Genomic DNA, 70,767 nt, shown 5'->3' on the forward strand with positions numbered 1-70,767 from the left:
ATGTTACTCATGAGGGGTTGTCTTAGAAGATCTCCTTAGCATGCTAGGTTGAGTAGAACTGAACCAGTCAGAATGTGTCTTACCATGTGATAATGCAATCAGAATTGCAGAACTGATCAGAATGACCTCCCCTACTTGATGCCTGGGTAAGTTGCTTAACAAGCATTCATTGCATGGACTGAACTGATCAGGAGGTTCCTTCCATGGGATTCCCAGATCAGCTGGTCAAGATGTTCTCCACCACATGCTAAGCAAGTCCTTGTATGTGTTCTCCTGAGGTGAACTGGCTGCAGTACTCTCTCCATTTGTCAGTTGACCTTCATGTTGCCCTCAGGTGCGAATCGACATGAGTTAAAAATGGTTGGAATGTCCTATCCTCATGTGATTTACAGGTGACACGCTTAGGAATGATGTCACCTGCACGTGTACCGGTTTGAAGTTTTGAGATCTCCTTGCATGTATCAGGCATGAACGCCCTCTCTCTGTGACACCCAGGTGAGCTGGTTGCCATGCTCTTGTTCTTCCTGGTGTGCTGCTTCTTTCAGCTACGACCGCGAGTTTTGCTGTGTAATGAAGTTTTCAGGGGCGGGCCTCAGTTTTCCCCGCGCCCCTCATGAATATTCATACAAGGCTCATTAGCAGGCCAACTCGGTAGAACAGAACAGGGCAGGGCAGGGGACGTCTCCTGTTCCGCGGAGTTTAGGGAAGCGGATCCAGCGAGCACTTCCTGCCGTAGAGTTAGCCGCCGCTGGCCGCAGGAGGCAGAGCCGCTCCTGGGCGGCCATCGAGCCAGGCGCAGCCGGGATCAAGTGAGCGGAGCAACATGAAGAAGCAATTCAATCGCATGCGGCAGCTGGCCAACCAGACTGTGGGCAGGCAAGTTGCTGCGGGGGCGCGCGGGGCTGGCGGGGCGCGCGTACATCGAGTCGCTCGTCACCTCTCCGAGGCCGAGTAGCGCGAGCACTTTCGCTTACTTTTTTCTTTCTTTTGATTACTTTGCCGTAAAGCCGAGTAGTTTGGCCTTTGCTCGCTAAGTGCGGTCGTGTCTCGGAGTTACAACTGTCGCGATAGAGAAAGTGCGATTGGAGGGACTTCATGGCGCTGAGCTCCTCGTAGGTCCAGGTGAGGGGCCAGAAGGGTCCCGCCGTCTGGAAAGCTCCTGCTTTGGCCGAGGCTCACTCTCTGTCGGATCGGGACAACTGGCCGTCCACACCTTGACCACTAGGGCTGGTGCTCACCCACTGCGGGCGATTCTGTCTGCGTCTTAGTGACGACTGAAGCTGTGCAGAGCTATATAGTGCCTTTTGTAGGAAAGAGTCGCGGGACGGCATTTGGATATTACCGTTTGCTAATGTTGTGTCCCAAAGCGGCACTTGAGTCTTGATTTACTTTCTTTCTGTTTGTTTGTTTGTTCTGACCTCGTTTGCCCCCACTCTCTGGTAAACGGGAAACCAGTAAAAGTAAGAACATCTGTTTGGGGGGAGGGGGCATGGCTAGACATCGTGAATGCTAACAAGAACGGAGCGCACATGTGTCAGATTGGGACATCTTTAAAGTTGTCAGAGAATGAGACAGATGACCACCTAGACAGTGTGGAGAGGGGCAACTCAGTAACACTGAAACTGCAAGGGGTGAGGGATGGAAAGTAAGAAACAGGCTGTCTGTGCATAACAAGTGAGGAGGGCAGTAAAGCGGCAACAGGTACTTTGGAGGAGCACGATGCGGGCACACACATACTGAGGGGAAACTGGACACAGACTAAGACACCAGTTAGGACAATTGGGGGACAAAAAGTAGGCTGTCAGTGTGACATGAGAGGAGGACAATAGGGTACAAAAAGTAGTGATGAAGGGCAGGTTGTCTGTGTGACACGAGAGGAGGACATCTGGGGACAAAAGGTAGGGATGAAGAGCAGGCCGTCTGTGTAGACCCAAGTTCAGAGGACAGTTAGGGGAAGAGAGTGGAGAAGAGCATCTCACTAACCTTAAGACTGTGTGTGGTGAGGAAGACAAAGTGATGAAGAACAGGCCATCTGTGCACATCCAGGTGAGGAGGACAGTAAAAATAGTTTGGAGAAGCTGGATGCAGGCACAGACACACCAGTGAGGAGGAGATGGATGTAGGCACAGACACATAGTGAGGGGTAACTTGACGCTGGCACGGACACCAGTGAAGAGATGAACACGGGCACATAGTAAGGAGTAACTGGACCCGGATGCAGACATTACTGAGGACGAGATGGATGTGGGTGCAGACACCAGTGAAGAGCTTGAAGTGGGTGCAGACACCAGTGAAGAGAACAGTTCGAGGGTCATAAAGGTAGTGAGAAGGAGCACAGACCCCTGTGAAAAACAGCAGGCTGTCTTTGTGACAATGTGAAGGAAATCAGAGGACAATAAGTAGTGATAATTAGAAGGCTGTCTGTGCAGACCCAAGTGAGGAGGACAGTTGGGGGAACAGATACCCACCGGGACAGCCAGGAGAAGAGCATCTCTCTAAACTTGAGACAGTCGTGGTGAGGGAGAGGAGGATGAGAGGATGGAAAGTAGTGAGGAAGAGCTGGACATGGACACAGATGCGTAGTGAGGAGTATCTGGACGCACGAGTAGACACCAGTGAGGAGGACAGTAAAGGGACAAAAAGTAGTAAGGAGTTATTGGACACAAGCACTGATCCCAATGAAGAGGAGCAGGCCATGTGTGCGGACATAAGAAGAGGGCAAATGGGGGTGGGAGGGCAAGAAGTTGTTGAGCTGCAGACCACCATAGTCCTGCTCCATTGAACAGCTGCCTTTGCATTACAGTTCTACTGAGAAATGTAGTTTTCAGTGAAGTAGCTCTGAAAAGACGTTCAGCTGCATATCTCTTCATTTGTTCTTCTGTCTTTCTATGTCAGACTGATGTGACATAAACCCGCACCTTCAGACTACTGTAACCTGTAAGTTTGCGCTGTCTCCATCTAAATCATGACATAAACATTTAATCCAATTGGATGATCAGCAGAGCTCCACAATTGTTTCTTCTCGACTGAGTGCAGATACTAATGAGGAGGAGGAGCTGGACATTGGCAGGCACACGTGAGGACGACGGTCAAGGGGCAAAAAGTGGTGAGGGGCAGCAATACATGGGCATAGCAACTAAAGAGCAAACGCAGGATGTGGGCACAGCCACACTCACGAGTGAGAAAAACGCCGCCAAGGATGAGACGCTAGTGAGGGAGACGGGGGGCCTCGGGGGAAAATGTACGCTGACACTGACTTCAGGGAAAGAGGCACATTCTTGTACAGACATAATTAAATAGAAGAATATTCTGGAAAGTGAGCACTGTGGGGAGAAGAAAAGCAAGCTTGAGTGACACAAGAACAATAAGGAAGTGGTGGGCACAGGTGTCGTGACCTGGGTGTTGGTTCTAGTTCAGCATCACAAGACCTCCCTCAATACGACCATAAAAATAAAATAATTAGTGTATGTAGACGCCACTGGAATAAAACATACAGAAGAAAGTTGGCCGATTTATTAGGCATCTTCTGAGCATGTGGCGCTATTTAAAATAGACTTAATGTTACAAAGCAGCACACATCCTGATGACATGAGGCTCATAATGTTTGTTGATAAATGACGATTGGTAAAGTAACAGATTTCCTGTTTATCCATTTTTTACAAGTATAAATTTAAAGAGATAAGGCCGTCCACTCATCCTTCGAACCCCTCGAGTGTCCTCAGTGACGCCATTTCAGGTCACTTATTTTCCAGATGGAGGTCCTGTTCTCGTCAGGGGGCTTCTGTTGGGTTGAGATTTGAATGTGTTGTTCACGATGGTGCGGCCTGAAGATCAGCAATGAAGAGGCAGATGATGACTTTTTGTCATAAATCCAAGTAGCCGCTAGCAGCTTATAACTTGATGACATCCTTTACTAGGAAACTGCATCTCTGTTACAAAATGGCTACATAATGTTACTGTCATAATGGATGGGTGAAGAAATGTGATATATTAATAAGATGGCTGCTGTAATTAATAAGAGTAATAATTGTGTTCATAAAGATTGCACTGAAATGCAAAAGTGTTCAGTCCCCTTGAAAGTCATCATCATTTTCGGCATGACAGAAGATTTGCACACGTATTTATCCATGCAGTATTTTTATGTGAACTCTTATGCTGTAACAATACATTTCCGAAGTCAAAATAAACCATCTTCTGTAGATATTTAACTGAAGAAGCAAAACTCCACTGTTTGTATTTGCATGTGTATTTAAACCTCTGTGCTTTGGAACGACAAGTGAATCACAAACAACACAAAGGTGACAGTCATAATTAAACATCATCAGGAACGACTTGTGAGTCCTTTACATCTCTCTGGATATAAAAAGTCCCCTTTGTAACGGCCATAGTCTTTGTTGGACAATCACTGCAAAAATGAAGACAAAGGAGCATTCTACTGATGTGAGAAAGAGACTCCTTGAAATGCACAAGGCAGGAAATGGCTACAAAAAAATATCGAAGAGTCCATCACAGCACCCAGACTCTTACTAGAACAGGCCGACCCTCAAAACTAAACATCAGAGCAAGAGGTCGACTGGCGAGTACAGCTACTCTGAAGTCTGCAATGCTCATTGGCTGAAACTGGAGTGAAAGTGCAGGGTTCACAATTTCAAAAGTTCTTCATAAAAAAGGCCTCGCGGGAGGGTAGCAAGAAAGAAGCCATTCCTGAAGAAGCTCCACATATAGCATTTGCTACAAAGCATGAGAAAGGTCCATTTAAGATGTGGGAGGAAGTTTTATGTTTAGATGAGACCAGAATAGAACTTTGTGGCCAGGCGTCAAAGAGGTATGTGTGGAGTGAGACTAACAATGCCCTTGCCTCAAGAAACAGCACACCTATGGTGAAATATGGTGGTGGCAGCATCCTGCTCTTCGTGTGCTGGGACTGGGAATCTTGTCAGAGTTGAAGGGCCAATGGAAGGACGCAAATAGTGCATAATTCTACAGGAGAAGTTGTTCCAGTCTTCTATGAACCCACAGCTCTGGAGAAGATTTGGCTCTTCAACGTGACAATGACTCCAAGCATAAGGCCAATGTGGCACTGGAATGGCTCAAAAACAGAAAGGTGAAGGTTTTGGAATGGCCAAGTCAAGCCCTGATCTTAACCCTATTGAGACTCCGTGGCTCTGTTTGAGAACTGCTGTCCAGAAGCTCCATCCCACCGCCTTAGAGGATCTCTACAAATTCTACCAGGAAGAATGGGGACAAATCACTCCTGAACAATGTGCAAAAATGGGAAATACGTACTGTACATCCTCAAAAGAATGAAGACTGTTATCGCAGCTAAAGGGTCCTTTAACTAAGTATTTATGTGTAGGGCTTGAATACACATGGAAACACAAACTTGGGGATTTTTGTTCTTCAGTTAAATATCTACAGAAAATGGTTTACTAGGACATTAAAAATGTATTGTTACAGTACAACAGTTCACTTTAAAAATACTGAATGGATAAATATGTCTACAAATCTTCTGTGAGGCAGAAAACTCTGATGACTTTCAAGGGGTTGAATACTTTTGAGTGCCATTGTAAATATGACATCACGTCAGTTTTAGGTGTCCGGCACCTCTTAACTCATCGGTACCAGAAACCCCCACATATGATATGCCATTTGACTCATCTTGTTGTCTAGGACATCGAGCTTTTAGGGGTCTTTCCTGTTTTTCATCCATTAGACTTTAAATGCCATCTTTGGACCCTATTTTTCACAGGAGGTTACAGCATTATGATAAACCAATAGGCGTCTTCAGCAGAAATGGTCAGAAGGACTTGAAGTTGTGCTCGTCGCATCAGCCGACCCCTGGGGTTCACCCCTAATGGGATACGAGGGTCCAAATTACTCTTTTTCACAAACCTTTGGGGGGGAAAAAAATGGGAATCGGCAATACAGACATGTGGAGCATCGTGTGGTGCTATTTTCGAGGTTGCTGATCAAATATAACGTAACGTTTTTGATAATTGACTCTTTGCCGGTGGTCTTAGCCTTCTAAGAGCCTCTACCAGAAGGTTAAAAATAAGCAATTTCAAACAGTGGCGTGGGGGGATCGTGTTCGACTATTTCAAGGTCTGTCATTCCAAATATATTTTTGATCCTTTATTAGGGATCCAGCCCCCTGTGGACTTCCATCAGAGGGGAGACAATAACACATTTCTGTTAGAGTTGAGGTTATTTAGACCTATTAAACTGAAGCACACATTTTAATATTCCAATTGTTGGACATATCTTTTCTTATTTATTATGTACTTCTACCTCATAAAGTAAGTCGTTTAATTTCTTATGAGCATTCGGCTTACCCTAATTCAGACCTTTTAATAATAAAATGACTACAATAGTAAGATAGGCGTTGGAAGAAAATGGCTGTTTTTGATAATAAGATTAATAATTAATACCTCATAATAATATTACTGTGATTTTAAAATGGCTGTAATAATTAAGATTAATAAAAGTGGCTGTAATTGTTAAGATTAATAACTAATAATACATGGTAGTAGTAAGTACTGTAGTACAGTGATTTTAAAATGGCTATATTAATAAGACAGCTGTAATCATCATATTAATAAGAACTACCTGTTCTACGCATCTAAGACGTGTTAAGATCTAAGTAATCGGCATAGACTTCGGTGTTAACGTTCACAGTGCACCATCTATTGGAATGTAATTTGTAATGCGTGTAGTAGTAAAAATTCGCTGCCTTTTCATTCCAACAGATGGCGCATCACAAACAGTTACATGTCTCATGCCAAATCAGCCTTCATAAAAGGTTCAAGTGTCTATTTGTGTGCCCATATCAGTGCTATGTCTCTGTTATATGCTATTTGGTAAGGATTTGTAAAAGCAGGGCGTGTTTGTGGTGCGCCATCTGTTGGAATGACACATGCAATGCATTTTCTTGCAGATTTTTGTGATGCACCATCTGTTGTAATGACATGCAATCCATTTTATCATTACATGCTTTGCAAAATACATCCCAATAGATGGTGCACAGCCAACACTAACGTTGAGGTCTTAGTTGATTGCTTAAATTTCTGCCCATTTTAGACGGGTAGCACAGCTAGTGGCAGAGAGCAGTGAAATGGCAGCCGGATGGATACACAGACACACACGTATCCTTTTATTAAGGTGGATAAGATTGCTGTAATGATAAAATTAATAACTGACATGATAATGACTGCAGTAATAAGATTAATAGCATCAATAATATGAATAATAGTAAGATGACTAATAATTGATTATACGATTAATGGTAAGATGACAGTATTAATAATTGTAATAAGATGGCTGGCTTTTGGTATTTCACTTTCTTCTTCAAGTGCTGCTCTCCATCTTCACTCCTCCAGCAGATCCTGCTGCTGTCATGTCAGCCGTGCCTTTCACTCTGTCGCCACGCTGTACCAGAGCACACTTGACATCCCGAGCACCTGCCTAACAGACCTCCTGGTGCGGCTCCGGCTGCTTGTCCTTCTCGAGATTCGGGGGCTTTGTTTAATGTTAATGTTGTCTGCACATCGGCTGAATTTGCTTTGAAAGTGAAGTGAGACCAGTGAACCTCTGAGTCTCCATCTTCAGGCTTTCCTTGGCCCTCCTCTGTCTTGAGCAGCTGCAGGAGATGCTCACCATTTTGTATCGCACTATGGAGGTATGCGAGAAGGACCAAGGCCTATGGTTAAGCGACAAGCGTCCTCTGGCAGGAGAGCTGATTTTGTGAGAGACACCATTGAGGAAGGGCATTGGCAAACCCTATGATGGACAACGGTGGGCACTGTAAAAGTGGGATAGTGAAAAGCTGGCACAGTGGTGAGGCAGAGCCAGTCCTATGAGTGTTGTAGCTAATGCCATAGAGAGAGAGACAGAGTGCTAGATGGGCACTAAGATGGGCCAAGCAGCAAGGCAGAACAACACTCTTAACAAGTACTGGCAATGGTAGGGATTGGCATAGATTCACAAGACAGCACAAACTGCATAGTGCACATCAATAAAGTTACGGATAACAAAGATGGTTGACTGGCATATTGGTGAGCAAGAATGAGCCCTGTGAACGGCACCATGACTGGGCATACCAGCCACCCCTGATGTTTAAAAGCAATGTAGCAAATAATAAAGTGGGAAGGGATGGGCACAGGGTAGAGAAACGGTGAACCCCATGATTGGCACTGTACTGAGCAAAAGGAAACCCAACCATACACTACAGTGAGGAACAGTTGGCACCTGGAACAGTTGCCAGTAAAAAGGAGTGAAAGTTGGCACAATACTGAGTAAGCGCAAGCCCCATGATAAGCAACACTGAGGAAATGTGGGTACCATAAGTTGCAAAGATGGATAGTGGCAGACTGGCACAGTGTGGCCAACTGAATCCCATGACACACAACAGTTAGTACAAATGGCACTGTAACAGATACGTAAGAGTAGTAGTGGGAGACTGGCACACAGGGGCTAAAAGGGGCACAGTTGTAAAAGGGAATGGGCACAGCAGTGAGAAATATCGAGCCCTGTGGCACACCATAATGCGAAAAAATTGAGAAGTGTAACAGCTAAGAGTTGAAGCCAACTCTGTATCAAGGCAAAGGGAACAGCAATGTGTTGGGTACCAAGGAGAGAGAGTGGGAGACTGGCAGTCGAGGATAATGGAGAGGGTATTGGTGAGAGAGAGAGAGAGAGAGAGTGAGCTATGTGACTGGCCAAAGTGTGAAACGGTGAGCTAATGATCACATTATCACTTCAGTCCGGCTCTGGTACAGGGTGATGAAAAGTGAAGTTGGGGTGGAGCGATAGAAGGACCCATAAGGGGCACACAGGCAAGTTGTAGCAAACCCTATAGCAACATAACGGGTGCAGAAGTGGGTAGACTGGTACAGTGACAGGACAGACTAAGGCACTTGGCATACCACCACAACATAACAGTGGGACAGTGATAGACTGGCATGATGGCGAGGAAGAGCAAGATGCCAATATGAGCATAAGGGGAAAGCCCATTGATTCATAACATAGAGAAAATGGGCAGCGTAACTGGTACCAAAGTGGCCCAGTGGTAAGGCTGAGCATGACCATTGAGGGGCACAAGGAGAGCCCTTAGAATGGGCACTGTGTTGAGTCGGAGCAAGCCCTGTCATATTCCATAGTGAGAAAGGTGGGCACCCAACCAGACAGTGACAAATAAGCACAGTTGTGAGGCAGAGAGACTTCTCTGATGAGCACAATGGTGAGCCCCAACTCCCCCATGATACTCCACGCTTTGGAGTGGGCACTGTAGCAGATAAATAACAGATTGGCGTAGTGGTTAAAAGGGACAAGCCCTGAAGCGGACACAGTGACAAGGCACAGGACATAATGCTTTAATGGAAAATGGGCACTATAACAGATGGCAGAGAGGTAAAGGCAGAAGGCGATGGCTTCGGTGTAAAGCACAGAGACATGGAACAGCGAAGAAATGTGGCACTCTTAATAGATACAGTAGGAGACTGGCACATTACTACATCAGAGCAGGTCTTGGGCAGAATAATGTTGCTAATCCTCTGGCAATAAGGAAATTGGGCACCATAACACATTAGAGGCAAATAGAAAATTTGTGATGCACCCCTGAGGGAGTTGAAGCCCTTAAATAGAATCTGGTCAGAGATAATGGAGAACGGCGAGGGTGTTGGGGAGTCATGTGAGTGGCAAGCTAATGACCACATTATCACTCCAGTCGGGCTTGATTGGCATGGACTCCCCTCTGGAGCAGGGTGATGCCAAGTGGAGTTGGGGTGGACTTCCCTCTGGTGCAGGGTGATGCCAGGTTGTTGCATACTTCTCTTGAAAGGATTTTAATGCTGAGTTCCAGGTTGGCATAGGGTCCCCTGCCATGTTAAGGGGTCTTGGTTTTTCTGCTGTGTCTGCCCACCTTGATGAGTGTAACACGTGATGTGCCCTAACACTGGTCAAGCAAAACACTTGAGTGCTAATGATGTCCAGCACTGTTGTGGTGTTGTAACTGTGCTGGGCACCTTTAGACGATCAGAAGTTGTCCATCGTTTAGTTTGGTTGGTCAGGGCAAACCTCCCAGGTTTGGTTTAAGGTGGGCTTGATTCCAGTAATGTTGGTGATGCTGAGCTGGCCGGGCCCTGCAGCTCATGTCGTATGGTGGTGCAGGTGCCCTCAGTGGCGGGCATATGACAGCTTTATGTGCCTACTGGGCATTTATGTGGAAATCACGACGAGGTGTTTACAGAAACATGCCAGTGTGAGGCTGAAGGGAGGCATGATGTGGGGCGCTGTCCAGTCTGGTGTTGCTCGTAACTTCGATGGAATGAGAGGAATGCATTTTTCTGGGTTATCCTAATGCCTGATGGGATTGCTGGCCATGCTCCTAGAGCTGGAGAGATGATCTCTGACCTCAAGCTGGTAGTCACTGGACACTCCGATAGACAACAGGCTGCTCTGGTAGTGAGGGCCCACAGCGGTGTGTAGAGAAGTGTGGTGTGCCAAGGGTCGTGACTGGGGTCAGATGTGCTGGATGCTACAGGAGTGTGAAAGTGAACAAGATCTTGAAGGGACAATGCCTTTTTGTGGATATTTTATGGGTTGAAGGTGGAGTGGGCTGTCAGGCCTGCAACCCCCCTTACCTGACCCATGTTTGGCAGCTATGTGTCCACACTGCCCACGGCTCGTCTGTCTGCTCAGTGTCTATCTTGGTGTTTTGTTCACTGGTCATAGCCTGGGTTGTTCTCCTTGTTTCTGCTGCTGTCCAGTCAGATGGGGAGTCTGCTTGTGGTTGCCACCACTTCCCCCTGAGGGGCCTTTTGCCATTTTTAGAGCTTCTGAAACCTGCCATCTTAGCTGAGAAAGAGGAAGCCCAGCTGGCCCACCACCGTCCTGATTCATTTCGTCTGACAGGAAGCTGAAGCTCACGCCGGTGTGGCGGGGGCTCAGTTCCTGTCTTAAAATGACCGGCTCCTTGCAGCCCAAGGTCCTTCCTGCTTCTGCAGTGTCTTTGGAGCCATGCACAAGCTTGGCGGGAGGTTGCAAAGAGGTCTGCCGGCAGCCACGTGCATGCCGGAGCCAAGGTACCCGTCTGACCGGCTAAGCAGTGGAGCTCGTTAGCGTCACGTGTCCCTACTGACTCTGCAGCCCTCTTCGGCGTGTCATTCAGGTTGGCCTCCCCTTCCTCGGGCCTTGTCCTTCTCTCACTAATGCCCTTTAACCTCCATTTTCACCCTGCAGACGTCCCTTTAGGTGCCACTATCTCGTATGACGGATTTCTCTTTCTCATACAAGACCTTCCCTTATTTCCACCTCTGCTTCGGGCCTCCTCTTTCTCATTTTGGCTTCATAGTTGTCATTCTTCAGCCTGCTGTTCTTGTCTTGTGCCTTCTCTTCCTCGCTCTGACGTTCCACTCAGCCTCACTTTCCTCAATCTGATGCCATGAAGCTGCCAGTTTTGAACCCTCTTGACTTCTCATTTCTCCCTCTGCTATGTCTTGATGTTCCTCTTCCTCACTCCAGCACCTTCCTCTTTTCTTCCCGTCTGTCTCATTTTTATCCTGCAGTACCCCCTCACTCTACTCATGTTTCAGTCCTTTTTTTAAATCTTTGGCCTCCTCTGTCGGCCTCCTCTTCCTCACTCTCCACCTTTTTATCTGCCTTGCAGCCTCTTCATCTGTCTCTGTAACTCCACTTGGCTTACTCCCATTGCCCTCTTCTTCCCAGTTTCCTCATCCTATGTCTGCCTATTCTCCCTCTGTAGTTTCTTTGTGCCATCCTCCTCTTCCTCATTTTGCAGTGTATTTAGTCTTCCTCTTCTTGTCCCTATGCCTCCCTTCAGCCTCCTCTACTCCCTTCCCTCCTTGTCCTCCTTGTTTTTGAACACTTGGGGTTGGCATTCGGGTGCTGGTTGGTGTTCAGGCCCACTCTGCCCGCTGTCTTTGACCTCTACCAAAATCTTATCAGAAGTGGAGGAGAACAAAAGGCTGGAGGCGGAGCTTCCTGTGCTGGGCTCCAGTTACAGAGCTGACTTTTGTGTGGTGGGTGTTTATACCAGACAGAGTGGGCGGGGTCCCCCTCCCCTCCCCACCAGCATACCTTCAGCGTGAGGCACAGCAGAGCCCAGCGAGCCCACCCCACCCAGGCCAGTTACCATAACAAACAGGCCTTGCGAGGCGACGAGGTGACAGCTCGGTGCAGCGTGAGGGTGACCAACATTTGCCAGGATTAGGACAGTGCCCACTTTGCCCTCCCACTATGCTGTAATGGGTTTTAGTCAGATTGACCCCCTCTTTGAAGTTCTGACTTTCTAGAGCCTGCTGTGCCCAGGAGGTTTCAAGATGTGGGTCTGATATCTGCTGCCCCTATCTTTAGGGTTGGGCATCACTCTAGATCCTGTGTGTCTGATTGGATGTATTGGCAGGCACCACGGTGAGATGGCAGGTGGGGTTGTAGTGCCAGCTGCACCTACCAAGGGAGGGCTGACTTGAGCAGATGGCTTTGTGGTTTTGTACCAATGCCTGCCAAATGTGGTGCACACGGTGTGTGGCATCAGGCAGGTTCATTTTTTTTTAGCACTTGCCAGTCACTAATTCCTGCTCTCTCATTTCTTTCAGGGCAGAGAAGACCGAGGTACTCAGCGAGGATCTTCTGGTGGTGAGAGCTCTCTTGCCTTCTCTGTTTTTTCTCCCAAAAGAATGTTGCCAAAACACATGACGCTCGGTGCCCTAGGGCCATGGTGTAGGGTTACCCTCCTCGGAGAGTATAGCACCCTGAGAGCTAAGTGAGGCCCTCCTGAGAACCACCTGAGTGGCACAGTGCCCTTTGAAGCACGGGTGCTTGTTGAAACCTCCCCAATCCAGAGTTGTGAAACCAAGCAGTAAAAATTCTTCAGGTGCTGCCAGGACCTGCCCATGTGTGTGTGTGTGTGTGTGTGCGCGTGTGTGCGCGCGCGTGTGTGTGTGTGCGCGATCGCATGTGTGTGTGTGCGCGATCTCATGTGTGTGTGCGCGTGCACAACTGTCTTGGGGCGGGGCCAAGTGTGTGCTGCGGTGCTCTCTGTCATGTGCTTTACTGACAGATGCAGAGCGCTGGACTGGAGAGCTGGTCACTCGGTCCATCGCATGGCCAAAGTTCAGTTGCATATACAGGTGGGCTGCAGCCCTCCTCTGTCTGCCTATAAGATACATGGGAATTGGAGGTGGTCAGACTGTCCACCAAACAGCCAGAAGGAGCTCCAGATGTGGACAGCTGCTGAACCCAGCGAACTCGGTGGGAGTGATAGGTTCTGATGCTCTGTGTCTGCCAGGCAGTGGACCACCGGTGCAGCTCGCACTGTCCATCCTGGTGTAATCCTGGGCGCTTTGGACTTAAACTGGTCAGACTATCCACTGACATACAGCCAGTAAGCCCATACTGGCCTTGGGAAGCTGGTGGCCTCTGTTCATCAGGTAGAAGTCCTCAGAGGTGGATGGAGCGCTGGACGTGTGGGCTTATCGGCCTGCTCATATGCAGTGGTCTGCAGAGCTGGGAGACATCCACTCTGCAGTGACCCACCCTATCCAACATTTGTTGGTCCTGCTTGCTGTAGAGAGCAGTGGATTTACTGAGGTTGAGCCAGGAGCCCTGGATTGGGATGGCTGTTTGTTGCCAAAATGGCTACTCGGTCAAAGAGTTTCAGATTTCAGGCCCCTACTGGTAGGCAGCAGGTCCTGAGCGATGGACTGCTAACCATCACGTCCACCATGTAGCAGTAACATGGGCAGTCAAAAGCGACCCCCCATCCAGCACGCTGCTGACCTAGACCCATCTATTTGACTAGATGATGGACTGGATGACCGAGTGCAGATGAAGCACCAGATAGAGCTGTCATTAAATGGGGTGAGTGACCGCGTTACAGACTGGCCTGAAAGCAGGACAGAGCACTCGACTTGCCTACCAACCTGGCCTTCAGGTGCTGATTCTGGGAGATGGATAGGGCCCCAAATGTCATGTGATGTTGTGGTCACTCTGTCCACCAGGGATAGGTCCTCTGAGCTGGGGAGAGCAGTGAATCCATGCAGCCCTGGGCTCCGATGGCTGCTCGATGGAGTGACCACTTGCCAAAAAGCTCCTCACTCTGTCATGTAGTTGAAAAAGTGGCTGCTTTTCCTGAGCTGTGGAGAGTTTGTGTTTGGCGTTGTGCCACTCTGCCCATCAGTGTTTGGTAGAGAGCAGAATGGAGCGCGCTGTCCATCAAGTAGTGGACAGAAGGCTGGGCTCAGATGTGGAAAGTAAAAGGCTTCAGTCTTGTGCCAACGGTGCCCCCTAGTGGCCATTTAGTTGCCTGAGATTTCTACCCCATGTGCTTCTCTTGAGGTGCCCATTCAAGCAGGCACACGCCAGCTCCCTGTGCTTCTCCCACTCACCCCCAGCAGTAAACACGCACTTGAGGAAAGGGAAACTGCCGGGAGCGGCTGCAGTTGATCCTTGTACTCGTGCCAGCATGGAGTAAGAGTTCCCAGGCTCTGTGGAGCGGGTAGCACCGAGTGGAAAATGTGACCTCAGCACGACTTTTATCTGTAGTACCATGTAGGTGGGTAGGGATAGTCATTTTCATGGCTGCTTAAGGTAGTGTGGACTCGGGGGTTTGCGGTGGTCTTCCATTTTTGCACACTAGTGTCTCGCTGCTTTTCATTTCCAGATAGAGAAAAGGCTGGAAACCATCAGGGTCGTGTGCCACAACACCCAGAAGCGTCTGGCGGCCTGTCTGCAGGGTCAGATTGGTACAGATGCCGACAGGAGACATGTGAGTAACCCGAGCAGAGGTCCGGACTTTTGTAAGTGAGCTCTGTTCACTTTGATGCCTGCTCTACCGTCTGACATGCAATTTTACTCCTCGATCTCTGCAGAAGAAGCTGCCGCTGACCTCGCTGTCACAGTGCATGCAGGAGGGAGGAATCCAGCTTGGCGAGGAGTCTCTACTTGGGTATGTGCCAAAGCATCTGGTTGGTGCCGCACTGCCTCTTCTGTCTCCTGTTTGACATGGAGGCTTCAGCTACACCGAGCTTGAGCTCACCAGTCTGCTTCTTTATAGGAAGGTGATGGAAACCTGCAGCGAAGTGGAGAGCCGACTTGCCATGGACCTGTCTGCCCATGAGGTCCAGCTGGAGAGGGAAGTCCTGGAGCCCCTGAACCAGCTGGCAGAGGTGAGCAGGTCCAGTCTGACATGGACCTGCAGATGAGAGAGAACCCTCCATTTGCTTTAAGACTTGTGTTGTCTTCTCTGTCATCACAGAGGTTTGAGAGAGGGGGGCTGCCTTGAACCAGCTTGGTATGTGCGCGTGATTGTACCCCTCTGGACTGCAAACTCCACCTTCCTAAGTTTGGAGTCTCCATGAGTCTAAAATATACTGCTCCCCTCACCCTGCCTCCCCAAGTCTGCCACTTATTGCCTTACCTTTTCTGGATCTGAGACTTGCTGCTTATGGCGTCCTTCTCGTGCCTTCATGAATCTGCCCCCTAGTGGTGGTCAAAGCCTAAATGCCTTCTCCGTACTGACCTGTTCACCCTGCCTTGCCAGGTCTGCCCTCTAGTGGTTTACTTTTCTGAATTTGTATTTTGTTTTAGTATTTGTATTGGTCTCCCGCTGTGTTATGAAACTGCCCCCTAATGGTAGTCAGAGCCCCTCTTCATGCCCCATGCTGACCTGCCCACTCTGTCGTATAAGTCTGCCCCCTACAAGTTTTTGTATTTAGAATTGTATGAAACTGCCTCGTAGTGGTGGTCATAACCAGACTTCATGCCCCCTACTGATCTATGTACTCTACCTTTGTGAGTCTGCCCCCTAGTGGTTTACATTTTTTTAGACTTCCTGTTTATTGTCTCTCCATCTATTGAACCTGCCCCCTAGTGGTGGCTACAATACAGGTATGTTAAATCTACCCCTCCTATCTTCTTGACCCTATCTCCAAGTAGTCTGCTCGTGGTCTCTGACTAGTGATGGTCACAGCTGGTCTTCTTCAGTCTGCCCTGTAGTTGTGGTCTCAGATTGACTTGTTGCCTGCTTACCTATGCTTCTTGAATTGTGCCCGCTAGTGGTAGCCACAGCTTCACTTCATGCCCCATGCTGACTGCTCACTCTGTCTTCATAGTCTGCCCCTATAGGTTTACTGTTGGGTATTCAAAATTTTATGAAACTGCCCCCTAGTGGTGGTCATAACCAACCTACATGCCCCATACTGATCTTCCTACTGTGCCTTTGTGAGTCTGCCCCCCTAGTGGTTTACTTTTTCTTTTTTTGAGTCTTCCTGCTTATTGTCTCTCCATCTATTTTCACGAATCTGTCCCCTAGTGGTGGCTACAATACAAGTATGTTAAATCTATCCTTTAGTAGTCTTCCCCTCAAGCCTTCATGATCCTCCCTCCTAGTGGTCTGCTCATAATGTCTTCATAAAATACACCCACTAGTGATGGTCACAGCCTGTCTTTGAGTCTCCCCCGTAGTGGTGGTCTCGGATTGACTTATAGCCAAGTTGCCTGCTTACCTTCAGTTCATGTCCCACGCTGACCTGCTGACTCTGCCTTCCTGAGTCTGCCCCCTAGTGGTCCGTCCATTCCGTCTTCATAAGACTGCCCCCTAGTGGTCTATCCATCCTGTCTTCTTGAGACTGAAGACTGCCCTCTAGTGGTCATCCGTCCATCCCGCCTTCATGAGGCTGCCCCCTAGTGGTCCGTCCATCCCATTTTCTTGAGACTGAAGACTGCCCCTAGTGGTCATCCGTCCGTCCCATCTTCATGAGACTGCCCCCCTAGTGGTCCGTCCGTCCCGCCTTCATGAGACTGCCCCATAATGGTCTGTCCATCCCGCCTTCGTGAGACTGTCCCCTAGTGGACCTGCTCACTCTGCATTTCTGAGGTTTACTTTTCTTTACCTGAGATGTTGCTGCTTGTGGTCTCCACGTCTATTTTCCTAAATTTGCCCCTAATGATGGCTCTGCACTTGAACAGCCCCCCCCTTCCTGTGCATGTCCTTCACAGTCTTTCCATCATGGCTTCATGAATGCGCCCCCTAGTGGTGGTCAAAGCCTCATTTTTTTTTTTTTTGACCCCTGCTGGTCTACTTACTCTCCATTCCTGAGTCTGCCCCCCCACCCAACCTTTACTTTTATTTTGTATTTTGCTTCTAGTCTCCCCATCTGTCTTCATGAATGTGCCCCCTAGTGGTCTGCTCACTTTGCCCCTTTCCAGTCACATGTGTTCCAGCAGTGAACAACTTGAGTTCTTTTGTGTTTTTCATTTTAAGGTGGAAATTCCAAACATTCAAAAGCAGAGGAAGCAGCTGGCCAAACTGGTTCTGGACTGGGACTCTGCCCGTACAAGGTAGGCTGAGGTTGGCTTCTTTGGGGTGGGATGCTGTTGCCCAGAGAGTGCCCTCATTCTTTCATGTGTTACAGGTGGAACCAGGCTGCGAGATCAATCATTTCTGGTGCCAACTATCTAGCCCAGACGGCCAAAGTAGACTCGCTTAAGGAGGAGGTGGATGAAGCCTCCAACAAAGTGGAACTGTGCAAGGTGGGTCTCCTGGTGCCCCTGTGCCCCCTAAGAGCTGGTCCTCTGTAAACTAACATATCTGTCTTCTGCAGGACCAGCTGGCTGCTGACATGTACAACGTTTGCTCCAAGGAGGGTGACTACGCCCGCCATTTTGTCATGGTGAGTACGATGCCCTTCTTGCTGCATGGGTGCAGCTGAGCAGGGTGCCCATTCTTGCTCATCCACCAACCTCTCTTGTGTTTCTCTGTTTATTCCACGTCAGTTTCTAGAAGCTCAAGCAGACTACCACAGAAAGTCACTGGCTGAGTTGGAAAACCTCCTGCCAGTGGTGAGAGCCCAACAAGGTAGGTGCCACCTGCCCATGCTGTCTGTGCCATCCTCCTTGTCTGATTCTGCTGCTCTTCTCCTCCTCGCTGTAGTACCTATAATAGTGCCCCTCTTCCACATCCCCTGATGTTGCACGCCTTTGGGCTAGTCAGGGTCTCTGACAAGCAGAGTTGGTTGGCACCAGTCTTGACCACCGACCTTCTTGTGAGCACTGATGGGGTGGGCCGTCTTTGGTCTGAATGTGCAGTTTTGGGGGGATAATGTTTGCTGCTAACTCATCTTGTTCTGGATTTGCCAGAGTCATGGACAGAGCGGCCAGCATTTGGGACGGCCCTGGAAGACCACCTGAAACGCAGCAACCGGGAGATCGCGCTGCCCATCGAAGCCTGCGTTATGATGCTGCTGGAGACGGGCATGAAGGAGGAGGTAGCGATGACCAAAGCGACTGCTGTCTCATGTTACGCATTCTGTATTTGACTTGTCCTTGATTGAAGTGGCAGTCACTGTCCCAGGCTACCCATCAAAATGCCATAGCTGTTTGCCCAGAATGGCAGGCAGGAGCAGAAGATGGTGCTAGGATGCCAACACTTGGGCCAGGGTGTAGCTGAATATCGCCTCTCTCGCTCTCTGTGCCCATTGTGCCAACTAGTATGCCCCAACTGCTTTTTGAACCTGTCTTTGCTTCCTGCCAGGGTTTGTTCCGCATAGCCGCTGGTGCCTCCAAGCTGAAGAAGCTGAAGGCTGCACTTGACTGTTCCACTTCCCAGCTGGAGGAGTTCTACTCAGACCCTCATGCAGTAGCAGGTATGTGTCTCACCCGGGGTAAGAGGGCACACTGGTATCTTCCTCACCCACTGTGCCAAGCTTGTGTTCAAAATCTGAAGTGTTGTCCAACTGTGATGTGTGTCACGCTGTCCCTTCAGGCGCCCTCAAGTCCTACATCAGAGAGCTGCCAGAGCCCCTGATGACATTCCAGCTATATGACGAGTGGATCCAAGCATCCAGGTAGGTGGCACAGCTCAGGCCACGGCTGCCAAATCATTGTGCCATTGGGAAGATGGGCACCCACTGAGCTCCGGTGTCTTTTTTTCCCCTGTAGTATCACTGACCACGACAAGAAGATGCAGGCCTTGTGGGTCACCTGTGACAAGCTACCAAAGGCCAATAAGGCAAATTTCAGGTGAGACCCCCACACCATTCCCCCCCCTCCCCCTCAAACCCCTCCATCTGGAAGGGTCGCTGTACCATCTTGTAGCCTGAGAGTCGATCAGAAGGTGTCTCACTGGCAGTGACCTCGCTGGACAGGGTTATTTCTTTGACCTGTGCAGTGGCCCATCCAGAAGGGCACTTGTGCAGGTCAAGAAGTTTAGTGCCGTGAGAAAGTATTTGCCCCTTCTTTTATATTTTTGTGTATCTATCACAATGAATGGCTTTAGATTTTTTAGACAACATGTAAAATTTGATAAAGGGATCCACCATAAACTTATAACACATTTCAAAATTAATACTTCATATATTTAAGTAAAGAAGTTATGCAGCAACTGTGTCGCTTGTGTGAAGAGATAAGTGCCCCTCTAGTTGCCCACTTAAACCAATCAACCACCGTTAATCAGCAGAGTCATCTAATGAAGCATGGCCAGCCATGTTAAATCTGAACCTCGCAGTTTGCTGGCCCTTGTCATGAGAGTGAGGCACTCGCCCCAGGGTCTCTGGGGTTCCAGAAGTGGCGAAGAAACAAGTTGTTGAAACTTAACCAAGGAGGAAATGTTACAATTTTAAGGCTCTGGGACTCCACCACATCACATTAAGAGCCATTATCTCTTCAATGGGGAGCTGGTGAATCTTCTTAGGAAAGACCAGCCTGTCTAAATTACCCCCAAGGACACAGCAAACAGCTCATTGAAGAAGTGACAAGAGGATCCTAGAAGAACATCCCAAGACCTGCAGGCTTCTCTTACCTCGGCTACAGTCCACGATAAGGGACTGAATAAGAATGGAATTCATGGGAGAGAAGCAAGGAGGAAACATCTGCTGTCCCAAGAGGTCCATCCGTGCTCAATGCACAATTCAAATAAAACGTCTGGGTGATACTTTGGATTTAATGTTCTGTGGTTGGAGGAGTCCATATTAGAACTCTCTGGATGACGCCAGTCCCGCTATATCTGGCATTCAACATTAAGAACATCACACCTACAGTCTAATATGGAAGTGGCAAGGTGATGGTATGGGGGGTGCTGTGTGACCTTGGGACCTGGGAGACTTGGCCATTGTTGAAGGAATCGTGAATTGGGCACTTGAGCAGAATTTTTTATGAGAATGTTCAGTCATCTGTCAGTGAGTTGTAGCTGAAACATCATGTAGCAAGACTATGACCAAAACTAAAAAGCCAAGTCCATCACTGGATAGCTCAGGAGAAACAGAATTAAAGTTTAGTTCTGACCAAGTCAAAGTGGTGACTGGAGCTCTTCACGTGTGCATACCTACCAATGTGTCTGAATAAGAGTATGTGAGAAATCTGAAATAGTCATTTTGGGTGGTCTGCTTGTTAAGAAGCACACAATGCACATGCCAAGCTCATGATGGATTGACAGTACATCTGGAAGTTTTTCAGAACATCAGCTGTCCTTGGTCAGCGCCGTGTGGGTGGGCTGGCAGGGTGGTTGAGTTTATCTGTGATTCAGTGGCATGCAGCCTGAAGAGGCAAAGCTGCTACTTGAGATCTGTCTCCATACTTGGAATACCGTGTTCTCTATGATTGTGGTCATGTCTGTCTGTCTTTCTTCCAAGGTACCTGATTAAATTTCTGTCCAAATTGGCCAAAGACAGTGACATCAACAAAATGACTCCAAGCAACATTGCGATTGTTCTGGGACCAAACCTTCTGTGGGCCAAAAATGAGGGGTAAGTTGGCCAGGGACTGGCATGGAGGCTAGTGGCTTGCCATTGTGATCAGGCTGATGTGTATCATGTCGCGGCAAGGCCATCTCCCGTTATCTCGGTGGGCATTGTCTGGCCGTCTCACTGCTTCCCCTCTTCTCTGTGTCTGTCAGGTCTCTTGCCGAGCTTGCAGCCTCCACATCAGTGCATGTGGTGTCCATTATCGAGTGCTTTGTGCAACACTCGGACTGGTTCTTCCCTGAAGGTAAGTCTTGTCTTGGTGCTCCCTGGTATGTCAAGACTCCATTGTCACAATAATTAGGTGACAATGAGTGAGAGTACTTGGCCTCGGGTCAGCTTTGTGGTACAGGCAGTGATGTGTACCCTTTGCAGTGAGAGGCTTTACTGAAGACTTCACTCTTGGTCACTCATCCTCCATACAAGACCAGCAGTGATGGGACTCGAACATGGGGCCTTCAAGGTACAGAGCAGGCTTCTTTTGTCACTGTATAGAGGAGGAGTGAGGGCCCAGGTTCAAGGGCAGCCTTGTCTGTCTTAGGACAGCTAACACAGAGGGGCTTCATGCCGGTGACATTTGTGGTCTTAGCGCTTGGACGAGGGGGGCTGACGCTGTGTAATACGACATATGAGTATGGAAGCCAAAAGCTGCTCACGCACTTGAGCCAAAGGACATCGCCATTGTGTTGATGGCTCTGGGTTCACGGCCAGCCTCTCCATGTAGGGCCATGTAATGGATAGGGCTGGGACACTGGGCGGGTGTACAAGAGGCTTTTGGTAGTAATAGTAGGGAGATGTAATGGAGAGGGGTGGGAAACGTGGGGCGGTGGTACAGGAGGCTTTTGGTAGTAATAGTCCTTTCAGATGAGGTGGTGTTTTAAGTAGGTTGGTAATAAAGACAAGGCCAGAGCTTTAATATTTCTTTCAGGTGGGTGACAGGAGGTGTGACTTCAAAAATGCAGGCAAAGCCTACAACTGGGGGAGACAGAGCTTCAGCCCTCTTCAGGTGGGGGTGCAGATGGGGGTGGAGCTTTATGAGCCCTCCTCCACAGTTAAGGGGAGGGGCTTCAGCACTGGGGCATGCCCAACTCCCTGGTAACCCTCCAGACTGGGGTGGGTGGGGAGTTTCAGGACTGCATTCAAACAGATGGGAGTTTCATGAAGTGGGGATCATGCAGATGGGGGGTCTTTCAGTACCATTTCTTTTGTTGAGATGGAGGGTGGGGGTTGTGTTACAGGACTGGATTCAGGCAGGTCATTACAGGCAGGGAGGCTTCATTGCTGTTTCTCCTTTCCGCTGTGCATGGGTGGGATGTGGCTGCCATACTTGACAAGCAGGTTCTACAAATGAGGTGGGCTTTCAGCACTTTACTGCTACTTTAAAGTATGTGGTACAGATTAAGTGTGGGTTTTCAGACTGGTGGCAACATGTTACGGAATTCCACTACTCTGTTGAGGTAGGTGATACCACTTGTGGTACAGGTGGGCTGGCTGCGAGGGTTCGTTTACCCCGGGGGTAAACTAGACCTGCAGTTCACACTCTTGCTGATTGTTCTCCATGACTTAATTTGTTTTCCTCCACAGACATCGACTTCAACATCTCTGGTGTTTTTGCCCCTGCTGTACCAGCTGTGCCATCCAACCATACCAACCATGTGCCTCCACCATCAAATGAGGTGGAACCCAACCCAGCAGAGAAGAAGAGGCCTGTCAGTATGGCACTTTCTGAGGGCAAGGAAAGGTGAGCTGCGACATAATCTCCAGTCCTTGGCAGTACCACTGGTCCGTGTCTGGGCATTAAGATTGAGAATTTGGGTACCACACTGGGTGAAGTGATTTTAATCCTCTTAGGGTGCTGCTATTGCCGAAGGCAAGCAGGACTTTGCTATCAGGTGATTGGCAGCGTAAGTGGCCCCAGCCCCTTGTGGCCTATCATGGCCTGCTCCAATTTAATTGAAGTGGAGAAATGGACCCAGCTGTCTGTTCTTACCTCCTGTGTACCAATGCTTTCCAGGTTGCATGCCCTGCCTCTTCATGGGCACGTGAACCTAGTTGCATGCTCTGCCCTGTGGTGGTCATGCACACGATGCTTCTTGCTTCTTGATTCTGGTGTGTTTTGTGTTTGTTTAACCCATTGGTGGGCATATCTACCAAGCTACTTATTTAGGGAATGTCTTTGGAATCCTGTTTGCCAGGCTGCTTGCTTGGCACCTTAACGGAAATAAGCATATATATTATAGCTGTGCCTTTTGGTGGGTATATGTGCCAGTCTGTTTAGGTCTATAATGTGAGTCTGTGTACTGATCTTTGGCACACGCTATGTTACTTGCTTGGATGTTGCTGGCACTTGTGCCAGGGGGTCCGTGTAGCCTTTTGGTGATCATGTGTGCTGGGCTTCTTGTTAGGCCTTCGGTGGTCACATGAATCGAAATGCTTACACTGTCTGCCTTTGTGTCTTCACAGTCTGCTTTGTCTTTCTCCCTTTTTCTCTCTCGGTCTTTGTCTCTCTCTCTTTCTCTGTGTAGCCTGGGTACCAAAGGAACCGACCTCATGCCACGCAGAAGTGGGACCCTCACTAGAAAACACGTGTCTCCTGCCTTCCAGCCCCCATTGCCCCCAGTTGAGGCTGAGCCACAACAGAATCCGAATCTGGCTCGGCCCATGGGCACAGGTCTGGAGAGCAGCCCAGCGGGCTCGGATTCTGCCGCAGAGCAGGCTCCCGAAGAGCCCTGGTAGGTGTAACGGTCACCCAGTGACCCTCCGCTCCTCAGTTACCCCATCAGTTCCTTTCCCTGACACTGTATGTCCAGTGGCTTGTATTGATCTTTCTTGGTCCAGTGGTGACACTATCTTGTGCCCTCTGCTTACAGTTCTGTGAAGCCAAAGGAAACTGCCGGGACTCCCCCACTTGTGCGAAACAGCGTAAGTGGGCTACCCACAGGAAACCAGCTGACCACAGGACCTTCACCCAGCAACCTTGGGCCGAGTCCACACATGATGCGGAGAGGTGAGCTCCACTGTCCAGCCCCCCCAGAGACAGCTGCCACTCTTCATTGACCACATCACTAATGCCTGTGTCTCTTGTTTTCTTGTGCAGCCACCAAGAAGCCAGCACCAGCCCCTCCGAAACCTGCCCAGCTGGGTCCCCAGGCACCACCACCCACTGCAAACCACAAGCCGTCTTCCAGCCATGGATCTGGCCATTCACCCCCCAACTTGCCTCTCACTCAGCCACGCAGACACTCGAGTAACCAACCGCCAATCCAAGCTCCCAGCCACCCACCCCCGCAGCCTCCTGGCCAGACTCCAGGAGGGGCCGGTGAGATGGGGACAGATCCCTCACCCCCCCAGACTCCCACCCCTCCCGGCACCCCACCACTGGCCAATCCCGCTGGCATAATCTCATTCCCCCCTGGCTTTGGAGGTGACAGTCCTTCCCCCTCTGGTGCCCAAGCTAGAATGCGTCCTGTGCCCAAACCCAGGAACCGGCCTAGTGTGCCACCACCCCCCCAGCCACCGTTCCCTGGCAATGATAACTCCAGCGCCGGCACTGGATCCAGGCTTGTCACTGGTAAGTGTTTCTTTCCTTCAGACCATTGTTAGAAAAGTATTAGGGGGGCCTTCACCTCAGTTTCAAAGTGTTAGGTAGGCAAAGTCCCTATGATGCCCTGTCCTGTCACACTTAACCTCTAAGGACTCTGCGGTGCCATGTTTGAGAAGAGTGGAGTGTGTGGCACCGTCCCTGATTTTTCTGTCTGTCTGGCACCTTTCCTGGGTTTTTTGGTGCCTTTTGTGGCATCTTGCAGATCCGCTGCATGTTTCTGAACTAACTGCTTGTTGTGGTGCCTCCGCAGGTCAGGAATCTGCCCACCTGTAAGGTTTGTAATGCCCCCACCGCCGATTTTGTGCCCATCGTGTGCAGACTGCCAGTTGCTTTGCTGTTGTGCTGTCTGCCATTTATATATATATATATATATATATATATATATATATATATATATATATATTATTTTTTTTTTTTTTTTTTTTTTGTTCCTTTTTGTACCCGTCCAGCTCCTGTGCCATGTTCACCAGAGACCTTTCCCTGAAGCCTTTTTGATTGAGGTGGCTGTTTTTGGGTGGGGTGGGAGTGGAAGGTTCCCCAACCCTCATTTTTGCATGCCAGGCAGGCAGAGTGTATGTGGGATTTAGATTTTAGTAATCTGCATGTTTGTTAATTTGTAGACTAAGATGGCCTGGCATGTGGGCATTGGCCTCACCCACTGTAGTCATGCTGCTGGGGTTTGCTTCCCACTTTTACCTCTCCTGGTATATAGTGCCTTTCCAGAAGCTTGACTAGCTGTACTCATAGGAAAGCCTCACCTTCCAGGCAGCTGGCAGGGTCTCCTAATCATGAAATTTCTGTCAAACAATGCAGATGTGTGACTGGCGGGCAGCGCATGTGGCAGCGGAGATTGGGCGGCACTGGTAAGGTTCGAAGCGCGGCATGTCCTACCCTAATCCGGCTGCTTGCCTGCTGCTACTAATGGGTGTGTGTGGGGTCCTCACTTTGCTACTGCTTTCATAACATGTGTGTTTGGGGACAACATTCTGGGAATTTAGAAGGCGTGAAACGGTGGCCAGTCTCGTTCATTTACTTGCCCTCTTTTACCCCCAACACAGTTGGTTGATGATGTAGATAAACAACTCGACTGGCACATCCTTCAGGTGGCATGGGACTGAAGCACCCATTAGGCAGTGGCTGGGGGTGGGTTGGCACAGGTGCCCAGTGTGAACACTGCTTGGGGGTAAATGATAAGCGAGCGATAGGGTTTTCAGACGGCTGGTCAGTAACCACGGAATGTGGCCGGCGTGAGGGGATCCCTTGGATTGTGGGTGGAGGTGGTTGCTAATGTCAGTCTTGTGCATTTCTCTTGGCAGATCTCCATGCCACTGTTCCAGCTCCACCTGTGGCCTTCCTCACCTCCCTGGATGCTGAGCGTGACACAGAGAGCACTGTACTGTGAAGATACCCCACTCACCCTGCTGTATACAGGTGGACTGCATGGCCACCCGGGAAGCCCACTTGGACCGATGTTCAGCTATTCTGGGGCTGCCTGGGTGTGACGGTTCCAGCTAAAGACTGCTCTTCCAGAATTCTGTTCTGCCATCTGTGGTCGGCTCGTAAAGTGCCTTTTGTTTTCTCCTCCCCCTCGCAGGAACCCCCATGTGCAACCCACCCTTGTTGGGTGATCCTCCCTCATGCCCATGAGAGGTGGTCTTGTCCACTGGCCTCATGGGCTCCACTACATGTGTGTGGGATTCATCTAAGACGGGCGGAACAGCTGGGGGCTGGACTCCCTCAGCCAATGACTGACTTGTATTACCCTGACTGTGTGAGATGGGGGGTACACACCATCTCCCCCTGAACTCCCCCCCTGCCTGCCTTTTCTCTTCCGCATTAAGTGTCTGTGGTGTTCAGCGTAAGGGGATGGCGGAAGTGAAGAAGTGTGCACTGCTTACTGTTGGGATGGGTGGGGTGTGCACATGAATGGGGTGGGTAGCCATGTGCATTGCTCTGTATGCCCGGGGGGGGTTTCCCTGTGCTTTATGTACGCTCTGCTGGCTTTGGACCCTAGAGCCGGTTACAGGTGGTGACATGTTTTCACTTCTCTTTCTTAATAAAAAAGCAAAAACTGTTCCGAAGACAAAAGCAGGCTCCTTGTGTCATTGCCGTTTTGTGTAAGTCACGTGTCGCTGGCTCCTGGGATAAAGCGGCCACAAGGGGGCGTATGGCATACTCCATCACATTAAAGATTATATTCTGCTACCTGGACTGACCACAAACATCAGCGGACATGTGTTGGTGCCTCAGGAAGCTGGTCATTGTTTTTATTTGTTTTAATTTAACACAAAGCAAATGGCCATTTGTTCAGGAGCCCCCTCGCTAAGCGAAATATGCCCACAGGAAGACAGCCAGGCTCATGCAGACCAGGAGGTTGGCGTTGACCATGTGCTTCATGAGCGGGTCCTCTTCTAGCACAGCAATGTTCACTGCAGGCTTTGGGGGACAGGGGGCTTTGTGTCCATCCTGCCGTTGCAGACCACACAGCCACATGAAGGCAGCCTTCAGCTTCTGATTCCAACTTGATTCTGACACTGCAAAAGGAAGGAGGTGTGAGGAATTACAACCTTACTGGACAGCAGTTTATTTGGGACAAATCTGGGAGGACAGTGGTGACCAGCTGGCTGTCTAGATGCTATATACATAAATACAGTATTAAAGATGGGCCTTTTAAAATGTTAGGATGGTATTAAATGCCCAAAGCAAGCCTGAACTGAAGCCATGCTAGTGCCTTGAAACTACTGCTCTGATCTGAGACATCCTGCCAGTCAAGGGGTGAAACGTGGGACTGTCTCATGAATTCTTTGTACCCCCTGAGAGCTTCACATTTAAAGCTGACAATACATTTTAAAATGTTATTCTCTTATAAATCTCTCATTAGCCTTTGCTGGGTTCATGAGAAAGTAGTACAGCAGACAGTGCCTCACAGGCAAGGCGGGGCCAGCTGGATGGGCGGAGTCAGTTATTTGAGTGGTAGGAGCTGGCTGGCTGAGGCTTGAGCGACAGCATCCTGGGGGGCGGGGTTAGTTATATTAGTGGCAACTAGCAAGGCAGGGCTCAGCTCTTGAGTGGCATCAGGCTGGGCAGGGTTAGTTATCTGAGTGGTGGCTGGCTAGGCAAGGGTAGTTGCTTAAGTGGCAGCAGGCTGGGTGGGCAGGCCCTAGTTATTTGTGCAACAATAGGATGGGCAAGGGTATGAACTTGAATGGCAGCAGCTGAGGGGAAGTGCATCCATTAATAAGACTTTTGAGGATTTGAGTAAAAGGCTGAAACCTTAAGGAGAAAATATTAACAGGAGTGGAACATAGCTGCTCATGCAAGTTTTGGTCTCGGTGATGCCGAAGAGTGCAAAGCTGTATAGTCAAAAGTGCTGATCGTGACATTGTTCATGTTTCAGGGGGCACTGCTATGCCCTCAGTATGACCCCCAATTGTCTTCCATGTTCTAAAACCAACAGAGATGCAGTGCAGGTCATTGGGCAGGGTGGGGAATCAGTTTACAGTGCATAATGACTTAATCCATTTGATGAAATGGCCATTTTAGTGTTGCACATAGTGTGTGTGTGTGTGTTGTAAGACGTGTCTGTTCTACTTGATGTTGGTCAGAGTACAAGGTGGAGTGGCGTATCTTTGTGTGATGTGATTTGTCTGCTTAAGGCACTGATTAGCACCTCATGTTAGAATTTCACTGCACTACATCTGTGGGACAATAATGACCTGATAAACCAATACGCTTATTCTAACTGACATCACTCTCCATGTCTAATGTATAGTGTATTCCACAGAGCCAGAGTAAGAGTTTGTGTTCAGCCAACAGGAATTTTGTGTACTGCATCTCAAATTATTTCAGTATTTTGCACATGCTAGTTCCTTGTTTTGCATGCTTTTATTTAAAATTACATCATTCTCATAATAACACATTTGCCATTTTGGTTATCATGGCTGCCACTGCTGACAATATGCTTGCCTTGCTATCATGTGATGCCCAAAAATTGGTATTGTGTGGCATTACTGGCAAAAGGTTATATATGATGGCGATGTGCCACTTAGGGCATCCAAGAGTTTGCATTTTTAAAAAACCTGTAGCAGTGTTAGTTAGACCATGCCAGGTGAATTTAAGCTAACATACATGTTTGGATGTTTGATGGTATCACACATGGACATAAAGAGAGCATGCAGACTCCCTCATTAGGCCAGAATCTGAGACCAGACCCTTGGAGTTGTACAGCCGTGATCTGAAACATGGCAATTACAAACCATCCCCCATTAAGGACATAGCGTATGCCAAATGTTGAACAACTGGAGTTTTGTTTACTTGATGTGTAAATCTGCAGCATGCTGGTATAAAACTTTAATCAGCAGCAAGTTCGGATCTGGAGCCCAATCTGAATGGTGCACTCTTAGTAGTGATATGGAATATCACCGGGCCAGGTGGGAGCATGTCAGTACTACTGATGTGGACAAAAGTCTGAAGGCCTGTCATTGACGTGGGACAGTTACATTATGGGACAGTTAAATAATACATCTTTGCATGCACTGGAACACACCATCAGTGATGTAGCTTGAGGTCATCAGATGTTTTAAGTCTTTCAATATCAAACACCTTTGATCAGGTGACCCTGCCGAGGCTGATCAGGCCCTAGCCTGTGTCTCATCGGCACTCGCACTCCCCAGCTCACATCTCCTGATGCACAGCCAACTTTGTTACATTCTTGATGGCCCTGCTTTTCATCATGCCCCCCCACACCCAGCAAACTGCAGACTCAGCTGAGTGTAGCCCACCTCTACTGGCTCTAACCGAGCCATCCATCCAGGTCCTCATATCTAGCCGTTTCCCTCTCGTTAGTCCCCTGCATTCTGTCTTGCCAGAGAGCAATTCAGTATGTTAATGTGAATGGTCCTTGAACATGCTCAGTGCAGCAGCTCGACGAGGACTGAGCTAATGAGCTGGCAAAAGCATCTCTTAGGAACATAAATTACCTGTGCCACCACTGCCTCCATCTTTTCCATCCCCAGGAACGTCTGCTTCTCCATCCTCTCCAACTGATTCATTTTCCACATGGCCCTGAGGTGGCTTGTCAAAGCGTGTGAACCAGGTTAAACGACTCATCTGTTTAAGGTAAAAGAAAATTGAAAAGATGGAGATGCGTGAATTCATGGGCTTGGCTGGCACCCGTTCTAATAAATCACCTTCTCAACTGTGCCTACAGCTCCCTTCTAAAATGCACCTTGGGTTGCTACTGAAGTCGAATGAATTCTGCAATTGGGCGACAACCTGGAAGGTAGGCAATCAGTCAAGCCTCCCAGAGGGGAGCATTTTCTCACCCTGAATCCCAGGCAAACATCTGGAGCACACTGACCATGTGTCAATGACCTAGGGTCTTGTGCCCCTGTTCTCATATGGAGAAGCTGTCTGTTATCCCCTGGCCTCTGAGTCCAAAGTAGGAGTTTATTCAAGTAGTGCAATGCTAAAGAAGGCTGCTGTGTGAACCAAAGACCCCAAATTTACACTCGGCTCCTGCTGCTGCTGCTGCTGCCACCACCATCTCAAGAACAAAGGAGTAAGTGTAATGCCGGGGGCAAACGCATCAGAGGCAGAAAGATAGAAATTGCCACTATGTAAGAGACCCTTGCTATTAGAACAAAAACACCCTGATGGACTGATGGCACTCTCCAAGTGCTCGACTGGATGAGATGCCCTTTCTGATTTAGAGACCCTGTGGGACAGACTGGAATGATGCTCTAAGTGACTCCTGTCCAGTGAAGCCCTGCCTTGCCTTTCAATTTGATTAAACAGTCAAACAAAGGTTGCTAATGGTGCCACTCGTGCACACACACAAACTGGCACTCACTCCTACCTACTTGTTGTTGGGAAGGCGGCTCAGAGGTCAAGCTGATCACCAGAACCACGACCAGTGTGAAGGCAGAGACAATGACAGAGAAGTAGAGGTAGTGGACATTCCTCACGATGGCTGGCCGGGAGTCTTCTTCATGGCACTGAGGAGCGGGGTACACCATGTCCAGCACCATCCGCACACATCCTGCCAGCAAGCCAAGTACCAGTGCACAAAATGCACCCTGGGGTGTGAGAGAGAGAGAGAGAGAGAGAGAGAGAGAGAGAGTGAATGAGAGATCAGAAGGATCCAACTAAGAATCTCAACCATCACTTTGGAGGCCTACCCTCTCGTTAGTTCTCTTCCAGAAGCACCCCGCTATAAAGACAATGGCAACTGGTGGCTGCAGGTATGAGCTGATGGACTGGATGTAGATGAAGAGCTGTCCTCCTTGGCTGGCTTTGACTAGTGGGATCCAGAGCACTGAGATGACCACTAGTACCAACACGAACACCCTGCATGAACAGAGGGAGGGAGTCAGTAGCTAAAAGAAGACCACAAAGTACAGTAAGTGGGTCAGTAGACATTCCGGCCCTATAGTAAAGACAAACAGACACATCATTTCATTTAGCTTGGTCAGTACCCAGGAAAGGCTTCATTCTCAAAGATGATCAATGGCCCTCAGCAATTCTCCCCTACCTGCCCACTATCATGAGCTCCCACTCCGAGCTGCGAGGTCGGCAGAAGCGCCACACGTCCATGGTAAAGATAGTGGCCGAGCTGTTAAAGATGGAGGTCAGCGAGGACATGAGGGCTGCAATCATGACGGACATCATGAGGCCCCGAAGACCTGAAACACAGGAGAGGTTCATTATGTCAGGCCCAGAGTATACAAACCCACCCTGGCATCCCCTCAGAGATAAAGTACACACCTGCAGGCAAGAGCTTCATAACCAACATGGGGTATGCAATGTCAGAGCAGCCCAGCTCATTTCCACACACTGACTTGCAGACATCTGGCTCAGCGCAGGCCACCTCCTCTGTAAAATACAGTGTGTTACAGCTGGACAGACCACCAACTATAAGTGGATTATGCCAGGATAAGATGGGCTCTACCTGTGAACAGGATGCGGCTGATCATGCCAGGGAGAACCATCATGAAGAATGGCAGCACCTTGAGGTACGAGGCCAGCAGAGACCCCCCCTTGGCATGCAGCAGATTCTTGGCTGCCAAAGACCTCTGCACAATGACCTGTAGAGACAGTTGGATACATACATCAGTATGGCCAACAGGCAGGCACATGGCTGCAATACAGAGAATGATGATTTGAGATACCTGGTCAGTGCACCAGTACCAAATGGATGGAATGGTCATTCCCACAAGGACTCCGGGCCAGGGTAGGTCTGAGGTGACAGGGTCTCGGAAAATATGGAAAGCGTCCTCACGTGGCAATCCGCAGCTAGTATTCACATCTCGGACTGTGGGAATGGCAAGGTGATATTTCTCCTGAAGCTCATCAAAGCCACCAACCTGGGCAAAACCTGGCAGGAGGACAGAGATGAAGCACACATCTATAGACAAAGCTAATGTCCCTGTCAACATACAGTGTAGTGACAGACAGCGAGTACTGTTTGGACATCATGGCATCTATTATTACAAGCCACAGCAGTCACTATAGGGTATGTAACACATGTAGGAGCTGCTAGTTCCTGATATCTCATCATATGCACTACCAACACCTACAGTAGCTTCCACCGCCCAACCGGCCCCATGCCTTGCTTGCCGGCCTTCTTCACACACACTTTACTTCTTCATGCATGTGGCTCAACTCTTGTCTACAGGCTACTCACTAAAACCCATCAGGATGAGACCTCCAAGTAGCATGAAGACGGTTTGCAGAGCATCAGTGTAGATAACAGCCGCTAGGCCTCCTGGGAGTAGAAGACAAAATGGGGTTACAAGACACTTATTGGCTGGCAGTGTCCAGCATCTCCACATGGCATTCTATTCACACCTGCAACTGTGTAGACCGCCGTGATGGCCAGCAGACCCACGATGGCCAGGTAGAGGTCCCATTGTAAGGCCTGCTGGATGAACATGGCTCCAGCATAGATGTCAACCTAAAACACAGAAAACATTGGTCACTCATTGACCTCTGATTCAGAGAAGTGGCATGGGGTGGCAGTTGCATCAAACTCACCGATATTTTAGTGAATATGTAAATAAACAAGTAGAGGATAGCAAGGAGAATCTGGATTCTGCTGCCACCAAATCTCCTTTGCAGGTATTCAGGCATCGTTGTCACCTGAAACAGAATATAGTGTGGGGGCAGGGGGTCACCAAAAAGATAAATAAAACCTGCAACAGGGTGCCCTCCTCATAGCAGCAGGGTGCCAGCTGCCGCAGTTAGGTCTTACTGGATATCTGGTGATGTTGGCCGACCGAAACTGGCCACCTGAGTACAAGCCAGACAGAGGGAGCTGTTAGACATACCCCAGATGCCACATAGATAGGGAGGAATAGCCACGCCAACAGCAGCACGATGAACATCCCCTAGAGGAGCGGAGACAAAGAGAAGGTCGAGTGAACTGACTGGCACCACTGAGCTGTCATGTAGGGTCAGCCATTTATGCAAAGCATGTCGTGCAAGGTCAGTCATTCTCACCAGACTGTTCTGCACAGTTATTTTGCCACACAGTTCTGTTTGGTGTAGTATCTAATCTCATTCAGTATTAAGGAAGGGTCATCTATTGGCTGATTTGCTCCTACACTACTGAATATTTAGAATGTTTTGTATAACATTTTGATTGGAACAGGCCATTCAGGCCAACAAAGCTCACCAATCCTTTCCACCTAATGTCTCCAAAATAACATCAAGTCGACTTTTGAAGGTCCCTAAACTCCTACTGTCTACCACACTACCTGTACTGTACTTGGCAATTTATTCCATGGGTTGTAAGTTTCCATCTGTGTCCCCGTGTATTTATTGAACTCCTTTTAAAGTAATAGTCTGTATCCACTGGGAAAACCTCAATCAACTCCCCTCTTAATCTCCATTTCTTTAAACTGAAAATTTTCAACTGCTTTAATCTCATTCTGCTTATACTTCTCAGTTACAGAATCAGCCTAGTTGCTCTTCTCTGGACTTTTTCTAGTGCTGCTATGTCCTTTTTGTAGCCTGGAGACCACAACTGTACTCCTGTACACAGTACTCCTGATGAGGCCTCACTGGTGCATTATAAAGTTTGTGGATAACCTCCTTGGACTTGTACTATAAACGTCATGCTACAAAACCTACCATTCTGTTAGCATTCTCAATGGCTTCAGTACATACATTGTCTAGATATTGTAACTGATGACACTGCCGATTTGCAGTTTCTGATAGTGACGGCAGTCATACAAAGGCAGTTCCGATGCTGCCTTTGCCCCAGCTGACCTTCGAAAAACTCCCTCATAGACAGTATTTCAATGGGAAACAAGTGCACTCCTAACTTGCCCTCTGCAGGATCAGCTGCAGGTTTACAGGCTTACCATGTAACATGCTTGTTACATGATGTTTAGAACATTTAAAGCTGAGTGCTGACCTGTCTGTTTGCTCACTCTCCTGCCCTCTTTCCTCCAGACTGCATCTGCTCCAGTCGGTGCTTCCAAGCCACTGACCCAGTTAGATGAAGACGGCTTTGTGTTCTTTCAGTCTAAAGAAGGGAGCTTTGCCCACACTGCTGCTTGAAACCTGTGTGCTTCTGGGCTGAAGAAAAATTCCTGTTTTGAATAAAGCCTTGAGACTGTGCCTTCTCAGCAATAAAGTTATTTTTCCTCCGAAACCTGGTCTCTTCTTCCTTTCTCTTATTCAACTCTGCGACCCAAGCGTGACAGCGTATATAGTGATAAGTCCACTGCAAGTCCTAGGTCCTTCTCATTGTCACACGTACATGCCTGAGGATCACCCTCCAAGCTCTTCCCAGATAAATGATACCACCCCGGTCAAGAGAGGGTGCTGCCGCTACCTGAACTGTCATTTACTTCCTCCACAGTTCGGTTAACTGACTCCACCCCTTCCAGTCTCTGGGCTTCTAAAGCACAACCACCCAGAAGGAGGTCTCACTTAATAGGGAGATGATCTGATGATCTGAGCAGAGTCTGAATCAACAGACCCAATGGCAGAACTAGATTAGTTGCAGCCGTTCTTCTTATGTGGTGACTGTTTTTGTTTTGATTCTTTACACCATTGTGCATTGTTTTTGTTAAAAGACTGAAAGTAAATGGAGAGGGCCAAGTCGGCACCCCAAATTTCAAACATTGTCAGACCCTTCACTCCTTCAGACAATCACATCATGAATGTGTATTTTCAAGTTTCAGAGCTCATACTGTGTATTCAAATATTAACATTCTTGCTTCTTACATGTTATAACTGATATTTGCTTATCTTAAATTTGATCAGCCATAGAACTGCCCGAGCCTGAATTCTATCCAAGTCCTTCTGTGATGATACAGCTGATTCTAGCTTAGCTTCCATTCCACCTAATTTGGTATCACCTGCAAACGTAACCAGCTCGATATTTATATTTGTATTCAAATCATTTATGTATATTAAAAAAGAGCAGTGACCCCTGACAGACACCACTTTAACATCACCTAATTCTGATACAGTGCCTTACATCAAAATCCTTTGCTTCCCATGTCTTAGTTACTTTTGTACACATTCACACTCTACGCCCTGAACTCCCACTTCTTTAAGCTTGATGTTCGATGTATGAAATGCTTTTGGAAAATCAAAATAAATAATATCATAGGCTTCTCCCTGATCATATCCTTTTGTTACTTCCCCATAGAATTCCAGCATATTAGTAAAAGACAACCTCCTCCATCTGACCCTATGCAGTCTGCTCCGTAACATGCCTGTTCTTGCCACATTATGCTCAGTCTTTGCCTTAATAATTCCTTCCATTAATTTAGCGCTGCCTCTTCTAATACTGCCGTCTAATGGGATTATCTGATCTGGCACAGCTGGTCTCTACAGTTAGCCACATTTCTACGTATTTGGGTCCTGCAGGCTGGTCTGCTTTCACAATGCAGTCCACCAGTGCTGCCTGTTATCATACTTGCATGTCTGACAAAGAGTTATCTGATCTGACACCAGCAACATTTAAGGATAACCACCTTCACATCCACGTTTATGTGATCTCACCCTAACACTCATTTTGAGCAAAATATTCCTCCAATCACTACTGTTTCAGTTGCTCATGCTGAGTACTGAAGATCTGTTTGCTGATGAACTATCGAATGTGTAAAAGATAAAAATACTGTAGATAAAAACTATAAGTTGAAATCACCCCTCTTAACCCTTAAACTGCCACATACTTGGGGGTTAATGCACCCCTGGATGCCAAATACTTTTTTGCTGCACTTTTTAAGTAAACATCACAATTCACCAAGAAAAAGTGAAATTATAATGGAACACATATTTATTTTCATGCAAAGAGCATCACAATTACTGTAACACTGATCATTTTACACACTGCCAATGAACTGTAAAATTTAAAAAAACTACAGGAACAAGATGTACAAGGTGCAACCAACGCCATTGATGAAGTTCAGTAAATCGCTGAGCCAACTGCGCTTGAACTGGCTGCTCGCAAGCACATAGAGGCCAACGCTGATGCTTGCAGGCTAGTCTAGTGCAGCGGGTGAATCCCCGGGAAAGTGATGCTGCAGTGCTGCAGGGGGCGGTAGTGGTCATGAGCTGGCTGCTCAATGAATATACGCCACTGACTGATCAGCTCCGTCGTGCTGGCAAATTGCACTGGGAACCAACTTTAGCCGGTTCCGGCAGTTTAAGGGTTAAGCTGAATGTCAAACAGTAAAGTAATCTGCAACTGAAATTGTACAGAATGTTTTTCTGTCTGTTTTCAGGATTGGCGATGCGCAAAAGAGAGTTGTTGGGGCAGAATGGATTATAGTATTTGTCGATACATCCATTTTATAAACCAACTTAACAGGGCAGGATTACCAGCAAGCAACAGATGTGGGCAGGAACAACTCCTGATCAGGACACCTGCCTATCACAGGGTGAACACACACACACACAGACACTCATTCACACACACACACACACAGACACTCATTCACACACACACACATACACACAGGCCGATTTAGAATCACCAGTTCACCTGTCTTTGGACCATGGGAGGAAACTGAACCAAACCCATGTGCAATCTCCATGTTGGGGGACCCCGGGGTCAGCAGTGCTGCCACTGCATCTCTTTGCTGCATGTTCATTGGTTACATTGTGACCTATAGTCTTATTTTAGTAACACAGTGTATCTGTAGGAGGGTGGTCAGACCCCCCTGGGCACCCCTTCATCTTCGCCAAATGCAAATGAAAGGGCTAATTATTAAGTAAAGGCCTAAATCAGTGGCTCTCCAGCTCAGACCCATAGACTGTAAGTATTTATGCCACCAAAGCTGTGCCCTTAACTGGACATCTTAGGCAAGCTGGAATTTCCCAGTTTCTACCATTTCATGTTGGCCAATAAATTACAAGAGAAGTGTTTGCCACATTTTTCTTTGAATATTGCAAGCAGTTTTGTGTTATGCAATGCTTTTCTTTTTTCCTTTTTAAGATTTTGCTCCTATTTTATGCTCTGGTTATTTAAGTCTTTTCTTATCAATTAGCACTGAAGTAACTGTGACCCCCTTAGCTTTCAGTGTCATTCGCACCTGTGCCTTCACCATTCGTCACTAACTGTCAGTATTGAGGTACAACAAAGGGAGAAAACACCACAGATAAAACATGAATTAAAAAGAAATTATGAAAACAAAGTTAACATTTATACACATTTCTATTTTTTACTTGTAAATATCATACTCACACGTTATTGTAAATGCAAGATAACAAGAAACAAGTTAGAAAATGGTGTAACATTCAGGTGTGTTCAGTTTCTTGTTTTAAAAGTTGGTGCATTTTAAATCATGTAAGTGACTTTAAAGAGTCAACTAGCACATTTTTGTTTATGAATTATTTTTGTTACAAAATGTTTCTTTTTTTATTTTTAATAATACTAGGGGGCTTCGCCCACTGCTCGCTTCGCTCGCCAACCCCCTGGGCAGCGCTATGCTCCAGCCATTTCACGTCTCTGCCTCTCACATATATGGATTTCACTTTCATCAAACAACAAATCTTTTAATTCTCGCAGATACGCCTCTTCATTGAGAAGAAACATTACTTTTCCTTCATGGCAACACAAATTAGACAATCTACAAGTCTCTGATTTAAAGTTTAAATCTGAACAATATATTCAATCTCTTTACACTGTTCCGTCATTTCACGGAGTAATAATTTCCATTTGTTTGCACTAATACGATCTTTACCATCAGTTTTTTGAGACTTTTGAATTTTCGTACTTCCATTATTTCTAACCTGCATTGTATGTGTACCATGTCAACGTTTTTGAATTCCTTACGATGTGCTACTTTGTCATCTACTCTTTATCTTTTATTTCCGGCCCCAGACGTGGTTAAATCTGTTGGCACAAAGTCTCGTCTCGCAGGTCTGGAGAAACAGGTCTGGAGAAATACTGAATCATTATAATGTGAATATAATACATCCGGATGCAAATGTGGCTAATGTTGCAGGTTGTTTTTTGTGTTAACATTGTCATGGTGAGTGATGCCCACATGAATTTCCTTCCAGAGTCCAAAGACCTGTAGGTTCTGGGGATTGGTGGTGCGAAATTCGTCCTTGATGTGTGTGAGTGCTTGGCCTGCATTTGTGTTCAGCCTGTGATGGATGGCCATCCTGTCCTGTAATTGTTCCTGTTCTGCATTCAGTGCTTGCTGGGATAGCCTCCAGCTACCACCACAACTCTGCTCAGTGTAAAGTGGGTTAAGAGAATGGATGGATGCTTCTTTTACATTCTTGAAAATGTATTTTCTTTAAATGTTTTTTGGGGGGTTTATAGAGTTGTTGGGTAATTTTAATATTTGTTTGCATTCTTTCACTATGCCATACACAAGTTGCTACTTTGTGCATTTTATTTTTTTGACAGTTGCCATGCAGTTGCTTGCGTTGTCACACGTGTGTGCTTGGGGAACAACCTAAAGGCTTGCGTGAGTGTAATTTGCCGCCAAGACATGAGGATGCACTGTGTAATAACATTCTCTCTTCTCCTTCCCTTCCTGCAGAAAGAAAGATTGACACCTCTCCATCTGTGACATCACTACCGGGGGGACAGACCACCTGGACCCACCTCTTCCTCCCAAAATCCATCATAAGAGGAAACAACGCAAATGATTTTAAAGACGTCTCAACTTTGCGCTATACCACGTTTCCTTTTTATGCCTTTTGCGTAACTTTAATATATGAGGTTTGCCTCCGGGTGCCCGAGACCCTTTATGTTGTGTTCTTGTCTCTTTACAGCGGCCGTGCCAAAGGTCAAAAAACGGAGAGATGTCAGAGATCATGAGGTATGAAGTTCAGCCCCGGGGTCACTTCCTTATCCAAGTTTATTCTAAAAGTGCGTTTGTGTGTTTAAATGTTTTTCAGAGCTTCTTTCTTTTTGGCTTTTTGACTTGGAGTTAGGTTTTGTTTAGGGTTTAGACGCAAGGTATTTTTAAAATTTTCTGGTTTTAATTTTTGCATTAATTAAGACTTCCATTTATTGCCCATTCATTCTCTTTCCTGCGTGGCTTTTTATAACAAACATACTGCAAATTTGGAATACACATTTGTTCATGTTATCCTTACAAAATGATGCTTACATAATTCCTTTCATTTTACATTCATTTCTACACAAGTGACTTCTTGATTTTTTTTTTTACTTTTACGGTTTAATTAACTCTAGCGACAGGAGAAGTGAGCTGGTGTACAAACAGCTTTTACGTGTGGTCTTCTCTCATTGTTTCACTAACTGTTTTGGGCAGCTGTTGGGAAAAATATACAATATATATAAGTTGAAGTAACAGCTCTCAAGCTAAATGTGAAACACTAAACTCATCCATAATTAAAGTTGCGCAGAATGTTTCTCTGTTTTAAAGTAGACGAGTAGGGAAATTCATCAATGCTTTTCAATGGGCGGTTTTGAAACGTCAAAAATGTTACAGCTCCTTGTATTCATGACATCTTCACAAATTCTGAAATTTCCTGACACATTTTCTTGAAGAATATGTGTGCTAAAATTTCAGCAAAACCTGTCCACTGTTAGTCTTGTTGTTTTGTGTGGACAGACGGACAGATGGACATGGCAATTGCAGTAGATGCTTCAAATGGTATGTGAAAAGCTCTGCAAAAAATCGCAACTAATTAAAGAAAAAGATCAATTGGAAGTAAGACTGACCCACTGATTTGTGAAACTAAATGAAACCCCTCAGCCACAGTTGGCAGCAGGACTGAACCACTCCAGGTAAGGAGGGGCACACCGCATGGATGGGTGGGCTGAACTCACTCTGATCTGCACTGAGCCAATGTGGGTGGCAGTGATGTATTTAGTAAGCTTTGCACTCTGAATTGTACAAAACTGTCTTAGGATATGTCATCTTTAATATAAAATATACTATATATTTTTATTTCTACTTATTATTATATCTCCTTGCCTACGTTTCCTTTTTATTATACACACTTTTTGTTTGCATTATTATACCAAATAAGTCTATAAGAAAGCGTTTCTTAAGCTCTGCCAGGAGAACACCAGAAAGGTTCTTTGTTTCCAGACATTTCTGGAAGGAACTCTCAGTTTGATTGGTTTACTGTACCAAAACAATATTATCTTAAAATGTGAAAAATGTTACCAGACCCTGACATTTGAGAATCCCACAACCACTGACCTTGTTCAACCCTGAGATTTTTTGGATTGCTGCCCTCATTAACTGTGTCCTATCCGCTATGTCTGTTATTGAAATGGAGTTCTGATGTAGACTGTACAATGAAAAAAAATTACAAGCCAAGAATAAAATTCTAATTTGTGTCATAACTGATTTATGTTGCCATTGTGACTCTGAGGCAGTACTGTAAGCAGGACAGCCTCTCCACAGTGCATTTGTTGAATAGTGCAGGCTGAATCATATGCAGATCAGCATCAATAAGACAAAAAAGTCCATTACAGTCTTCAGAAGGGTCAAATTCACTCTGTCTCCAGTTCTTATTGATAGTGAAGATGTGGAGACGGTGAGGAAATATAAGTACCTCGGGGTGCATCTGAAAGACAGGTTTAAGTGGAGTATCAGCACAAAGGCTGGTTACAAGAAGGTTCAAAGTCATCACTATTTCCTGAGGAGGATGAGGTTGTTTGTGTATGCAGGTCACTCTTATATGTTTTCTACCAGTCTGTAGTGGCCAATGAATATTTTTCTATGTGGTGGTGTAATGGGGAAATGGCATTAGTGCAGCTGATGCCAACAGACTAAACAAACTAGTTAAAAAGGCTGACTCAATCTTGGGAGTCCGTCTGGACTCATTGAAGGAAGTGGTAGAACAGAGGTCACTCGGGATGCTGCTTACTATCTGGGACAAAGACCCTCACCATCTGTATGAGATCTTGGCTAAAAAAAGGCGCACCTTCAGTAACAGGCTGAGACAGCTTTGTTGCTCCAAGGAGTGTTAGGTGAGGTCACTCCTACCCTCAGCCATCAGGCTCTATAATGGTCTTGTTCCCTGTGTGCTGAATGTTACTGAGCAGGTCTAGCAGACATCTTAACAGATAGTGACGCTATGTGCAATAAACTGTGCCAATAACTGACATACTGTACTGTGAAATTGTAACTGATAAGTGTGTGCTATTCTAATCACTTTACACTTTGTTAGTTTTCTTATAGTTAAGTTACTTAAGATTATTATAATTCGTGCTATGAGTATCTGTGCCTTTTACTTGTCTGCTACTATAACCCTGCAATTTACTTTGAGATTTATAAAGTTTCTATCTATCTATCTATCTATCTATCTATCTATCTATCTATCTATCTATCTATCTATCTATCTATCTATCTATCTATCATCACATGTGTGCATGGGTGGCAGTCTAAGGGCTTAAATGAAAGTAAAATGCAGAACCAGGGGTTGATGAACGGTACTAATGCCTTTTCTCCCTCTTTCACATACCACCAGAAGGAAAACCCAGTTAAGACCCCACCCTCGTCTGCTGTTTCATCATACCCTCATGCAGACCTCATTTCAGCCTGAGATCCCACCCCTTCTTGTCCTCCACCTATAAAACCTAAGCCTTCACTCTCCTATTCAGTCACTATTGACTCAGTCTTGTATGATTACTCTCTTTTTTGCTGTTGCAATTTGCTGTCACATTATACTGTCTATCTATCTATCTATCTATCTATCTATCTATCTATCTATCTATCTATCTATCTATCTATCTATCTATCTATCTATCTATCTATCTATCTGTTTGAAAGAACTGAACTTGAACCAATCATGGATCTTGAGTCCCCCTAATGCACACAGACACTGTAAGCCTATCAACCCTGAAATGCGCTATTTAAATGTATGCTTTGACGGTCAGGTATCTTTCTAATGACACTGAATGATCTGCACGCGCTCAACTGGTTTTTTTTAACTGGCACTGTAACAGAATCTTAAAAATCAAAGTGTTAAGTTATGTTTACAAAAATTTGCATCAACAAAGGGCTGAAACAAGAGCTTCATTTGAGATGTTCAGATACAAGAGTTGGATTAAACAATTGATTGAAATGAACAGCTGCCATCCCGAGTAGGCCTACAAGTACCCATCAGCCTGAGGGACCCCCATTGTCCACTTACATTCCATTCATAGGCAGTGACTGCTATCCCTGAAGCTGCTCCGGAGCCAGCAAGTCCAACAAAGTGCCCGCTACCCACATTACTAGCAAAGAGGGATGCTCCAACCTGCAAAAGAGAGGAGCATCAGCGTTTAAATACCACAAGGAGTGCCAACAAGTGGTAATTCACAGGTAGCCACTGGAGATAATACCTACCGGCCACCAGACCATGTTCTTTCCTGCTAGGAAGTAGCCATCCACCGTACTGCGTTTTGTCCTGCACATGGACTAAGGACGAAGAAAGCAAAATGGCTATTTACACAGACTTTGGTTCTGCCCCCATGTGCAAGAGTGAAAATACCCGCCTCTCTTACCCAAAATCCAACTGCCAGGACAAATAAGAAGTACAAAACCAGCACCACAATGTCAACTATCTCCAGAGAAGTCCTTAGTTGGGTGCCACTGGATTCAGTGGTGCAGGTGGGCACCAAAGTGGGGGTCTGTTCCAACATGGTGCTGTAGGAAAAACAGATAAGTGCCTACTGTAGCATCAGATATCCTCCAATGTGACCATCACGTGTGACAAGAGTGCTCAGGTTTAATCAAATTCAGGCCCACCACCCCCATCACATGTTTAGTTTAAGGCAGTCAGCCATCAAATTTCTGATGGCATCTTATTGTGAGGCAACAGAGAGCTTCACCAGGAAATCACAATTTAAATGTGACCAAGAAAGGTGAGTGCCCACCCACTGACGACTTACCCGCCTTTCCTGATCCAATTGGCCCAACCCCTGATCACTCCAGACTCAACTATTCACCTTCACACAGATCGGCACAATGCAGATAATGAATTGTACCAGGCCTACCTGCTTCTAAGTGCGTCCACCATTCTTTATGCCACTGAGCTCTCCAGGATCTCCAGTCTTCCCATTGTGTGGCTCGGGAGCAGTGAGGAATCGTGCCTTGTCTCCTCTAGATGGCCGGACTTAAGCGGTAAGAGGTCAAACTCCAAAGTGTGTGACAAGTTAACATGTAAGAAACTGGAAAGCAGCCAGCACCACGCAAGAGGGCAGAAAATGGGCCAGAAGTGCTCCGTGGTTACTCATTTATAAGGGCAGTCATTCTTTAAACCCCCACCCCAAGCGTGTCCAAGTGTTCACACTTTGCTCTCCTTACTTTTTGTCACTTCCTCCTGTCTCTGTCTCTGTCTGTGACACTGCCACTACTCCCTGCTCTGCCTCAACAAGGTGCCGCACTTTACTCCATCCTGTGTCTATCACTGCCAGAATGTCCAACTCTCCCTTTTCTGAAGGCACCTTACCCAATATAGGGCAGCCAGAACCCATTCCAGCAGGCAGAAACCAACCCTGGATGGTTCATCCCAGGGACCAATTTAGAGCTGCCAAATTGAGCCATGAGGGCAGGAGAATCAGAGGCTTGGGGTGGGTGGGACGAAAGTTGACACTGAGAAAACATATTCTTTATAGAGACATTCACAGGCCAGGATTTGATGTATGTGGAACTGTGAGGCATCAAATTCAGCTATGGCACAACCTAGCTGACCCCCATTGTATACAAAATTCACTACTCACATTGTTTTACCACATATTGTCACACATTACTCTATCGTCAGCTTCTCTGTTCCTCCAAGGCATCACACTCTACCTTCTTATGCAGAACACTTTACTCTGGTTGGTCCCTTTCAGCTTTTACTCTCCATTTTGTATTTCACCTTCACGTTACTTCCTAATATGTCATGCTTCTTTTACCATTTGTTCAACTTTATACCATTCTGTCTCTCACGCTCCCTTTTTTGCTTTTATTCTTTACACTGTAGCATACCCTCCTCCACAATGTCTGTCACTCTGTACTCCAGAACTCCTCAACATGGCCCTCTTCACTCACCACTTTGTCTTTCCCATGAGTCACATTCCCCATAATCCATTACGCTTCATTGTCAGTTTATCCAAATGTGCCTCCATTCTGTACATCTCAAATGTTACACCTCACTCTTTATACTGATTTTCACCCTGTACATCAATCACACTTTATTGCATTTCATTTTCAGCCCAAATTTCACCTTTCCATGATATTACTCTTAATGTGTCACACTTTACTCCTTACTTTGTTTTTTAGTCTCCTTGAAATGTGTCACACTTTACCTCACACACACTTTCTCTCCATCGATAGTAGAGTGGTAGCTGGGGAGGGAATTTCAAGTCTGAACCCTCTGAAATATACTTTAAGAAATTTCCCACTGAGTGATCATAGACAGAATTACAATTCATGCATTTTCTCACCGGACGACCCACACAAAATTATTTCCTGCCTACCCTCCTGCCCACACACCCCATTCAACTCCATTCTGTCTCACACACCCACATTTTACCTCATGTGTTACATACTGTATGTGAGACACACACACACACACACCCTCCTGCTTCGTGCAACACTCTTTTTACACTCTCTGCTCTCTGCAGGGCACACTTAAGATCACACGATTTCTGTCAGGATACTTCATTCTGTACAATCTGTCAAACTCCCAGAAAGTGCCAGGTGTTACCCCACCCCCCAAGCCATGTTGCCTCATTTTATATGATCAGAATTCCTGCACTTGATAGATTTTGTTCCACACCTCTTCATAGATAGATAGATAGATAGATAGATAGATAGATAGATAGATAGATAGATAGTGTGGCAGATTAAGGCTGTATTGCTCCCTTGAACCCCTGTCCACAACTCCAGACACCAGATAAAAGTCCAAATGATGACTTTATTTATGTCCCCACAGTGCACAAAGCACCCTGTCCTCCACTATACTCATAAATCACAATAACAATAATACAATAACTTTCCTCTGACTCCCAGACGTGTTGCCACCCTTCCACCCAGCTCAGCTCACCGTCTGGGTACTCCCACAGTCCTTTTATCCTTCCTGACCCGGAATTGTTCCCAATCCCCAGTCCACATGATTCTCTATCACTTCCGGGTCAGGTACGAGTCCTTCTTCTCACCCCGGAAGCACGTCGGTCTTCCTTTGACGCACTTCCGGGTTATAGGGCACAAATGAGTCTTCGTTTCCTCCCTGCAGCTCCCTCTTGTGGCCCCTGTGGTATCCATCAGGGTCGTGTATAAAAACTACATAGTCCATGACTCCCTACTGGTCTTCGGGGCACCTCCGTACAGCAGGGAGGGCTCCATCTGGCGGCCTGGGGGTATTGGCCGGGATGACAAGCCGGCCAAAGACCACAATAGATAGATAGATAGATAGATAGATAGATAGATAGATAGATAGATAGATAGATAGATAGATATTCCTCAAACACTATTGGCCGGGATGACAAGCTGGCCAAAGACCAAAATAGATAGATAGATAGATAGATAGATAGATAGATAGATAGATAGATAGATAGATAGATAGATATGAAAGGCACTATAGATAGATAGATAGATAGATAGATAGATAGATAGATAGATAGATAGATAGATAGATAGATAGATAGATAGATAGATATTCCTCAAACACACACAAGAATAACAAAAAAGAAGAAGAAGGAAAAAATCCCTCACATTTTCCACACTTTCCGCTGGGGTGTGTCTATTGTTCTGCTGTGATTCACACTTATTCTGTATCCGTTTCTTGTCATGTATCACAGTTTCCTCCACTGAGTCTCACCATGCTGAAGGGAGAATGGAGGCTCAGCCATACCAAATACATTCAAATTCTAACAGTCTTCTGAACAGAGATGAAGAAAAAAATATCAAGAACTCATCTTGGACAATTACCTCTATGATAATCTAGTTCAGGACACAATTAAAAATGTTTATATTCAGTAAGTACTATTTGAATCTGAATGGTTTGTGGAATATTGATGTGAGCAGGCATTCGGTTTACAGCTATCAGTAAGTCTGTTTTGTCAGTCATGATGGCTACCTGGCCTCGTCACAAAACACTTACCTAACTGACCCTCTATTTGTCTACCCATTTGCCTTAAGAAGGCTGAATGTTGGCATATTACTATGGCAAATATTTCTTCAGGTATGGAGGACAGAGGTTTCGAGGTTATGCTGTTATACTCACTAATCATAAAGACATGTCGCATATTGATTAGCACACTGTACTGTATATACATGACCATAATAACCCTATATAAACCCATATCTTTTGTTTTTATCCTACACACAAGCATTATCTGAGCAACACACAGGTATATCACAGTTTAAGGCCCCTCACTGTCCTACTCCCATTTGTCATTTTTTCCTCCATATTTTTTGTCATTGATCTTCTCTTGATGACTCTTCTTTCTGCCCACTGCCCAACATTGCTCCATACTTTGCCCTCACCGTCTTGCCCCCCTATTTCACACATTTATTGCCTACAAACCCCAGACTTTGATGTGCCCTACATCCCTCACCTTCCCACAGTGTTACATATTACTCCATGCACCCTGCTTTCTTACTTTAAGTCACTCTTTACTCTCCACACCGTCACTCTTTACAGGTATCACTAATACTCTCTAGTTTTACTCAAACATCTTTCACTCCTAGTGATGTGTTATATATTGCTTCATACTCTGTTTCGCTTTCTCTCACGTGTTACACTTTCTTACATGCTCTTGTTGTTCTCTCTTCCTCAAGGGTCAGTCACACTTCACTTTTCACATTTTATTTTATTCCACATTCACTCTCTCTGTCCACACCATATACCCCACACATTATCTCCTCTCACTCCACACATTGGATCTAACTTTACTCCAGAGGCCTCTGTCTTTAATCCCCATACCTCCACCTTACTCTTGTCACACATTACTCATTTCTCTGGTTTCTCACCTCCTGCACAATATCTCACACTTTACTCACACTTTTTCATTCTCAGCTCTGGAATGTCAGTCTCAGTTTATCCTTTGAGTTTTGCCAAGTCAGAAACCGTATTTCCCATGCTGCAACCTTAGGAAGTGCCACAAATCCTCCCATTGTCACTGGTTTTGCCCACCAACCATCTTGGCACAAGACAGAAGCATGTGTTGCATTATACAAGGATTTTATTGGTTGCATTCGCTGCAATATACATGATACAAACCATATAAGCGCTCGTCACCGCACAACAGACAGAGCAGAGGCCATTGCAGTCCACCCACAGACACAAGCCTGAAATCAGGGTTTCGTGATCCCAATGTTCAGTGAGGCTTGGCAGGTGCTCACCCATCCATGATGCCTGGACTTTGTTCTTGTCAGAAAAATATCACCCTAGAGGCCCACGCCTCACGAGAAAAGAGCATGCTGCTGGCAGAAAGGGAACGTTTGCCGTCATGTACTCAGAAAGCTTGAGATACCCCTTCTGTGGTTCGTATGAAAGGGACATTTGACCAGTTGTCAGAGGTGCACAGATTGAGTTCAGCACAGGGAGGGAGAGCCCAACCTGAGAGCCTAGTGTGCACTACACCAGTGCACAATGGGTCAGCATTATGAGATTAAATTTCTATACGTGGGTATGTGATGCTCCGCTGACCTCTTCTTGCTTAAATGATTACAGGCATTCAAAGTCTAACGTGTATTTAGGTGTAGAGGTCAGCAGTTCCGAATACATGCACTTTATGCTGAGGTCCCCTGGGTCGGTATTTGGGTATGTGCTGTCGTGTGCTACACAAAAGCCATTTGTATTTTGGCAAGGATACATGTCCGAATGTGTAGTCACCTGATCCCATGTGTGCTTGTGTAATCCTGTGGGGAAAAGAGCATTTGTATGAGATGTATGTGCGCATGCATTTCTACTAAGCGAGTGTGCTCACGTTTCCTTCTTTGTGCTAATATTTAAACATGTGGCTCTGTATTTCATGTGTATGCATGCTGTCACTGGAATCCGTTGGTGACGGCAACAGCACAAATCAAGGAGGTCAGTGTCCCTCAAAGCACCTTTATTAATTGCCCACTTAAGTCTAAAGAGATTCCCTTATGGTCAGCTCCCACAGGACCATCACCCACAGGGGCATTCACATGAAGGCCGTCCACTTTGGTGCATTTCGATCGTGTTTGGTAAAGAGAAGCTGCCCAGATGAGTCTAAAATGACAAAGAGACATGGCCAGCCAGTGCCTAATGTAACCAGTCGAAAAATGAGATCCAAGCTGCAGCAACCATGCTCAGAAGAGCACACAGGAGCCTACCACTGCTGTTATCAATGACAACATGAGTTCACATAGCACCCTTCACATTGTCAATCTGACATACTTTACAGAATTCACACCAATCAGCCAGCACACTGGGCACATTAGTAGCCATATGTGACCCCAGAGTGTGGCCCTACTGTGTCTTAAGCAAGCAGCACTTCATATTCTGCTTATTTCAAGACTTTGGCCACTGATCCCTGTGTGTTGTGTATTTGTGTGTCTGTGTGCATGTGTATGTGTTTGGTGAACACAGCTGTCAGCATGTTGCATCCCGAACAACTTCACAACTCCTTCTTCCTTATCTTTGTCTTCTATCTTCATCCATCCTCTTCCTCTATCTTGTTCTTCTCAGAGAAGCAATTTGCTAAAGCAGGCTTGGTGCTGATTTTGGCAATGAAATGGGCATGTGCAGAAGGTCACCAGGCCAATGGGGACACCATGCGAGGGCTGCGCTGGGCCTCAGACATCTGAATCTCATTGACCACCCTCTGGAAAACAAAAAGAAACCGATGAAGCTAGAGAAGGAAACCACATTGAGTTCATACAAACACTCCTACAATATCTGGCTGGCACAAACTAGCAGGGGCTTCACCTCAAACTTGCTTATGAACTCTGCAAAGATGCCAAAGAAGGCCTCTGTAGTGGTGGACTTCCCATCCTCCCCAAAAAATGAGGCCACCTTGCTAAATTCCTCAATGGCACGCTGTTGCAAGGAGTCCAAAGACTGGATAGTGGGATGTGTGTTCTCCAGAAACCCCTGGGTGCTGTCTGTCAAGAAAATAACTGTAGTGTCGTTGGAAAAAAACAAAAGGTTGGATGTCGTAGGATATAGCTTGTGGGTTAATAATTACTTAGAAGGATACACTCATGACATTGGTGAAGCGGTCCTCTGCTGTGGTGACCATGCTCTGGCAGGCTGTTCGGATATCTTGGATGGTTGTGTGAAGGTCATGAAGGTCAGCTGTGATTGTTCTTTGATTAACTGGAGAAGGCAGATGGAAAATAAGGTATAAAAGTAGATATACATGCTGACAAAGAAACTTTAGGCAGCAGTGTCCTCAGCCGCCACATACCGTAATACAGGGTTCACATTCACACCCTAAGAGCAGAACAACATCAAAACAAGAAGCTTCCACTTAAAACAAGACCCAGAGAGCCCATATCATAACACGGCCTTCAATAAAACGTGAAATACATCTAAACCAGAAGCTCTCAAGTTCAGTCCTGAGGATCAGAGTGGTAGCAGGTTTTCAGTTTCCCAATCAGTAAGTCAGTTTTCTCCAACTGATGTCATTCTTCAATTATCTGGTCTTTTTTCTTTTCTTATTATATACTCATAAAGGCACAGTAGTCTGAGATTAAAATGTATAAGTAATTTAGAAATCTCTAGAATTCTCAAAGTTTTAAATGCTTAACACTCTTCTGTCATTTTCCTGTTAAATCATATTGTTTATTGTGATGTTTTCTCCCATAATCGTAAACTAATAATAACAATGATGAGTGGGGCAAATGCCACTGAATGCTAAAAGGCTGCAGCTACTTCACTGTCATACCTGTTAGTGTGCTCATTAACAAATAGAAGCTATACATTTAGAAAAGTGGTGTGGTATTGTTATCCCGGCCAATACCCTAGGCCGCCAGATGGAGCCCTCCCTGCAGTATGGAGGTGCCCCGAAGACCAGCAGGGAATCCTGGACAATGGAGTTTTCATCCACAACCCTGCTGGATACCACAGGGGCCGCAAGAGGGAGCTGCAGGGAGGGGCAAGGAGTCATATGTGCCCTATAACCCGGAAGTGCGTCATAGGAAGAGCGACGGCAGAAGTGACATACTTCCGGGGTGAAGAAAAGAACTTGTACCTGACCCGGTAGTGATAAAGAATCACATGGTCTGGGGATTGGGAACACTTCCGGGTCAGGGAGAATAAAAGGACTGTGGGAGCTCCCAGACGGCGATCTGAGCTGGGTGGAAGGGTGGCGACGCGTCTGAGAGTGGAGGATTGTTTATTGTGATTGAGATTGTGTATTTAATGAGCATAGTGGAGGAGAGGGTGCTTTATGCATTGTGGCATAAAAATAAAGTCAACATTTGGACTTTTTCCTGGTGTTTGGAGTCTTGGACAGGGGTTCAAGGGAGCGATAGCGCGCCCTATCTGTCACAGTGGAATGTAACTCTTGATAAACAAAATACAAAACAGTAAATTATCCTTAAGTAACATAAATAAATGCTTACATTCCAACACAACTCAGTTTTATAATTTGAAATTTTGACTCCAAAACATATAAACTAGGAAATAACTGTTTGCTTATTTACGGTTGGAGTCTAATTAAAAGCAGAAATTGGTTGGAAAAAAACACCTGCAGGAAGAGGGGGCCACTGAGACTAAACTTAAGAAACTTTGATCTGAACTGAAAAGGCTCAGTATCAAATAATGCAAACTTCAAAGCTGCAGGGTGACAGCATTGTATGGGATCCATTAATAAAACCTACTATACCTAGGAGGTTTCCAAGTAACAAGGAACTTAATAATTAGCCACTTCTTAATAAATGTTTTACGCACTGCAATGGGTTCTTTAAATTAAAAGGGCCAATAGTTTAACAAAGGCAATTCTACATAAAACAAAAGCAACTATAAAACATAAAAAAGCAAAAACAAAAGCCAAATATAGTTCTAAAAAATAAAAACTATAATACAAAAACTAGAAAAACAAAAGCAGCTATAAACTATATACTAAATGCAGGTTCTCTCTATCTTATTGGGAGGTGCAGCTGATGAATTAAATGGGGGACTCACATCCTAACAACAGAGCTTCTACATTAAAATAAGGCCCACATACTAGTTACAGGATCAGCTTCTAAATTGGAGTCTATTAATAACATCGCTAAATTAGGCTTCTACATTTCATCAGAACACTACGTCCATTAAAAGAACGAGAACCTTCTCTTAATAATGGAAACCTCTGCTACCTGGGACTCACTAACACAGCAGTGCCTATACATTAAAAGAGGTTTCCAAATAATATGAGGTCAGTTAACAAAACAGTTTCTCCTATGTAATAACAAGATACTTATTCTAACAAAGAGATTTATTGTATATGCAAATGGATGTTCTATTCTATTTTAAAAAAGGACCCATAACCTAACAACTGGGTTTCAGCATTACACAAACTTCATTAATGAAACCGAGTCCACATCCTAATGGGGGATTCTAAAATTATGTCATCCATAAATAAAAAACACGCCTACTGACAACAGGAATTATAAATTTATGGTGGACGTAATGTAGAGAGCATTCAGGCCTGTCAACTTTTTTCACATTTTGTTATATTGTACCCTTGTAGTATAAGCATTTAAATTCATGTTCCCCAACTTCAAACAACACTCAATATTCCAGAATAACAAAGCAAAAACAGAATTTTGGATTTTTTTTGCAAATAAATAAAAAACAAAATCAGAAACATCACATTAACACAAGTATTCAGCCTCTTTGCCATGACACTTGAATTTGGCTCAGGTGGATTCCATTCTATTTGTCATCACTGAGATGATTCTGCACCTTGTTTGGATTCCAGCTGTGGTCAATTCAATTGTACTCAATTAGGTTACCCACTTATCGATATGAGGTCCTACAGCTGACAATATGTAACAGAGCAAAACCAGGCCATGAGCCTGAAGGATTTTCCTGCAAAACATGGAAACAAGATTGTGTCAAAGCACCACTCTGGTACTCTAAAGACTTAGAGAGAAGATTGTCTGGTGTGATGTAACCAAGATTATCAACCTGTTTGGAGAAAATTAGGGACCAATCATTATATGTGTAATGCAATTCTAATGGTAAAGCATTGTGGTGGCCATATTATGTTGTAGGGTTGTTTTTAGCAGCAGAGACTATGAGACAAGTCAGGGCTGAGAAAAAGCTGAAGAGAGCTAAGTACAGAGATGTCATTAATGAAAATCTGCTCCAGACTGGGCCAAAAGTAAGCCTTCCAACAGGACAATGACCCCAAGCACAAAGAAAAGGCAACACATGAGTGGCTTCCGGACAACTCTGTTAATGTTGTTGAGCTTCCCTGCCTGAACTCGAATTTAAACCCAACTGAACATCTCCGGAGAGATCTGATAATAGCTGCCCACTGATTGTTTCCATCAAACCTGACCTGAGATGATCTGAAGAGATGAATGGCAGAAAATCCCCAAATCCAAGTGAGCGAAGATTGTCTTCATACTCAAGAATACTACAGTTTGTAATCACTGCCAAAGGTACATCAACAAAGAACTGAGGAAAGGGTCTGAATACTCGTGTCAATGTGTTAGTTCAATATTGACATTTTTAGTCATTTTGCAAACATTTTTAAAATCTTGTTTTTGTTTTGTCATTCTGGGGTATTGAGTATTACTTGATGTGGGGGAAAAGCATTTAAATGATTTTAGTACAAGGCTGCCACATATGAAAATGTGTAAAAAGTGAAGGGGTCTGAACTTTCTGAATCCACTGTATGAGGCCCATTAACAAAATTGAGTCCACATCCTCCTAAAGGGGTTTCTGGTTTATAAAGAGCTAAAATAATAAAATTGGGTCAACAGGCTAAAGAAAAGGGCCCAACTTATATGGATGTCATTAATAAAACAGGGTCCAAAACCTAACGATTACGCTTTTGCACTGGACAAGGCCCACATCCCAATGGGAGGGGTGTTGAAATTATTCTGAGTTTGTACACAAGACAGGATCCACATCCTAATGATTAGGCTTCTAAATTATTAAAGAGGCCTTCTATATTACATATTACAGGTAGTCCACAAACAAAACAGCGTCTATTTTCTAACAATGCTTGTAGTTTCTTGGGGTCCATTAATAGCATAGAGCCAAAATCTTAATGAGATTGGATGTGGAATCCATTAATAAAATTGCTTTTTTCCTAAAAATGGATACTATTTTTATTCGTACAGCACTACATATAGGGTTTGCTTTTTTATGTTATGTTACAGTTCATTATTCATTTAGACAAATGATCCTTATTCTAACACTAGGCTTCATTTCCAAACACAGTGGTCCTTTTACTTTACATACGAATCCCACCGCCTTTTAAAAAAAAAAGGCATCCTTCAGTTTTGGGAAAGTATTGTTTCCAAAAAAAAGCTGCAAGTTCCTATCTTGATAGTGTCAGATATAGAGTATAATCCAACCTGGATGGAATGTAATCAACTACAGTCTTCTAAAAACAAATCTCCTGATTAGAAAAGTAAAAGCAGGAGCAATCCAAAGTCACAGAGACTAAATAGAGACAATTTGTTCAATTTGGAAGTTCTCAACAAAGATGGATTTTTACCAAAATCAAAAAATGTGCTATACCACTTGGGGGCTTATTTGAAAATGCACATTTACAGATGTATTTATCACAAGACTGAACCATCCATTCATTTTCAGCATTTTTGTTTTTACAAGTGTTGCAGGGAGTTAGAGCCTGTGCTGGCATGAAGCAAGCTAGAGTGCCAGTCTGTCACTGTGACAGGATACTCTCTCTCAGACAACTTAATTTCCATCAGACCTATTTAGATCAATACTCACCTTAACTACACACTCAAGAGGAAACAAATGTGAGCACAGAGAGATCTGTGCATCCTCCAGACAGAGAATACCCCACGTAGGATCTAATCTAAGGTTTAATTGCTGAATAATGAATAATTCAGTCCTAAAACATGGGTAGCATACTCACAGCCACACTCACCTTTAGCTGCCAATTGAACAGTGGGCAGATCTTTAGCAAAGTCAAGCAGCTCTGGGAAGTGCTGTCCCAATGACTTGGCAAGAATATGCAGAAAGGTTGACTTTCCATCCACGGTCTTGGTTGTGCTGAGCTGAAAAGCAAAATGTGAGTACTCAGAGATCTCTCTCAGCCACCTAAAACCATGAGGTCTCTTTTAAATGAGAAAATTTGTAAATTTGAAAATGAAAATGAGTAAATGCTAACATTAATTTTATTTTTATTCTTTTCATTTTTATTACTATTTAATTTAATATTGTTTCTTTGTATCAGTATACTGCTGCTGGATTATGTGAATTTCCCCTTGGGATTAATAAAGTATCTATCTATCTATCTATCTATCTATCTATCTATCTATACTGCCTTTCATATCTATCTATCTATCTATCTATCTATCTATCTATCTATCTATCTATCTATCTATCTATCTATCTAAAGCCAACTGTGCCACATGATTAGAACATAAGCAGTGCCAAAGAAATTGAGCAGGAAGACCAACCTGCAGAAAGTCCTGTCCTTTGGCTTGTCCTGTCCTGTCGGCTGATCCTGTTACTTACCTCAGTGAGGAAGTTAATCTTGAATCCAGTTGTCTTAGTGGTTTTCGGCTGCCCATTGTTGAGGTAATTGCCCATTGCCAAGACAAACTGTTTGGGCAGAGCAGAAAGTAGACATTTAGAATGAGTAAATAAGACTACGGAGACTCTCGATTGATCTCTTCATCCTAGCAATAATAGGGAAGCCAGCATATCGACATTAACTGGTTAACAGAAACCTAAACATAAATTGGTCCAACATGACAGTGGATCAGACAACTAGGCACACTAACACTTTTGGTCAGAACATTATGATTCATTAGAGTCTCCAACGTAATTGAAACCCCATTTTAAAGAATGTCATCCTTCTGCAATCTGGAAAAGTTTTAACTTCAAAAAATGTGAAGATAATGCAAGTCATCCCAGGTTCTGGAATTAAACCCATGTGTCCGTTTTCATAGAATGAACCCCTTGAATACTTTACCTCTAGTATCTTGGCCAACTTTTTGCTGCTCTTCAGCTCCAGGGAGGCATTGTAAATGCACTCATAAGCTGCCCTCATCTCATCTGTCCTCTCCTGAAGTGTTGTCTTGAAAAGGAGGCTGCGAAGACGCACTTTGTATTCGGGCACTGAAAGCATCTGTGGGTAGAATGACATGTATGGAGATGTACAACAGTGCCCCCTCTCTGCCATATTAAATTTTCAAATTTTCTCTATCTGAATGTACTGTATATTAAACTCAGTGCATTAAAAAGTATCCTACTTTTGTTAGAAAACAAATTGGTACCTTTTTCATAGCCCTAATGATTGGCGCAAGCAGTACCAGCTGTAGTGCATTTAACATCCTACATGGTCATACTAACATTAGGGATGGGGCAACATTTCTTCCTCAAAATGTGGAATAGCTTTATAACTCCATTCCCTATGCACAAGTGAGTGAATACCACTGCATCCCTCTATGGGGATTGAGAGCTTCACCTTCAACATTACACAGTCAAAATGGAAGGAGCTTTAAAGGTCTCACAGGTCACTGGACCTATACAGCATTCAAGTGCCTTCATCAAAGAATCACACCTTAGGGGACCTACTATACCATAGATCAGTTCCTCAAATATGATATTAAGCCACAAAAACATGGCACTTATACTGGTTGAGTCCTGAGGTGATATACAATTGATGTACATTTGCCAAAACAAAACTACCTGCAGTGTGTGCCTGTGTAATCAGGTAAGCCATGGGCAAGCTCTTCATCTGTATATCCCAGTCATATGGTACAAGGCCAGTTCCACATCCCTATAGTTGATGCACCCTCAACAACCACTTACATAAATATATACCACTTGACAGCTCTTCATTAAAGCCTCTCAGCCATAGGGACACTTCCTAAGCAACAATCTATAATACCTACAGTGGGTTTAGAAAATATTCACAATAAAGTGTGCAAAAAATTTTAAAAAGCTCTAAGAATTGAAGGGATCTGTTGTAGATTTAATTTTAAATGGATGCATTTAACATTCTTGCTTATCAATCTGCACTCAATTACCTATAAGGATAAAGTGAAAACATTTGTTTGTCAGAAAGATTTGGAAATATGTTAAAAATCAAAAATTGAAATCTCTCCCTTAATTTGGTACTTTGTAGAAGCTCCTTGACAGAAATTACAGCTTTGAGTCTTTGTTGGTAACCCTCTATAAACTTTGCATACCTGGATTTGAGCAGTTTATCCCATTCTACTTGGCAGATTAGATGGGATTTTACTTCTGTAATATGCCATCTTCATGTCTTTCCAAAGGTGTTGTATGGTGTTTACAATAATTGTGGGCTTTGGCTCTTCATTTCAAAATTAAATATACAGTACAACACAATAAAGTTTGCAGAAAGTGAAGATGTCTCAATATTTTGTGAATCCAATGTATGTTATGCATCGGTGTATTGTCAATAGGTGCACTAGACATGGAGATGAACCCTCAGGAACTACCCATATCATTTATGCCATGGCTCAATACTGTACTTGCTTTAAACAATCACCACCAATACACCGATTGCCACAGGGCAGTTCCCTACCCATATGCCCCAGTCAGTAAAATGCACCCTGAGCAACCACTAATAGCATCTGCCATTGGCCAGGTCAAACTCTGTGGACCTCAGCTACAGATATATGAAATAGGCAACTCTTGTTTGGCTGTTCTGTATTATGCAGTCCCACAATAAACATGCACCCTAGGCAACCACTAACAACGCCCATGCCAGACACTGGCCTTGGAACAACCTTCAAGATCAATTAGACAGCCTGTGCCTAACTGCTATGCCTACTCATGTAAGTCTCCTTTCCTGGGTTCAAATTTTAATTTTACATGCAAGTTTACCTGCATTACAAACTGGTCTGGCTCACTAAGCTTGTTGAGATCCTGTGTGTACTGCTGGTATTGATGAATTTCTTCTTCATCAGGGGCATACAGCAGCAGCTGTTTTATGTGTGGGGGCTCCAAGCGATCACAGCTCATTGTCAACAGGATTTGCCGCAGTTCAGTTGGGGACAGCTTCAAATGAGCAATGAGGATGGCTGCAGAGAACAAAGACAGCAATACTATAACAGAGAGCTGGATATCTTAGGTCTGCCTTAGCCTTACACGTGAATGCCGAGTGCCAATCAACAACCTTGATTACTGGCTAGCTTCCATCTTTTAAAGAAGTCCACAGAGGGACATGCTGCACCATCCCAACAATTCTTGTCACTTACATGTGTTATAGGCCTTCTTGCGAGAAAGAATTTCAATCACATCTTTTTTTTTAAATGTCTCAGTGAAGTAAGCAGACTCTGGAAGAGAAACTGGGAGAAAAGTGGAAGAAAAGAAATCAGTATGAGACCAGAGAATTTGACAACAATTGTGCGGCTTTGAAAATAGCATAAATGAGAGTGCCTGGACACTGTTAGACATGGATATGCCTTTGATTTAATAAACAAGTGAAGATGTAAAAATGGGTATCTGACTCAGTGTTCACTTTGTATTCTGGTTTCTTACTGGAAGCAGAGGCACTGGCACTCACTAGTAGTTTTCTGTGTTCCAAAATGCAACTCCAAGTCCAGGTATTTCACCATGTCTGTCAGCTTGTCATAATCTGAATCTTCACCAAGCTGCAGATGGAAAAAAAATAACAGTTACAAAAGTCCCTTTTTATTTTGCAAGCTATTTGATCAATAAGACCAGCATGACTAGCTTTCCAAAGTTCTATTTATTGACTCTTCGAAGCTGGTGTTTTCAATATTCTGACCCAGTAAAAAGCAGTTTTGTGTTCCAGACATTTCATGGAAGCACATCCAGTTCAGCTCTAATGTTGGACACCCTAATTCTATATCCAACACCCCACAATAATATGCTAAACACACAAAGACCCCAGACAACCTGGGTAACTGCCCTGACATTACATCCTCACAACTCCAGACCAGCCTATGACCAAAGATCATCGTTCTAAATTCTAATGGCAGATATTCCCCATTAACATTCCAGAGCACACTGACCTGGCCCCAGATAGTCCCTTCTGAGTTCTCCACCTGCTCCCAGCGCAGGCGCTTCACACTCATGTGACTTGACTCAGCACGTCTGTGAATACCACGTGGCAAAGGTGGGGGTCCGCAGGGTGGTGGTGGGGGTGGCGGCGGTGGAGGTGGTGGAACTTGGCGAGTCTGACTGGGGTGATGGGATTGATTGGGGTGGCTAGTATGGTGAGGAGACTGGTTATTGATATGATGGGACTGATTGGACTGACTGGTGTGGATAGTTTGGCCAGCTTGACCAGAGTGTGAAGACCTTTGATACTGATTAGAGTGACTAGGTTGTATGGGGTGATGGGAATGTTTTGCGTGACTTGGTGGTGAGGACTGATGTGATTGGGTAGGGTGACTGGATGGTGATGTATGATGAGGGGTATTAGGGTGATTGGGTTGTGAGGGATGATGGGAAGGGTTTGAGTGACTGGGTTGTGACGGGTGATGGGATGGATTAGGGTGATTGGTTTGTGATGGATGATGGGATTGGCTTCCATGACTTGGATGTGATGGATGATGGCTTTGATGAGGCTGACTCACATGTAAGGAGTGATGGGGTTGATTTGCATGACCAGAGTGTGTGGGGTGATGCAACTGACTTGTGTGAGTATGATGGGAGGAATGATGGGATTGATTGGCATCTCTCGGTTGCTTAGGATAGAAAGGTTGATTGTTGTGACCAGGGTGTGTAGAATAAGACTGGCCTGAATGGCTGGACAGTGCAGTATGATGGGATCTTTTGGCATCGCTGGGGTGTGTGGGGTAATGGGATTGGTTGGCTTGATTAGACTGATGCATTTGGCTGCCATGGTGAGATTTGCCCACAGTATGCTCCAAGGGCAGGCAGGCCCTAATAGGAGGTGGAGGCACAGGAGGCAGGTGACTCCGGCTTGGCTCTGGAGTCAGAGTCACAGGAATAGAGTCATGAAACTGTATGGGTGGTGGAGGAGGGGGGCTCTGTGGAGGAGGTGGGATATCTGAGCAGGATGAATAGGTCAAAGAGCTTCCATCGTCACTGCTGCTTGCATACTCGCTAGCACTGCTAAACTCGTGACTGAGGAATCCAGCTTCTTGCTCATCTTGGAAGCTCATCTGGAAGAAGAAAACAAGAGGTTACCTCCTGTGCCATGATTCCAGTCTTCTTAAGAGTTGTCTAGACATTCACCTCCTCATAATCATTCTCAGGCGAAAGGAAGTCATCAACAATTGTGACCCGATGTCCAAGCTGCTCACTCAGGGCATCCAGAAACCTGTCAGTGTCTCTGCTCCGTGGTGGACGTGAGAAGGTGAAAAGCTTCCTGCGTCGAGACTGGGGGCTGTGGACAGGCTGAGGGGATGGCAAAGGGCTGTCCAGGCTGATGTAGGGGTTGGATTCTGCACTGCCAGGGGAAGGAGCTCTGTGTGGAAAACAGCGGCACTGAGGGGAGGACAGGGGTTCCTGCCAGGAAAGAGACAGGCCAGACTTGCGGCTTCCTGTAGAACACAAACCTGCTATTAATCCCAGAATGTTCGGTGCATTTGCTAATAAAGCAGCTTCAGGGATCTCACCTGATCGAGACTTCTGACTGGGCATGGGAGACACCTGACTATGGATTGACGCCTGCATTTTCCCTGAGTAGGTGTTCTCCAGCTCTGCAAAGCCTGCTGATATCTGTAAGGGAAGAAAATCACTTGAGCAATTACCTTAAGAAATGTAACGAGGAAACAAACCAAACACTTCATGAAATTCAGGATGAACTGCAGTTCTATTACTTTGTATAAGGGCTTGCTTTGTACTGTGCTTTTAAAGATTTTACATCTGATATGATTAAGGAAGTTCACCAATTAGATGGGTGGACAGATGTTAAGATGGATGGATGGATGTGAAACTGTAATGAATTACTTTAAATTTAAACCCATCCATAAAAATATACTGCAACTGTTAAACTACAGACTCATGAATCAATGAACCTTTACAGAAAAACCCAGGAAATATCATGTGTGAAATCACTAAGAAAGTAAAAACCCTTAACATACTGTATGAAATCAAAAAGACATTCAAGAACTCTCATAAAAGCTGTGACTAGTACACCAAAGATTTTCTTAAAAGTAGAATACCAAGCAAATTACCAAAGGATGGGATGGAAAATCAAACAGACATTACACACATGATTTTCTGAAAAGATGTGGCTGATGGAACAAAATAAAATTTTCCTGAAGTCTTAACTGATAAACCAAATATTCTGCTAAGAGATATGATCACTAAAACAAGAATCTTCTGAAAAAGATAAGCACAACAAACCTAGAAGATCTACAATGGTTCTGTATAGGACAGTTTCCTACATTGTACCGATCACCACTGGGATAGGCTCTGGCCTCCTATGACTGTGAACTGGCCTTAGTGGGTTTGAGAATGTTATGTTAAAAAAATAGGATATTCCCAAGATTCAACTATTGACCTTTCTAAGACACATAGTCAATAAAGAAAAGACATTTTGTTCTCAAACCCTCTTAATGCAATTTAAGGTAATAGGACCCCAGATGCAAAGTCAGTACCAGATACTGGACCAGGGCACCAGTATATCCAAAGGAATATAAAGAAATAGTTTTTTTCAAAAAATGGGATTGATAAATTAAAGAAGCTTTACTTGCAGTACGCCGTGTGAATCAAGGAACCTTTTTTTTTCAATGTAGTAAATTCAGGACCTACCCTAGTGAGCTAATGGATAAGCAAGAAATTTTTGACCCTGTCCGGATGGCACTAAAGCTCCGCCCCCACCTCATCTTTTGTGTGCAGTTAGCCTCTATGTCCACAATTTTCTGTCTGTTACTGGGCGGAGCTAGCTGTGCTGAAGCCACATGATGGAAGTGACCAAGGAATATAAGTGGTGTCCTGAAAGGAGCTGAACATTACAGCATTCTGTATTGTGCTGCTAATCCAGGTGTTCTTGAATTATATGTCTAGTGTTTCTCATTCTTTTTGCCTGTCCTTGTTTCTTTTTCCTTTTTTGTTGATGTCAAGGATAGTCAAGTATATGAATAGCAGATGAGAGAACAGAGCAGGAACATATATTTTAGTTGAAGAGCAGGCAAGAGGTCTACGATATCATGAGAACAGGTAATAAAATGACAATACTCAATACACAAATACAAGAAATAAAGTAAAAATACAAAGCAAAATTCCTCGGGCTAAAGTCATCTCACAGCACATTTTTAACTTCCACTACACCATGGATAGAATGTAAAATAAGGTATGGGATCCAAAACAAAGATGCCTGGAAATATGTGTCACCATCTCAAATACTGGTGGTGTGATGACATGTAATGGCAACTGGTCATGGTAAGAAAAGGATGCCATTGTAAAAATATGTCATAAACCACATTACAAAACTGAACGTTAGTTAAAACACTTAAAACAAAATGGTGCTACCTTGATGTTACCAAACATAAATTATAATTCCTCTTAAATAAATTGCAATTTCAAAGTGGTTTAACATGATGAGATATGATGAATATGCCAAAATAGCAAAATTGTAAGGGTTGAATATTTTGGAAACCTTGCTTATTTATTTATTTTTCCTGCATTTACAATCTTGCCTTTTGTTTAAAGCCACAAATAAGGAGCAGAAAGAAGTAGTGATCTCTAAAGTGACCAAGATGGAAGAAGAAGATACTGTATATATGACCAAGGCAGTAAGTTAACAGAAACAAGGAAGCTGGACAAATTGGGGAGAACATGTGCAAGATCCCACAGGCAAGACTAAGCTTCCTCATTAGGTCCACATTCATCATTCGTTCAAGTTTTATAAATTTACACCCCTGGTATGGCTCAGAAACAAACTGTAAACTATGTGATTCACAGAACCAGTCTTTACAAACCATTTGGTCTGGCCACAAGGCAGCACTAACCATGTGTCGTTATGGATGGTGCCATGATGAGGTTCTTCAAAAGACTGCAGTACCAGAGCATCTCATTGGCTAAACCACTTTGTCATGCAAGGTAGGGAAGGGGCATAGAACATTACCCAAAGGCAGTGGCCCAGGCTAACACATGGAAATAAGTGCAACTGGAGAGCCAACCTGGACAGACAGTTGAAGTTTCCACTTGAAATCATAACCACTTCCCACTGACCAGCTGTTACCCTGTGGTCTGATCCATCCAGGACAGTGATCATGACTTAGATCACCATACTATGGGAGGAAAGAATGGAGGCAGCCTTTGACAGGAAGAGGGAAAATATGAGGAGTTGGCAGAGCCCAACCCAATGACTTTGGAAAGATGTTGGAATTACCAGTTCCAGGGAAAAGAAAGTAGCCAAAGAATCGTCAGAGTAGGCAGAGAAAGGGAGTTTTTGGTTTTGGTTTAGAAGAAACAACGAGAAATGGGGATAGTAATGATCCTAGGGCTTGCTGGTGGGAGTGGTAGGTTGATGTTCCTACTGCTGCCCCACCATCCCAAGATGTTCTGTGATTAAAGGAGCAACATATTAGGAAAGGATGGCATCTGGTTGAGGATCCTCCAGATAGCCCATCAGCACTAGTGGAGGTGTATCAGCCAACAATATCTAGCAGGGAATGAATGCCTATGTTTCTATGCAACACTGTTGTCTGTGTTTTAACTGGCCTGTTTTTTGGTTTTTTAAATCTGATGGCCATTTTTTTTTTTGACCCACGCATTTTCTTTTTTTGTGTCTTTAATGGATTCCCTTCATGTACCCGCTTGTCTTGATTTGCATGCAGGCTTTGACACACACTGTCCACCCTAAGCACAGTGAAGCACTACTCAGCTTCCAATTCCTGTGGCTCAGTCTATGTATTCCACTGAGAAAATGACCGCTTTGGATGGTGCAACTAAACAATAAGGACATAACAGATCTGCGATGACAGGTACTGTAACTACACTTCATCGTGGGTTGACTTCTTCTTTGACCTGATTCTGCTGGGATATGTTTTGTCCATCCCATGTCCCCAAATTTGATTAAGATTGATACAAAATTGATGGATGGACTGGTAAACTAGACAAACTGTTATGAGCCTCTTTAATTTACCAGTGTTTTCTCTAAGCAATGTCAGGAACTGGTATTGCTTCCAGTTCTATTTCTAAAAAGACTGAATACTCTAAATGTTTTTTAGGTACTTACTTAAACAATTTTTAAAAAATGATTGTGAAAAATCATAAAAAATTAAAGGGATGAAAGACACAATATACTGTACTGTTTAATGCTAAAATACCAACAGAAAGTGCATACTAAGTATAGTATTTTATATATTCATGTGTGTATATTTGTCATGTGCATGCATTTGTTAGGCAGTTTAAGGGATCTGGTGATTGTAATTACCCTCTGAACCAGGGGGATGGCACTGTGTTCCAATGCCATCTCTCTTCTCTCTCTGCAGTATGGATGATTAACGCCCGCTCGACTGCTAACACCACTTCCACTGCCCACGTAGCTGGGCCTGCCCCTTCCTGCTGACAGCCTTTATAAATCGGGGAACCTACCATTTTCACTCAGTTCTGTACTGGACTCACGTCTTGAAAAAATGTTACAAATATCTTTGTCAAACCTTTGCTCCAAACCGTTTTCTGTGTTCTGTCTCCTCTATATACTCACAATGCCTATAAAAAGTATTTACCCCTTTAACATTTCAGATTTTATTATTATTGAATCACAGTGGGTTTAATTTTCCTTTTTTGTTAAACAGAAAATAAATAAGCTGAAAATTAAAATAAAAGAGACTTAACAGAAAATAATTCCTTGGTCACTTCACAAAATAACAGAAAATTAATACCAAAGTGAAAACAGATATCTGCAAAGTTTCCTAAATTAATTACAAACATAAAACACAAAATCTCTTAAGTGTTCACTCCTGTTAATATGACACACCAAAATGCTCACTGGTTCAGTCAATTGGTTTTATAAGTCACCCATTTAGCTTCACGGAGGTCATCTGTCTGGGGTTTCAACTGATTGCAGTTCAGGTGCATCTTAACTGGGAGGTCCAACTTGGGGGCGAGTTAGTATGGTGGCCTAACCTACACAATGAAAATGAAAGAACACTCCAAGCGACTCTGTGAAAAGGTGACTGAAAAGTACAAGTCGGGTTGGAGACAAGACAATTATCCAAGTCATTGAATATCCCTTGGAGTATGAATACATCAGTCAATTCAAAATAGACACAGTATGGCACATCTGTAAATCTCCTTAGAGCAGGCTGTCCACAAAAACTAAGTGAGGGGGGCATCCAAAGGACCTATGATAACTCTAAAGTGGCTGAGATTGGAGGGACTATGCAGATAATAACTGCCCAAGTACTTAACCAGTCACATCTTTATGGGAAAGCAGCAAAGAGAAAGCCACCGTTAGATAAAACACACATAACATCTTGGCCAGAATTTACTAGAAGGCATCTGAAATAAGGTTTTATGGTCTGATGAGACCCACGTAAAGCTTTCTGTCCATAAGACTGAACAACACATTTGGTGCAACACCGCAAATTATCAAAAAACACACCATCTCCTCTGTGAAGCATGGTGGTAGCAGCATCATGCAGTAGGGCTGCTTCTCTGCCATAGTCCCTGAGAGGATTGTGAGGGTTGAAAGTAAAATGAATGCACCAAAATACAGGGACACCTTGGTGAAAAACATGCAAGACACCAGTGCCATAAAGTCAAAGCTCTACAGGAATGGCTTAAAAACAACAATGTTAATACCCTGTATTGGCCGAGTTACAATCCAGATCTCAGTCCAACTGAGAATGTGTGGCTGGACTTGACAAGGACTGATTACTCACAATGCCCATGAAACCTGACAGAGCTGGAGCAGTTTTGCAAAGAAAGATTGAGGGAAAATGGAAGTGTCTGCATGTGTAATGCTGATATAGAGCTGAGCAAACAGACTCAAGACAGCCATGGCTGCCAAAGGTGCATCTACTAAATACTGACTTGGAGGATGAGATCAATTATTTTGTGTTTTATATTTGTAAATAATTTGGATCACTTTGCAGAAGTGTAGAAATCTTTTACATTAAAGAGTCTTTTTCTATTGTTGTGTCAAAAAAGTGACGTTCAATCTATTGTAATTCAATGTTGTATACTAATAAAATGTAAAAAACCTCTGAAGGGGCCTATGGCTTTTTACAGGTACTGTATATAATTAAAAAGGGTTACATTATAGCATCCATCTACTAAATTAAAGAACTGAAAAGAACAGAAATAATTTTATAGGGGAGCACAAACTTACAGATGTGATATTAGTCTTTTCAAGTCAATATATGCCCTAATGACAAATATGTTTTTATATTTTTCAAGAAAAGAAAGACCATTTTTTCTAGGTAGGGTACTGCATATTGATTAGCACATGCAAGAAAGAATTTCAATATACTCTGTACATGTGAGAATAATGATCTTATAAACCTATAAAGAGGTGAGAAGTAAACAAAGATGACCTTTTGAAGATAAGAATTAGGAGGAGCAGCACTTATTCTCCTGAAATAACAGGTAGCACTGGAAGGATAAACCCAACCTACTTTCATTTTGTCTTCTACTGTATATCCACTCCGAGAAAAAGAAAAATATGGTCCAGTACCATCATCTCAGACAGGTGACATGTGAGTAACAAATGAATCCAAAACTAGAGTAAAGGAATTATTCTTGGTTCAGAAAGGGGAGCACATTTGGGTTGTTGGTGTCAGGTTAGTGACAGGCAATTCAAGCAGCTATGCACTGTGAAACGGCATATGTTGTGGTGGGAGTTGATGAATATGTTGTATGCATTTATTTGTAACTTGTGACAAAGTAAATGTAATATTAGTGTTTCATTGGTGAGAAGCTTTCATGTTTAAAGAAGTCCCTAACCCCCCGTCAAGCTATCTAACTGCCAAGCTTCACTCAACAAATAATTTTTGGGGGCAGGTGTGAAAATACTGTAAGTCAATAACTGGGGGATGTTTTGCACCAGAATTCTATTGGTCTAAAGTTAGCTGTTTGGTTTTGAATCAGAAGCCATTCTGTACCACAACACCCTATTGGCCGTAGGATTCAGACAGAGAATGTATAAACTTGCTTGCTTTACCACCCCCCTCTTTCACTCACACCATCACCATGAAGGAGCATCTCTTACATCATTACCATGAAATGGACAGCACAATGAAGAGCACAGCTCAGCAGCCATACTGAGACATGCATACAGCCTGTCCTGAACAAAATTAGAAATGATGACTTAACTAAAGACATTTAAGAAACTAACAAGTCTGTGTGCCACCTGAAACTACACATCAGCATTTATCAGGTTGTATGAGTTCCAATATTCACTTGTACTTTGCTTATTGTTATTACTTTACAAATGTTATCAATAATACATTATTTAACTTAACTTCTGCTTGTCTTTTACTCTACGTAATTGCCTGAGGTTGTAGATGTAAAAAGGAAGGTGGGGAGAAGTTCTAAAGTACAATACCTTATAAACAGTGATAAGTCTATGAGATTTGAGGCATTCCGACAAAGGCTACACATTAAAGAATACAAAAGGGGAAAGTAGAGTAATGTAGGACTCCACCAAGACAATACAGAATCAAACAGGTGGCAATGGTTTTCTGTGGTATATTCAGTCATGCACTTTGCAACTGCTCTTCCAGCATGTCAGTGATTAATAAAAAGTATGAAATAAATAACAATTAGCCTCCCTACACATGCTCTGTTGAAGACAGGGCAAGGTGGTGACAGCACTTAAGTGTTTATGGGTAGTATCCTGTTGTAAAGTTCCAACAGATAAGTGCACCACAAAAAGGCTCTACAGTGGATGACTGAACTTATACTGCCTATTACAAGTCAAAGAGGCAACTGTATCCGATAGGCAATGCAACCATTAAGGATGTTCTCTAGACTCCATTGTCATATTGAATTTTTTGCTATTACAAATAAATCTAGACGTAATCATCCCCAAGAAAGAAGTGGGGCTTATCACTGAAAAAATATTAATGCCAGCCTATGGCAGTTGGCAATGGTGAGTGACTTGTGCCAGACATTGCAATCAAGACTGTGAACGGATTCCTACCTCAGCAAACTATCAGTGTATGGTCTAACAAATGACTCATTAATTGATGGAGGAAATCAGCTCTACTGATGATGGAAAACACCAAAGTAAGAGCTGTGATGGTCTATCACATCATCTACTGGTTCATACATGAAGTTGTTGCTGTGAACCTCCTAAAGCCCTCTTGTAGACATCATGGCTTCAGTGATCCCACTGTCAAATCTGTTAGCTAACATGTATCACCCAACTAAATGAAAGCCAACAGACGATCCTCTGTCTAACTGACTTGTTTGAGTGACACATCATTAAGGCACTCTTGTTGGGCTTAATCAGCATCTGAAGCTTGTCATAATCTAATGATGGTCATGAACATAATGCACATGCAAGCCTGACCATACTGATCTTCCATGCTGGTTTCCATGCCAACTATACCACTTCTTCTGGGTGCAACTATTTTTCATCATAGAGAGTAATTTTAGAAAGCCACCAGAAGCAAGCCCACGTATTCACTCCAGAGAGTGATCCTTGGCAATACTAAGATAGAAATGATTTATCCAAAGGAAAATTTTAACACAATTATGTTTAACTAGACTGGTTATGACTTAATGTAAAGAAAAAAGTTCCGTCTGCCCACTCACAGGAGGTGAAGGAGTAGGCTGTGCCAGGGGTCAACATACATTTAATTGATTTAAGTAATGCACATCTGGACTTAAGAGCAATTGGATATACCGCTTCATACATCATAATAGTAAAGTGGTACAAATACACAGCCACTACCCAACACTTTACATGGAGTGTGACACTTCAAAAGAAGGGCTACAAATTCTTTACACATTGTTGCCTTTGATGCACACTCAATCTGAAGACACAGCTTTTCTGCATCCCTTAAAACACCACTATTGCTCTTGCTTTTGTCCCTGTCTGCTTGCCACCATCATCGAGGCTACCAGTCTACCTGATCCAATTTCACTTCCCCAAGTCAGCAGAGGTCCACTCACATTCTGGAGGTTCGGCGTCTCAGGGATGGATGTCCCATCTCCCGACTGCCGCTCACCAGGGGTCAGGGTCATCCCTACTTCACCAGAATCACTGTAAGCCCCTGTCAAAACAAATAAAACAGAAAAAAATCATCAAGATGGTGTCCACTAGCTAGGAAAAAAGACATGAGTTAAACTTGTGATTAGCTGTAGCCATACAAAAATGCATGTAAGATTTTAGTCTGTGCTTATAATCAATCCTTGGTCTCTCACATAAATGACCACTCTGTTGTTTACTTACAATTATAGTACAGTTCCTGATCTGTGTGGTTCATTCTCACAAATACACATTCTGATATCTTTTCAACACTCTCTAAGACCCGCTGTCATAGCCCGATTTATGTCTTCTCAGTGCTGTTTAGAGTCTACTATCTACAAGCTCCTCATCAGCTGTCTCTGGGGTCCATTCCCAGACTCTACTATATCCATAACCAATGTTCCCCAGAGCCTACACACGGACTCCGGTATATCTATTCCCACTGCTCTCTGTATTTTACATATTTGTTAGCAAGTACCTGACTGCTCCCATCTATGGCTATTTTCTGGGATTCACATACACCTGACCAACACACTCTAGTTCCTTTTTATCTTTGATCAAATGTGCTCTGGGATTCAGTCTAAGACTCTGATAGATCACCGATCTTTGCACTCTGGAGTCTACACAGGTCTGGCCGTCATTCTCTATGGTTCACTCTAATACTCCTATCTACCTCCAAACAATGCTCTTTGAAGTCCAGTACCCACATATAGTTTTCCACACCCGTTTTTTCTGCAGGTGTCTAGTCTCCGGTGGTATATCTGTGACTACTACTCTCTGGGGCTCACAAATATTTCCCAGCATAGTTTGGGGTAACTATCATGCTCCTGCATATCTCTGTTAACTACTTTCTGGGGTCTATTCTCCAATCCCTGTATATTTCTGACCACTGCTTTTTTATGATCCACATATTCCTAACAAGCACCACATGAGTTCTGTTCTCATGATCCCATATATTTCTCTTCTGGGATCCATATATGCCCATGACCAGCATGTGATCAGTTTCTCTCTCAGACTCCTGTAAATCCATGATCTTTTTCCCTAGGGTCTACTTTAACACTGAGAGACCAATAATCACTGCCCTCTGGGGTTTGCTTTCAAGCCCCAACATGTCCTTTATGTGTCATTCAGTTCTTATAAATCCACAGAAAATGTGGTACCTCTGCTCCCATCTTCCATACCGTGATCTCGGATACTTGACCTATAGCTGGGTGAAAGTCTTACAGAACTGCTACGCCGATGAAGCTCAGGAACAACATCTGTCTCAATTGCTGCAAATAAAGCCAAGAAAGATGTCACCATTAAAATACATGCCTGGTAAGGGTGATCATTTATTACATTAGCAGTCTACAGCATTTCCACCTCCACATGCCAATCCACCAAAACCTTTGGATTCTTATATCAGTTGACTGCATTCTTTTCTTGACTTTTCATGCTTACTGCTCCACATCACTGGATTCTACCTGGGGCTGACTTGTATCCCAGGAAACGAGCGATCTTCTGTTGACAGTGCTCCTGCTCTTCATATGTCAGTAGTTGGTAGATGAACTGCCAGATCACCTGTTTGGCTGGTGTGTCCAGCACTGGATAGACATCTACAATGAGTGTGTCCACATTCCTGTATGGAGAGCACAGATCACATGGCAACAAAACTCCCCAGATATTTCAACAGGATAATGAATTTGCCACTATCCCATACCCATTCAAATATAATTTCCATCTTAAAGACTATGGTCAGATTTTAGAACTCTTCCCCAGAGTCCTTCTGTCAAGAATTGCAATCAAAATCAAAGCCTGTGTAGGTGCTTCTCACAAATGCCATCCTGCACTGGCAGAGAACAAACAGCCAACAGAAATATGTTTTGAAATCAATACAAAAGACTTACCTGTGCTGGAAGAAAGCCTCAAGTGACTTGCAAATAGCATATCTCTCCTGGTGCGTGAGCAGATGTTCCAGCTGTTGGCTGAAGGTCCTCCCCTGTACCTTGATACTGGAAGGCAGAATCTCAGCCACCCATTGTAGGGAGCTTAGTGTAGGAGAGCGGGAGCGTATGGGAGAGTTTTCAGGCTCCACATCTAGATGTGCAGAAAAGAAGGCTATTTTAAAGGAGAGGGAGACTTGAATCTGGCAACCTCTCATCCATCCCTGAAAGCGACATTAATCTTGGTATGAAAGTGAAGGGTGCCACAGACAAAACTTGTCACATTTAACTCATTAACAATATCAAGCTTGCATCTATCCCGATTACAAAAATGAAATTGCAGCATCCCTAAAATAAAGGATTTCACAGTGAAGACTATAGGCCCAGACCAAGAAACTAGTACTGGTCAAATCTCAACAGCTTGCAACTCCACAAACTGAAGTCAAACCATAACAGAGCTCCTGCAGAGTTACACACTGGAGTGGAAGCCTGCTGTTTTTCAGTAACATATCGCCTACCAACATTTTAGCATGATTAGATCAAATCTCAGATGCCAGCAGATTCCTAGCATGAGCATTTTATGACCCCCCACCTCCAAACCAACATGCAGAAAGCAGAATCTGAAAAGGGGCTGAGTGTCTCACCCATCACAAAGCCTGGGGGTCCATCCTCCACTACAAGTGTTGGCATTGCCCCACTGCCCTGCAGCATGGAGACCACCTTCTCATGAGAGCAGTTCCTGTAGTAGACATCAGCAGAACAATCAATTAGCCTCAGACATAACTCTCAATTGCCATCAGCCAGGCCAACAAAAACTCT

General features: G+C 44.7%; 3 protein-coding genes across 9 annotated transcripts in view; 1 reads left to right on the forward strand and 2 right to left on the reverse strand.

Annotated features, from left to right (window-relative positions):
* Positions 1-672: 672 nt before the first annotated feature.
* LOC120543112 (rho GTPase-activating protein 17-like) lies at positions 673-26,442 on the forward strand. 5 transcript variants are annotated; one of them, XR_005636290.1, is made up of 22 exons: positions 673-876; positions 12,612-12,651; positions 14,678-14,782; positions 14,886-14,962; positions 15,071-15,182; positions 17,279-17,355; positions 17,430-17,547; positions 17,619-17,687; positions 17,791-17,872; positions 18,154-18,281; positions 18,548-18,659; positions 18,779-18,860; positions 18,955-19,035; positions 20,643-20,756; positions 20,906-20,997; positions 22,335-22,491; positions 23,276-23,482; positions 23,621-23,757; positions 23,848-24,321; positions 24,605-24,628; positions 24,804-24,854; positions 25,671-25,728. XR_005636290.1 is itself a non-coding variant. In XM_039775973.1 (21 exons), the coding sequence occupies exons 1-20, from the start codon at positions 824-826 to the stop codon at positions 24,625-24,627; spliced, it is 2,340 nt and encodes a 779-aa protein (XP_039631907.1). In that variant the 5' UTR covers positions 673-823; the 3' UTR covers position 24,628; positions 25,671-26,442. The 5 variants fall into 5 exon arrangements, 4 of the variants coding, with proteins under 4 accessions (XP_039631907.1, XP_039631908.1, XP_039631905.1 ...); XM_039775973.1 differs by lacking the exon at positions 24,804-24,854 and having other exon boundaries at positions 25,671-26,442; XM_039775974.1 differs by lacking the exons at positions 24,605-24,628; positions 24,804-24,854 and adding an exon at positions 25,168-25,217 and having other exon boundaries at positions 25,671-26,442.
* A 125-nt stretch (positions 26,443-26,567) lies between these two features.
* On the reverse strand, positions 26,568-42,910 carry slc5a11 (solute carrier family 5 member 11). Of its 2 annotated transcripts, XM_039774770.1 has the most exons (16): positions 42,800-42,910; positions 42,308-42,449; positions 42,150-42,221; positions 41,956-42,060; positions 32,682-32,741; positions 32,389-32,493; positions 32,203-32,308; positions 32,039-32,119; positions 31,524-31,729; positions 31,304-31,439; positions 31,120-31,227; positions 30,887-31,037; positions 30,534-30,702; positions 30,216-30,431; positions 29,334-29,463; positions 26,569-26,888 (listed from the first exon to the last, which is right to left on the reverse strand). In XM_039774770.1, exons 1-16 carry the CDS (start codon positions 42,820-42,822, stop codon positions 26,677-26,679), a joined length of 2,022 nt encoding a protein of 673 aa, XP_039630704.1. In that variant the 5' UTR covers positions 42,823-42,910; the 3' UTR covers positions 26,569-26,676. The 2 variants fall into 2 exon arrangements, with proteins under 2 accessions (XP_039630705.1, XP_039630704.1); XM_039774771.1 differs by lacking the exons at positions 31,120-31,227; positions 31,304-31,439; positions 31,524-31,729 and having other exon boundaries at positions 26,568-26,888.
* A 4,052-nt stretch (positions 42,911-46,962) lies between these two features.
* Positions 46,963-70,767, reverse strand: part of grid2ipa (glutamate receptor, ionotropic, delta 2 (Grid2) interacting protein, a) — a 39,812-nt gene continuing 16,007 nt past the window's right edge. For both annotated transcript variants that reach the window (XM_039775475.1, XM_039775477.1), the window contains 17 exons: positions 70,593-70,687; positions 69,913-70,102; positions 69,490-69,644; positions 69,187-69,297; positions 67,951-68,051; positions 59,490-59,592; positions 59,107-59,414; positions 57,915-59,033; positions 57,443-57,530; positions 57,135-57,224; positions 56,761-56,957; positions 54,878-55,033; positions 54,418-54,504; positions 53,825-53,954; positions 48,962-49,080; positions 48,691-48,855; positions 46,963-48,586 (listed from right to left, as the gene is read on the reverse strand). In XM_039775475.1, coding sequence (XP_039631409.1) covers positions 48,515-48,586; positions 48,691-48,855; positions 48,962-49,080; positions 53,825-53,954; positions 54,418-54,504; positions 54,878-55,033; positions 56,761-56,957; positions 57,135-57,224; positions 57,443-57,530; positions 57,915-59,033; positions 59,107-59,414; positions 59,490-59,592; positions 67,951-68,051; positions 69,187-69,297; positions 69,490-69,644; positions 69,913-70,102; positions 70,593-70,687 — 3,286 coding nt within the window. In that variant the 3' untranslated portion in view covers positions 46,963-48,514. The remainder of the gene's footprint in view (positions 48,587-48,690; positions 48,856-48,961; positions 49,081-53,824; positions 53,955-54,417; positions 54,505-54,877; positions 55,034-56,760; positions 56,958-57,134; positions 57,225-57,442; positions 57,531-57,914; positions 59,034-59,106; positions 59,415-59,489; positions 59,593-67,950; positions 68,052-69,186; positions 69,298-69,489; positions 69,645-69,912; positions 70,103-70,592; positions 70,688-70,767) is intronic.

The sequence above is a fragment of the Polypterus senegalus genome, chromosome 13, assembly GCF_016835505.1.
Source record: "Polypterus senegalus isolate Bchr_013 chromosome 13, ASM1683550v1, whole genome shotgun sequence".
Lineage (NCBI taxonomy): Eukaryota > Metazoa > Chordata > Cladistia > Polypteriformes > Polypteridae > Polypterus > Polypterus senegalus.

Bases quoted from the DNA above. Each gene is read 5' to 3' on its own strand.
- LOC120543112 (XM_039775971.1), top strand. From the start codon at position 824: ATGAAGAAGCAATTCAATCGCATGCGGCAGCTGGCCAACCAGACTGTG. The intron at 12,652-14,677 runs GTGAGAGCTCTC...TTTCATTTCCAG, and splicing joins TCAGCGAGGATCTTCTGGTG to ATAGAGAAAAGGCTGGAAAC. The intron at 23,758-23,847 runs GTGAGCTCCACT...TTTCTTGTGCAG, and splicing joins TCCACACATGATGCGGAGAG to CCACCAAGAAGCCAGCACCA.
- slc5a11 (XM_039774770.1), bottom strand. From the start codon at position 42,822: ATGGTGGACGCACTTAGAAGCAG. The intron at 31,038-31,119 runs GTGTGTACTTTA...CCTGTGTTTCAG, and splicing joins TATGAAGCTCTTGCCTGCAG to GTCTTCGGGGCCTCATGATG. The intron at 30,703-30,886 runs GTAGGGGAGAAT...CTGTTCATGCAG, and splicing joins GAGCTCATGATAGTGGGCAG to GGTGTTCGTGTTGGTACTAG.